Source organism: Hypanus sabinus, unplaced genomic scaffold, assembly GCF_030144855.1.
Source record: "Hypanus sabinus isolate sHypSab1 unplaced genomic scaffold, sHypSab1.hap1 scaffold_1062, whole genome shotgun sequence".
Classification (NCBI taxonomy): Eukaryota; Metazoa; Chordata; class Chondrichthyes; order Myliobatiformes; family Dasyatidae; genus Hypanus; species Hypanus sabinus.
The window spans coordinates 26,391-98,075 of NW_026779117.1; the positions used below are offsets into that span (position 1 = coordinate 26,391).

The 71,685-nt window shown below is 47.9% G+C and overlaps 2 protein-coding genes and 1 long non-coding RNA gene across 3 annotated transcripts; 2 read left to right on the forward strand and 1 right to left on the reverse strand.

Annotated features, from left to right (window-relative positions):
- Positions 1–10,098: 10,098 nt before the first annotated feature.
- LOC132386211 (carcinoembryonic antigen-related cell adhesion molecule 5-like) lies at positions 10,099–32,343 on the reverse strand. Its single transcript, XM_059958490.1, has 6 exons — positions 32,273–32,343; positions 31,754–32,071; positions 15,036–15,311; positions 13,452–13,712; positions 12,133–12,408; positions 10,099–10,403 (listed from the first exon to the last, which is right to left on the reverse strand). The coding sequence occupies exons 1-6, from the start codon at positions 32,322–32,324 to the stop codon at positions 10,099–10,101; spliced, it is 1,488 nt and encodes a 495-aa protein (XP_059814473.1). The 5' UTR covers positions 32,325–32,343.
- Positions 32,344–65,533: 33,190 nt separating this feature from the next.
- Positions 65,534–67,874, forward strand: LOC132386213 (stefin-3-like). The gene is made up of 3 exons (XM_059958491.1): positions 65,534–65,664; positions 66,549–66,650; positions 67,423–67,874. Exons 1-3 carry the CDS (start codon positions 65,611–65,613, stop codon positions 67,555–67,557), a joined length of 291 nt encoding a protein of 96 aa, XP_059814474.1. The 5' UTR covers positions 65,534–65,610; the 3' UTR covers positions 67,558–67,874.
- Positions 67,875–69,825: 1,951 nt separating this feature from the next.
- LOC132386210 (uncharacterized) lies at positions 69,826–71,225 on the forward strand. Its single transcript, XR_009509430.1, has 2 exons — positions 69,826–69,881; positions 70,650–71,225. It is a non-coding gene; the product is annotated as an uncharacterized LOC132386210 (long non-coding RNA).
- The last annotated feature ends 460 nt before the right edge of the window (positions 71,226–71,685 follow it).

Genomic DNA, 71,685 nt, shown 5'->3' on the forward strand with positions numbered 1-71,685 from the left:
AGCAAGACCGGAGCCTTGCTCTGTCTAGATAAGGAACTGTCTATCATTGTTTTCAACTGTCTCTGTGTCCAGGTCTTCGCTAGGTGGGTCCGGCCGTTGCCGCTGCCTTGTGTTGGGAACCGTCTCTATGTCCAATCCTTCGCTAGATCCAGTGCCTAGACGCTACCTCGTGTCGGGAACAGTCATTCTATGTTCTGTCTACGATTCCCGGCCTTAAGTCCGGCTCCCATGGAGGGCTCCTGACTGTGTGTAGAGCCCAGGCCTCTAGTCCTGTTCCTAAGGAGGGGTCCCGGCTCTGTGTTCCTGTTCTCTCTGGACCAAGGCTCTCGTTCCCTGTTCTCTCTAGATTAAGGCTCTGTGTTCCTGCTCTCTCAAGACCCAGGCTCTGTGTTCCTGCTCTCTCAAGACCCAGGCTGTGTGTTCAGGTGTCCCAAGATCGACTCAAGGCTTCATGTTCTTGCTCTGTCCGTGTGCATCGTCCTGTGCAGGAGTTCTATGTCTGCTTCTGCAGCCAAGACTCGAAGAACGGAAGCCTCGCCTAGTCCTGCAGCCAAGCCTCAAAGGACCCAAGCCACTTCCAGTCCTGTAGCCATGTCATTTCCTCCCCTAATTCCGGGGTCCGAACCCGAGTCAAGACCCAGGTTCTAGGTCCTTGTCCGGTCTCTGGCACAGAGTCCAAGCCCAGGCTCCTAGTTCCCAGTTCCTTGTCCTGGTCCCGCATTCCTGTCCAAAGTCCTAGCCCAAGTCTGTATTCCTGTCCCAGCTCCTAGTCTGTGTCCTTTCCCGTCGCTAACCTTAGTCCAGTCCAGTTCCGAGTACTTGAATTTGGATCCGCTCCCAGCGCCTACCTTATGACAGAACAGTCCAGCAAAGCACAGCCCCAGCGACAGAGACACTGTCGTGTTACTCTCACCACCCTGGGTTCTCGCCTGTTGAATGTCCCCCCACTTGTCCGTGTCGTCAAAAGTTTGGGGAAGATTTTTAGGTCGACAGGTGGCTCCCATGGGGGCTGGGAGGTGAGGGGTGAGGTAATGTCATGGTCTGGTCCGTGAAGTCCGCATTCCGTTTCGCAGTCCGGCCCATCGTTCCTTCTTCCAGGTTTTATTTGTTCTGTTTGGCGCTCTAATTGAGGCAGCTGGTTCTCATTTTGGGCGGGATCCATAAACAGCTCCTGGATTCAGCTCCATTTGCTGGACTGTTCTCTTCCCTTCACCATCCTACTGAAGCCTCGCCTGCGTACTCGTTTGTATCGCTGTCAAGTTCTATCGCCGGAGCAAGAACGGAGCCTTGCGGTGTTTAGATAAGGAACTGTCTCTGTGTCCATGTCTTCGCCAGGTAGGTCCTGCCATTTGCAGGTACCGCGTGTTGGGAACAGTCTGTTTTCACGCCCTAGTTGTTGCTCCCTGGGAGGGTCCTGACTTTGTGTAGAGCCCGGCCCCAAGTCGTGTTCCTAAGGTGGGGTCCCGGCTTTGTGTTCCATGTCCCTGTGTTCCATTCTCTATCAAGACCTAGGCTCTGTGTTCCTGGTCTCTCTAGACCAAGGCCCAGTGGTCCTGGTCTTCTAGACCAAGGTTCCGTCTTCCTTGTCTCTCTAGATCAGGGCTCAGTGTTCCTTGTCTCTCCAGACCAAGGCTCAGTGGTCCTGGTAACACTAGACCAAGGCACCGTGTTCCTGGTCTCTGTAGACCAAGGCACAGTGGTCCTGGTCTCTCTAGACCAAGAGTCTGTGTTCCTTGTCTTTCTAGACCAGGGCTCAGTTGTCCTGCTTTCTCGGGACCAAGTCTCCGTGGTCGGGTATCCCGAGGCTTTGGGTTCTTGCCCTGTTCATGTGCATCGCCATGTGCAGGAGTTCCATGTCTAGTCCTGCAGCCAAGCCTCACCTAGTCCTATAGCCAAACCTCGAAGAACCCACGCCATATTCAGTCCTCTAGCCACGTCATGTCCTCGCCTAGTTCCGGGGTCCGGGTTCGAGTCAGGACCAAGGTTCTGGCTCCTTGTCCAGTCTCTGTCTCGGAGTCCAAATCAAGGCTTCTAGTTCCCAGTTCCTTGTCTTCGTCCCACTTCCCTATCCAAATTCTGTGTTCCTTTCTCAATTCCTAGTCTGTGTCCTGTCCCGTCCCTAACTCTATTCCAGTTCAGTTCCTAGTACTTCAGTGTCTGTGTCTTGCATTTGGGTCCGCTCCCAGCGCCCACCTTATGACATGAATTGAAACGAACATAGAAACAATCGGAGCAAGGGTGATTTTATCAAAGCCCACTGTACACGTTGATGCACCAGTCGCTTAGAAATATCTGAATAACTGAATTGAAGGTGAGCCTGCTCCACAGTCAGAGAATTCGTCTTCTGCAATCTCAGGAGACATCCCCGTGTTTTCTTTGTCAATCACTTATCGATTCTGACATTTTGCAAATATTTCAGACGCCTGAAGCACGTCATCGGGATATAAATGTTCTACTCACGTGAATGGTCTAAGCCAGGATTTGATAATTCTTTGTGTATTGTTTACAACAATGCTTATTTTTCTCTACAATACTCATTGATTGAAAATGAAGAACAAATAAACAAGGTTGATTTGCTATTTATTTACCAAACGCTGACGCCAAATATGTATTTCGATACTGCGGGAAAAGCACTTCTCCCGCCCGTGCTCGTTTCGCCACCATCCAGCCCGAATGAGCTTCTACCTTCGTGACACTCACTGAACGAGGGACAGGAATACGAGGAAAGTCGAGCAGTATTCAGTCAGCGAAACTGTCATGGCCCCATCTGGCAATTTCCCACCTCAGCAATTGGGCCTCAATCGCCTTGTCTGATTCCCAATCATTCCCAGTTCCACTAATGGCACACGCCCGCACCCGTCAGTAAATGCAGGATTAAAACCCTGCAATCACAGCAAGGAGCTGCCCGTCTCCGACGCCACGCCTGTGTCCGGCACCGGCGGTCGTCCGCAGCCACGCCGCTGCAACAGAAACCTACTCTTTGCTCATGGGAAGCTCCTGGAAACACACGTCGATGATGTTGTTTGAGAGTTTATAGAGATTACGTCGCACCACAATGTTGGGAGGGCAGATGCTTGTGGCAGAGTGACGATGCCAAGTAAGGGATGTAGAAGTCCGGATTGAGGTGAGAGAACTAGGATACAAATGAGTCAAAATATTCAGGGATGTCTCCGTCGTCAAGCTGTGACGCGCAGAGGCATGGATAAGAATGGCAAAGAAATAGTCAGAGATGCTTTCCGTGAACATCCTCGACGGTTGTCTTTCTGATGTGTCCGTCCACGTTCCGACCATCACCAGTGACGTCACCTGGGGAGACAGTACACAGTCCATGTTGACTACGCAGGCAACCCAAGGGAGCTACTGTTGTGGAGGAGAAATACGAGTGGTGTTTTCTCAGTCCGTCTCAATCATCGTGACAAAGCAACTTTTCATACGATTTACATGCTTCATATCATCCCCCCGCCGCACGAAAACTTTTCTTTTGGTCATGAATATCTCGCTTCCCATCGCCGCCTGACTCTCGCCCAGCACTGTTACGTCATCAAAATGCGACGTGTACGCGGGAACAATCAGGACCCTCCACGACTCATAGTCTTGAACGTAATGGATATGTTGCATTTGCAGGGAACAGTTTGCGTCGACAGCCCAATATTTTGTTCACCTACCTCTTCCGATCACTGTAAGCAGATCGATCGCCCAGATTAATTGTCTGTAAACGTGAGGAAATCATCGTGATTAGCAAAAGAATATATTGTCAAAATCTGGACGTGGTAGAAGGGATCGGGAAGAATATTGGAAAGGACCTGCCCGTATTTAACAAACTGGCCCTGAATTAAACCGCGGAACAGCCGGGCCATGATGGAAAGAGGATTTACTGAGACACACGGTTATTAGATATTGCAGGAGGAACCAGACGTGCATAAGAGTCAGGAGAAGATTTAGGCAATCCCGACATGGAGCCCGCTCCGCCATTCCATCATACCTGATTTACTTTCAGCCTCATCCCCATTCACCCGCCTTCACTGTAGAACATTCGGCGCTTCATAACTCAGGACTTTGGCCTCCACAATAAATAGCACAGATAGGCCACGCTCTGACTAATGATATGCCTCCTTATCTCTCCGTTCCAAAGGGAGTTCACTCTCCTCTCAAGCTGTGCTCTTTGGTCTGAGCCACTCCTAAGATGAGAGATATTTTCTCCACGCCACTCTGTACAGGGATGTGTCAAGGAAGGCTCTCTCCCAAACGACAGCGGGTAGAGGACAGAGTCATTAAACGCTCTTCATCCCTTTACGCTCTCACTCCTGAGACCCATCTCGTTTATTTCCTCTCGACCGTCTCCAAGACATCCCGTCCTTTCTTAGATGAGGGCTTCAAAACTTCTTAAAATTCTCGGAATGGGTTCTGTCAAGAACCATAGAACACGGAAAACAGGTCATTCGGCCCTTCCAGTCTGTGCCGAAACTTTATTCCGCTAGTCCCAGTGACCTGCACCCAGTCCTTAAACCTTCAGATCTCTCCAATCCATGTACCTGTCCGTTTATTCTTAAAACTTGAGTGAGCCCGCATTTACCACGTCCGATGGCAGCTCGTTCCACACACCCACCACTCTCTGGGTGAAGATGTTCCCCCTAATGTTCCCCTAAAAGCCTTTCCCCTTCCATCCTGAAGCCATGTCCTTTCGTATTTATCTGCCCTAATCTAAGGGGAAAGAGCTTATTCAGATTTACTCTGCCTATACCCCTCATAATTTTGTAAACTATCAAATCTCCCCTCATTCTTCTATGCTCCAAGGAATGAAGTCCTAACCGGTTCAATCTTTCCCTGTAACTCATCTCCTGAAGACCCAGCAACATCTTGGTAAATCTCTGCACTCTTTGAATCTTACTGATATCCTTCCTGTAGTTGTGTGACCAGAACTCCGCACAATATTCCAAATTTGACTTCACCAATGTCTTATCCAACCTCCGTATAGCATTCCAACTCCTATACTCAATACTTTGATTTATGAATGCCAGGATGCCAAAAGCCTTCTTTACAACCCTGTCCACCTGTGACGCCACTTTCATTGAATTATTCCCAGATCCCTTTGTTCCTCCGCTCTCTTCAGCGCCCTACCGTTTACTGTGTAACTACCTTGATTTTTCCTTCCAAAATGCAACTCCTCACACATGTCTACATTAAATTCCATCTGCCATTTTCTGGCCCATTTTTCCAGTTGGTGCAGATCCCTCTGCAAGCTTTGAAAGCCTTCCTCGCTGTTCCCAACCCCTCCAGTCTTAGTGTCACCAGCAAACTTGCTGATCCATTTTATCACACTATCATCTAGATAATTGATATAAACAACAAACAACAATGGTCCCAGCACAAATCCCTGAGACACACCACTAGTCACAGGCCTCCAGTCTGAGAAGCAATCATCCACTACCACTCTCTGTCTTCTCACACACAGCCAATTTCAAATCCAGTTTACAACCGCTCCATGGATGCCTAGTATCTGAACCTTCTGAACTAACCTCCCATGGGGAACTTTGTCAAATGCCTTACTAGAGTCCATGTAGACGACATCCACAGGTTTTTCGTCATCTACTTTCTTGGTAACCTCCTCTAAAAACTCTACGGGATTCGTTAAACTCGATCTACAACGCGCAAAGCCATGCTGACTATCCTTAATCAGCCCTTGGCAGTCCAAATCCTTGTATATCCGATATCTCAGAACACCTTCCAATAATTTACCTGCTACTGATGTCAGGTTCACCAGCCTGCAATTACCTGGTTTACTTTTGGAGCCTTTTTTGTACAAGGGAACAACATGAGCTACCCTCCACTCCTGCGATACGCGACCGAGGCTAAGGATATTTTAAATAATTCTGCCAGGGCCCCTGTAATTTCTACACTAGTCTCCCTCAAGTAACACGTCAGGCCTGGAGGATTTATCCTTCTTTATTCGCTGTAAGGAAGCAAGCAATTCTTCCTCTTTAATCTCTATGTTTCCCCTCTTTCCATGTACGCTATGCCAGTTATGCATTTAAAATGACTTTAAAATCCTGCGAATCCCATCGTTTCATTTTTGTGCTCCGTACCTGTCAAAATCAATCATAACATTGCAATTTCCTTCCTTCCTTCCCACTAATTCAACATAAAAGATAGACATTCAGGGATCCTGCACTACAACACCAAAGTCGATTTACACGTCCGATTTATAAATTCGATCTCTTTTGTAAAATAGGCTGCCGCTTCACACTTCCTGTCAAAGTGCACGAACAAATTCCTCCATATACTAGATTTTATTTGTCTTTGTTTGTCTGTCGCCCTCATTGTTCCTCGATGCTTCCTGAGTCCTGAACACTGCCGACAACTACCTTTGTATCGTCCCCAGTCCTGGCCACTTCGTTGTCAAGATTATTGGCTGCAAACGTGGAAAGCGGCGGCCGAGCGCCGACTCCCACAGAACAGCACTGGTCAACGGCAGCCCATTGGAAACATCTCCCATTCAGTCCGCCTCTTTCCTTCCTCCCACTCGGCGAAACCTCTGTTTTCCGCCATGTAACACCACGCGCTCTGACATTCAGTGGCCCGATGTGCGGTAACTTGTGAAAGGCCTTCTAGAAGTCCAGGCGCACAGCACCCTCGGACTCTTTGTTGTCGCTTGCGCATGTTATTTCCTCCAAGAATTCCAACAGCATTGCCAGGCAAGATTTTCCCAGGGGCAAACATGGCTGCCTGCGACCTGCTTTGTCTCCTGCCTCCCAGTGTCCGGAAACCTCTTCGTTCATCGTGTAATCTGAAGCCACCCTGTCATTTGAGCCCCTTTCTTCATGAAGAGCAGACTGATATTTGCAACTTCCCAGTCCCCAAGATCAGTTCAACGACAACGTGAAACTTTGAATATCAGTGCTACATCTACTACATCTTCAGCGGCCCATTTCGGAATCCTGAGGTGTAGATCATCTCGTCCATTTAGTCCCGGTGACTGATCTACCTTTTTCCCTTTCAGCTTCCCATCAATCTTCCCCTTATTATAGTGACTGCCATCACTTCCGGGTCCTGACACTGACATATTACTGCTGTGCTCAACAGTGCAGACTATCGGATGTCTCATTTCAGGGTCTGTTTCTTACTCAATGAAGTGGAAACAGTTACTTCAAAAAAGAGATTGACGCAAATATTCCTCTTACCATATAAGTGTGGAATTCACCCTGTACATTGTTATTTGCGCTCTGCGAAGAGAAAAAGGCGATTTTTTTATCGTGCCTTTAAACAAGTGAACAATAATTGTTTTCTGACTCTGCACATATATGCCCCGAGGGTATCAATGTACACATTCGTTGCTGCTTGTATCTGATTGGCATCGTTACCCGTTCGATGCACCGCGTGTTTCTGAGTCAGTGTGAGTGCAAAGCATATAATGTCTCTGACATCAGGAATGCTTCCGAATGTCACTCAATCATTCGTCAATATTCAGTCACACAGGAGCATGATGAATTTTACTTGAGGAGGAATTCGCCTTCAGAACCATTCCTGCTGAGAGATTTCCCTGGATCAGAACGTTCACCAGGCGAATTCAGATCCATTCACCTTGAGAGATAAATCTGAATGAGAACGTGTACGTGGCCGATTGGGGATGTGGACCCGTGGCCTCAGGCTGTTTACCGAAAGCTGCTGTTTCTGTTAAACGCTCACAGAGATCACTGTTGATCACAGACAGAAATGTACAAACCTGACGCTGGCTTCACTCTGTGTGTGATTGTGGAGTCTCCGCCGTTACTCACATTGATCTGACATGATAAACGACTCTTTCGTGAAAGAGTAGGTATGATTTAGCATTGTACAGGAAATACGTATTGTGTGGAAAATTCCGCAGGTGCTGGAAGCCCAGAGTAACACGCACAAAATGCCGGAGGAATTCAGTGAGTCAGGCTGTATTAATAGAATTTACAGATCCGTTTACATTTTGTCCGAACCCTTCTACTGGGCTGGGAAGGGGGCAGGAAGACGCCTGAACAAAATGGTGGGGAGGTGGAGGAGGACAGGCTGGGAGCTGATAGGTGAGGCCTGATGAGTCGGAATGCGAAAGGCTGAAGAAAAAGTAATCAGATTGCAGAGGCGAGTGTGCCACAGGAGAATGGGAAGGAGGGGCACCAGCGGGAGTTGATGGGCAGATGAGGAGAACAGATAAGAGGCCAGAGTGGACAACAGAAGAAGAGGGAACTGAACAAAAGTACCTGTGGGATAAGCTCATCAGATCTGTGTCTACTTTGCGGAATATGATGTGCTGTTGATCAATTAACTGAACATGAGATCTGGGATCGATCATCCAGGACCTTATTAAATGCCCAATGAGAGCAGAATGGCCCAATGGGCTCTACCGGTCACATTACTTATGTTCTCACCTTCCCTTTGCAAACCAATGGCTGAATTCATGACCATCCTTACCTGTTCATTCCTCGGGAAATTCACATAGCTTGGGGATGCGTTCACGGCGTTTGTATCCAAGGTGCCTGTGGGGGATAAACAGATATGTCACAGCGGCGAAGAGCATCAGGAGCCGTTGTTGAACACAGCCGACGTCAATCCGACCAGAAACAAAGCTCCATTAACAGCATGAGCTTCCATACCACCAATCGCTAGAACCAGGAAGTCAGGGCCGATATTCATCAATATGAAGAGAAATTAAGTTGTATTCCATTCCTCCGCTGATAATGTAATCTTGAGCAGAAAATATCACCTTATTTAAATGGAAAATTCAGCGGCAAAGGTCGCATAATTCGTGGCCATTCGCGAGGTTAAAAACTTCCAGCTTTTGTGCACCATGAACTCACATATTTCAATCAAATGATTATATTTCCAAGGGCTCAGTAATAGAACCGTTGAAACGGAGTTCACTCACTATTTCTTCCGAAATTGCTGCTCGTCTCATATTGGGGTGGCGGTGAATTCTTGACCCTGAACAAACGGAAACAAAGGTCGAGACATGAATTCGTCAGGAGGTTACTTTCCTGCACTGACAATTCCATTTGTTATTGCTTGATACTGTTCCGGATATCGGATGCCCTATTCCAGTCCTTCTCGATCCCAACGACAGTGACCATAATGGGTTAAGTGGAGGTAAATTGCCTTGTCTTTTTTGACATCTGATGATGTTCACACAAATATTGATGAAGGCGAACCAATTCAGACAAACAACTTCGCCGTGAAGGCGGAATGCCGATTCCGTCCACAGATGGCCCCTGATCCCAGCTAAAGTCGATCTTTCCGAAATTCTCTAACAATAGTTAAAGGTAGAAAAGACATTCCAAGAAAAATGTGTTTACCTGCCAGTTTTCCTCGCGATCAACCATCCGCTGACTCCGCCGATCAGGCCCATGCCAAGTAAACCAAGTGCAATGCCCACGATCGCGCCAGTGGTGAGGGTAATTTTGTCATCTGCTTTTGTTGCTAACACAGGAAGCAAACAGAAATTTTACATTGCAGGAACATATCTCTTTTTTTTTTTAGAAACGATTGTTGATCCAAGCTCCGCAAAGTTGTGGTCCCTGGCCTCGACTTTGCATCAATTAATATCAATTATTACTTTATTCTGGTAGGCTATTTAGAAGGAGGAATGAAGGTAAGGCGTGAGGAGAGCGTGAGAGGGAAATGGTTTGGATCTTTGATCATCGGATTTACACGGACGAATGAGAGACTCATTCACTCACCTTGTGTGGTGACATGGACAGTGAGATAACTGTTCCTGTTGGTTACGCCGTTACTAACCCGACATGTATAACTCCCAGCGTTAACCGAGCTTACTGACACAAGGGTGAGTTCCTGCCCTGTCTGCAGGAGATTGTTCCCGTTGTACCATGCATATTCACCCCAGGGGACTGACAGAGCAAAGCAAGTTAATGTCAGGTTTGACACAATATTGGACACAACTGGACGCTCCGGTACAATTCTGACCTGCTCTGGTCCATCTGTAAAATATAAAAAAATAAATAACCAAATAAATAAATAAATATTGATTAGAGTATTATCCTGGTGAATCTGATGTTCTGACCTTCTCTGTTCATCTATACAATGAAAATATATGTTAATAAATGGCACATCCGATACAAGTTAACGCGGTTGACTGACTGTGTACTTACAGTAAACTTGCACGTAGATCTCTCCAGCGCCATCGCTGAAAGAGTTGCTGGCGATGCACTTGTACGTCCCGACGTCGTTTCTGTTCACAGTGATTACAGTCAGTTTCGCCTTGTCGGGAGATGTAAATATTCTGCCGTTTTCCTTGATGGGTTGGTTGTCCTTGAACCATGTCCGTGTCTGAACAGTGCCCGACGCGTCACAACTCAGTGCGACGGTATCGAGGTTTTCCAGGGGAGTGGAAGCATTGGCCACCACAGCAACTCCAGCCACTGTCCCTGTAAATACAATTAAAATGCCCTTGCTTTCATCTACAAAGTGTACATAATATTTGGATGCCGCCAACTTAATGTCGTCGTAAGTCCTCGCTGTTATCCCTGTGTGTTTCGATATCAATTCAGATTCCAGTTTACTGCCGTTACCCAAGGGGTCTGTGAGAAATATATTCCCCATCCAGAGGTTACCCAATGTTAATTTTTCCTGCATCAAGAATGTACATTACACATCGAAGCTGAATAAAACGGAATTGCACTTGGCTACAGTTTAATTGTCCCGTCGAGCTGGTGAAAATAAGCTATTCGAGCCATGTGCTGTTGAGGTCAGAGCCAGCATGATTTCGTACTTAATACGTGGTTAAGGAGTTAGCGTAAGATGGAGGACATGCCAATTATGATCACTGGTCTCTCCTCCAGGGAAGTTGCGAGCGGGACCGGAGGGACGGTTTGCTCCTGAACTGCAGAGGCATCAATGTCCTTGCGGGAAGGTTTATTGTTGCTGATCGGTAGAGTCTAAACTGGAGATACGGGGGTGTGGGGTTGATGAGAATCAGACTGTTGAAGGGTCCGTGGAGATGCTGTGGAGACAGATATCGGTAAGACGTCGGCTGCTCTGGATTAGGGGGTAGGACATATAGGACAGAGTTAAGGAAAAACCTCTTCTCCCAGAGAGTTGAGGGGGACTGGAATGCACTGCCTCGGAAGGCAGGGGACGACAATTCTCTGGATGCTTTCAGCAGGATCGAGATAGGTATCTTATGGAGAGGGGAATCAAGGGATATGGGGACAAGGCAGGAACCGGGTACTGATAGTAGATAATCAGCCATGATCTCAGAATGGCGGTGCAGGATCGAAGGGCCGAAAGGTCTACTTCTGCACCTATTGTCTGTTGTCTATAAAGGAGAATAGGTGCACATAAGCAATGTGTCCCCTCCTCTTCGTAGCTGTGGGCATTTGTCAGAGGGTTAGCGGGACTGCGGCGGTTTCAGCTTAGAGCCGTCCCTCGCTTCCAGGGAACGGAATTATTTTCAAAGTTTCTAAACGGACTTAGACAGTGCTGGAATTTCAATGGTCCATTTCCAAGCATTTGTCCGAAAAAAAAAAACACTCATTTGCACTCACTGTTCCAAATACAGGTCAAATTCCATTGCGTTGACGTAGAATCAAAGCAAGATTATAAATCTGAAGAGATAAATTAGTTTTGAATGGATAGAGTTGAAGTGATAGTCAGAACTCCGTGGAGTCCAAAGGGCAGACGCGATATCAATGCACCCCGGCCAGTCTAGTCGAATGATATTGCAAGTCCTGCTTTGTGCTTACGAGTTGTCCACCCACCCAAATCTCAGGTACATCACGATTGCCTTTGAACTGTGGTGACTGGAAAAGCTCAAAACGCATTGCTCTGTGTGAAGAGACATGCAGGACAGACCAGTTTGTCCGGCACAATTCTTACACCTGAAGTCCAGAAGTGAACCGACTCTGTGGGAACGACATCGTCGCCGGAATTCGACTCCGATTTGAGGTTGGAAGTTCAAAATTGCAATTTGAATTCACCAGCGCCCGAGAGAGGCCTGCATCCGTCTCCCGATCAACTGCTCAGTTAATTCGGTACTCGCCTATAGTGGTTTATTTCTAGGGCACCGTTCACTAATATAATCCCACTCACTCGGAACCCCGTATTCAGCAGGACTTGTAATATCGTGTGTAACTACCGGAGACACTGGACACTTACTGTAGACATCGAGATACAACGGGTCGCTTGTGATTTCATTAATCAGGTTGCTTGCTCTACAGGTGAAATTTCCGTCTGACCGGAGCACTCCAGAAACAGTGAGTGTGCTGTTATCGGCACTCAGCTCAAACCTGCCACCGGGAGTTATCACGCTGTTATCCTCAAGCCACAGGTAAGAGACATCCGTGCCTCTTGCAGAGCAGGTTAGTCTGACGGTGTCGCTGTACTCAATCAGCATGGTGGCGTTAGATGTTACAGTGACATTGGAAACAGGTTCTGTTAAAACAGAGGGGATCGGTTAGTGCACAGCTCAGGAATATAATCCGGAAGTTTATGGATTCCGTTCCGTATCTGAAAATGAGATCAAACATTTATTATTCCATAATAAGGAAACATTTAACAATAATTCCACTTGTTGGACATAAGGTTTGAGATGAAGACAATGGACCTGAGACACGTCATTTCGTCCTTCATTCTCCGCCCAGTCAGAGACGGTAATTTGGAATTCTAACCCTTCAGGCCTATCCATGACGTCACAGACTGCGAGAAGGGTCCGTGGAGATGCTGTGCAGACAGATATCGGTAAGACGTCGGCTGCTCTGGATTGGGTACTGTGCAATGAGTCGGAATTGAATTAAAAGGACAAAGAACGTCGGGCTGAGTGATCTCATGAAATGATTGAATTCATCCTGAAAGTTGAGAAGGAGAAGCTGAAGTCGGATGCACCAGTGTTTCACTGGGTGAAAGGGTATTAGAAAAGCACCAGAGAGGGGTTGGGCAGGTTTAATTGAATGGGAACACTGCCAGGGACACTGAATAGAGTGGTATCCTTTCAGAAGGGAGGCGAAATGAATTTATATCGATAGAACGTGGCGAATCTGGCAATTATGTTCCAGAGGCAGCTGTAGAGGGAGTATCTTTATGTAAGTTTAACGCCGAAGATGATAGATTCTCGATTGGTCAGGGCATGAGGAATATGTGGAAACGGCTGTGATCGGGACTGCGAGGAATATTGGATCAGCCATGATGAAATGGCGGAGCGGACTCCATTGGCCAAATGGTCTAAATCTCCTTCCTGAGCCTTACAGTCTTGTGCTCTCAACTGCAGCAAGTGAACATTTGTAATTTAATCCGCAAGTGAAAACAATTCCGCTTTCCATTTTCATCAATACTCTTATTCATCAACATGCAACGTTGTGGATTGATATCGTTAGTCAGTATTCTAATCGGGTTCAGGCATTTAGTTGAATTACACGGTCCTGTCTCCACCAACACCATTGATTATAGGACCTCAACAAAGGGAGGTACGGACTACCTACCGAACACATTGATTTCCGTGGTTGAGGCATTGATCCTTTTTGTGACCCTGTTATAGGCCTCACACGTATACTCTCCAGTGTGGCCCACAGAGATGCTGTCGAGGACGACCTCCTGCCCACTTTGCAGATGGGCACCGTTCAGTTGCCAATTCAATTCAGCGTTTGGACGGGACTCTGTGAAACATGTTAATCGTACGGTGCTTCCGGCAACGTGAAAAGGGGAGTCCGGCTGAGTGATGATGTGTGGAAGGTCCGGTCCGTCTAAAACAAACGCACAAAACGGTTTGCAACAAATCACACAGGAAGCGCAGAGAGGAGGAGCAGCCCATCACCAGTGGAAGTGTCCTACACACCGGCGAGTGCATTCGTCTGGAAGCCTCCCGCGGTAAATAGCGCAGGAGAGCGCATCGTTTAGTTACTTCTCCAGGGGTGTGGTTTGTGGGAAAGAATTAAGGAAACCTTTCCTGAACAATATACCCAGCGTCTCTCCGCGGCAAGGCAGCTTGGAGTGTGGATGCAATAACTAATGTGATCAGGGCTCGGGCAGAATGTCACGTGGGGCTTACACCATACTGTGACGTCACTGACCTTGTGTGGAAACAAAGGAACTCACCAATGACAGCTTTTATGTTCGGGCCCATTTTCAGATTCAATATTCTCTGTTCAGTCTCTATCTGTGAAGACAGTCGCCGGAACACCACTGCACAATGTGATGTTTATCCCGACCTAAAAGCTATAACCTCCCACATCAACAGGTGCACAGAAGCAATGTGCCCCCGCCTACTCGTAGCTGTGGGCATTTGTCAGAGGGTTAGCGGGGCCGTAAAGGACTGCGGGCGGTTTCAGCTCTGAACCTCACTTCGCTTCCAGGGAATGGAATTTGTTATCAAAGTTTCTCAACGGCCTTAGACAGCGCTGGAATTTCAATGGTCCATTTCAAACCATTTGTCTGAAAAACACCAATTTGCACCCATTGTTCCAAATACGGGTCAGATTCAATTGCATTGACCCAGAATCAAAGCAAGATTAGAATTCTGAAGAGACAAATTTGTTTTGAATGGATAGAGTTGAAGTGATAGTCAGAACTCCGTGAAGACCAAAAGGCAGACGCGATATCAATGCACCCCGGCCAGTCTATTCGAATGATATTGCAAGTCCTGCTTTGTGCTTACGAGTTGTCCACCCACCCAAATCTCAGGTACATCACGATTGCCTTTGAACTGTGGTGACTGGAAAAGCTCAAAACGCATTGCTCTGTGTGAAGAGACATGCAGGACAGACCAGTTTGTCCGGCACAATTCTTACACCTGAAGTCCGGAAGTGAACCGAATCTGTGGGAACGACGTCGTCGCCGGAATTCGACTCGGATTTCAGGGTGGAAGTTCCAAATTTCAATTTGAATTCACCAGCGCCCGAGAGAGGCGCGGATTCGTCTCCCAATCTACTGCTCAGTTACTTCGGTGCTCGGCTATAGTGGTTTATTTCTAGGGTACCGTTCACTGAAATAATCCCACTCACTCGGAACCCTGTATTCAGCAGGACTTGTAATATCGTGTGTAACTACAGGAGACTCGGGGCACTTACAGTAGACATCGAGACACAACGGGTCGCTTGTGATTTCGTTAATCAAGTTGCTTGCTCTACAGGTGAAATTTCCGTCTGTCCGTCGCACTCCAGAAACAGTGAGTGTGCTGTGATTGGCACTCAGCTCAAACCTGCCACCGGGAATGATCACGCTGTTCTCCTCAAGCCACAGGTAAGAGACATCCGTGCCTGTTGCGGAGCAGGTTAGTCTGACGGTGTCGCTGTACTCAATCAGCATGGTGGCGTTAGATGTTACAGTGACATTGGAAACAGGTTCTGTTAAAACAGAGGGGATAGGTTAGTGCACAGCTCAGGAATTTAATCTGGAATTTTATGGATTCCGTTCCGTATCTGAAACTGAGATCAAACATTTATTATTCCATAATAAATAAACATTAAACAATAATTCCACTTGATGGACATAAGTTTGAGATGAAAACACTGGACCTGAGACATATCATTTCATCCTTCATTCTCCGCCCACTCAGAGACGGTAATTTGGAATTGTCCCCATTCAGGCCTATCCATATCGTCATCGATCATATCAGAGGCCCTTCGGCCGATTTCCTTCATGCTGACAAAGATCTCTCCCTGAACTATTTTCATTTGCCTAAGACTGGACCATGTACAAACTGTTATCTTCTTCTACTGTCTAAATGATTTCTAAAACATCACATTTATACGCACCACCTGCACTCCCTGTGGCAGTTCCTGACCATAAAACCACAGAATCATAGAACACCACTGCACAGTATAGGCCGTTCAGCCCTCCATGTTGTGCTGACCCATATAATCCATAAAATATTACTAAACCCACACTACCCCATAACCCTCTATTTTTTCTTTCATCCATGTGCCTGTCCAACAGGGTCTTAAATACCCCTAATATTGTAGCCTCCACCGGCATCCCTGGCAAGTTATTACAGGCACTCACAACCTTCTGTGTAAAAAACTTACCCCTGATGTGGGGATTTATCCACTTAGTTGAACTTCGGGAGAGTCAATACTACCAGCTTCATTTTGAGTTCTCTGGCAGTTTATTTTTTAAGCTATTAAATAATCAAGAATCATAATTTACTTCAGCCTCCTGATCCTTACATTTTATCTCCTGGGTAAAATCATTGCCATCTGATAACTTAAAGAGGTCTGATAGTCAGGCGCTTGTCCGTCCTTCTACTGGAACAAGCGTACTGTCTATTGTGGACTGTGAAGCTGGTGATTCAGGCCTTCCACATGGAGCTGTGGGTTCCCTAAAGTCAGCTGTTTCCAATAACTCTCCCCGGTTCCCGTCTAATGGAGTCGTAATTTACACTGATCAAATTTAATTTTCCCCGCAATGTCGGCAGCGAAACTCATTCATTGCTATCTTAAAAATGAAAGAATTGTGATCATTGTGAGATCTTGAAGCAGATGTACGTTACGGGGAAATGTTCCAAAGGTTGGACATTGGGTAATTGTGTTCCATTTATCACAACGAGGGGTAAGTACAAGCTGTGAACCCCAGGCCGGAGAGCGTGCTTTCAGTTACAGGAACAGTATTTTGGGATTCCTAAGACCATAAGACTGAGGAGAAGCAGTCGGCCATTCGGCCCATCGGGTGTGCTCTGCCATTTCATGAACTGATCCAATCTCCCATTTAGTCCCATTCCCCCGCCTTCCCACCAAACCCTTTGATGCCCGAGCTACTCAGAGAGATTCACCACCCTCTGGCTAAAAAAAAAATCGCATCTCTGTTCTGAATGGGCCTCCTGCAGGAGACGAGGTCTGCCAACATTCTGATAATCTAGGCTTGATCGCGAATGGTCAGTGTGGTAATCTGCGCGTCTGAAAAAACATTTGGATTTGCTGGGGGTCGGTTTAGCTGGAACAATGGATTTTGCCTACATGATCTTCAGTAAGGCCTTTAAAAAGGTTCCACATGACAAGTTCACCTGAGTTAGCGGACAACGATACACGATAAGAGGGGGAGATTTAAAAGGGGTCAAAAGGCGCGAATCACAGAAGGTAATAAGTACCTGGAACGAGCGGCCTGAGGAAGTGTCGAGGTGGACACAATTGCTACATTTAAGGCGAACATGGATAAACATTTGGAACGGAATGGTTTGGAGTGTTATTGACAGAACGGAGCAACTGCGAATATCAAGCAGATGCACGGGTCGGCATGGACATGATGGGCCGAAGGGAATATTTCCTCGCTGTTTCAGCCTGTGACTCCATGGTGTTTCGAAATGTCACATTTCAAAAACAGACCCCAGAGAAATATCAAATAAATGGATCTGGCGAAGGCAGAAGAAGGAAATAATTCACTTCAGGCAAGGGTCACTTGGCAATGAGAAAGGTGACGCATAATCACTGGTAGGCACAGAGGAGAATTGCTGACAACAGTTTGTAATATCACCCAGATAAGCTATCGTTACTGAAATGATGCAAAGTTCAGTTTCAGTGTCCATGTTATGGAGCCAATGGAAATTGCTATCTCACATAACCGAACAAATATAAAGTGGGGTTCATCTTAAAAGCATGTATTGCAAACCCAAAACTGCAGTAACGCGGATCAGAATACCTCAGTCAGCAGCGGACTTCACCTCACCAGATGCTGATAATTCAAATAAAAACGAAGTCTCTGTTTTAGACACACAACTCCGACACTTTCCGACCAACTCTCGGGATAATACATACTGTACCGAAGAAGAAATAGTTCCGTGTAGTTGAGCTGGATCGTATGATTACTTTGTTAAACGCCTCACGAGGATCAATGCCGCTGTCACTCAGCGATAAGTCAACAGGTATGAGGCGTTGTCCAAATTATTAATTGATGAACCAGTAAAATACCAGAGGGGTCAGAAACAGCCAAACAGGGAAAAATTGTGTTTGACCCCGTCCCGTACGCAGCATATTCTGATTTGATGGATATAGTTGTTTCCTCGCTGCGTCTCACGCAAATGCAAAGACTGCTTGCAGAACAGGGGTGAGAATAGAAACAGTAGCTGCAATTTCCTCATATCATAAAATTCCGGAGTAACTCAGCGGGCCAGGTAGAATCTACGGAAAATTGTACTGTCTAACAAATATTTTACTGTCCATCTTTAACATTGCCCAGATCTCCACCAAACTTCCTGTCAACCATAATCTTCCTAACCCACCCGCATCCCCTCTTCATCGAAATCTTATACATAACATAATACCGCAGGCCGGTATGTCAGAAGAGAGTGCACGGGAGAGCACTGTGAACAGACTTCCAGAAAGCACCCGCTCCACCTGCAACTCACCTCTGACCCCTGTGCACAAGCCCAGTCCAGAGGTCAAGGTTCAAAGTACATTTCATATGAATGCGCGACCGGACTGCCCCTCGGAAACTCCATTTCGCTGGAAGTGCCAGAACACCGTAAAAATACCGGGTCGCACAGGCGGTTCAAAAGGGAAATTGCAGGGTGATGTCTGCAATGATCGTGCTCCAGAGTGAGGGTCTTTAAAAGCGTAGTTAGTTTATTTTGTTTTTGGCCGCCATCAGCAAGCTGCCTCGCTACAGCGGCACCATCTATAAACGCGGTCAAGTCGCCAAGTTTTCATGTTTTCCTCTTCCGGAGAGGAGGAGAGCTGTCGTCATTGGAGACTCTAAAGTCAGGGGGGCAGACAGGAGATTTTGTGGACGTGAGAAGGAAACCCGCATGGCTTGTTGCCTCCCGGGTGCCAGTGTCCCGGATGTGTCTGACCGGGTACATGACATCCTGGTACGAGAGGGAAAGCAACCAGAAGTCGTGATACATGTTGGGACCAACGACATAGGCAGGAAGAGGGAAGAGGTCCTGAAGGGTGAGTTTCGGGAACAAGGCAAAAGGCTAAAGAACAGGACCTCAAGGTTGGCGTTCTCAGGATTGCTGTCAGTGCTACGTGATGGTGATGGTAAGAATTGGAGGAGATGGCAGTTGAATGCGTGGCTGAGGAGTTGGTGCAGGGTGCAGGATTTTAGATTTTTGGACAATTCCGGGTCTCTTCTGGGGAAGTTGGGACCTGCAGAGATTGGAAGGGTTGCCCCTGAACTCAAGGGCGAGCACTATCCTTGCGGGTAGGTTTGCTAGCATGGTTCGGGATTTAAACTAATTTGCAAAGGGAATGGGACCCGGAGCGATAGAGCAGTGAAAGAAGTGCATGGAGTAAAGACAGATCTAACATGTATAGAGGTTTTGAGGAAAGAGCAGCAGAATAAAGGGTATAAAGGTGGTAAGGTAGAAGGGCTAAAGAGTGCGTACTTTAATGCAAGAAGCATCAGGAACGAAGGTGATAAACTGAGAGTTTGGATACATACATGAAAGTATGATGTAGCAGCCATCAGGGAGATTTGGCTAGGTGCAGGGAAGGAATGGATTCTCGATATTCCTGGATTTCAGTGCTTTAAAAGGATAGAGAGGGGGGAAAGGGGAGGAGGGGTGGGATTACTGGTCAGGGATACTATTACAGCTGCAGAAAGCGTGGGCAATGTAGCAGGATCCTCTTTTGAGTCAGTATGCGTGGAAGGCAGGAACAGGAAGGGAGCAGTTACTCTACTGTGGCTATTTTATAGCCCCCGCCCCCACCCCACGGTAGCAACAGGGATACCGAGGAGCAGATTGAGAGGCAGATTTTGGAAAGGGCCAAAAAATAACAGTGTTGTTATCATGGGCGTCTTTAACTTCCCTAATATTGATTGACACTTGATTAGTTCCAAGGGTTTAGATCGGGCAGAGTTTGTTAAGTGTGTCCAGGATGGATTCCTGTCACAATATGTTGAAAGACCTACTAGGGGGAATGCCATACTAGATCTAATATTAGGTAACGAACCGGGTCAGGTCACAGATCTGTCAGTGGGTGAGCATCTGGGGGACAGTGATCACCGCTCCCTGATCTTTAGCATTATGATGGAAATGGATCGAATCAGTGAGGATAGGAAAATTTTTAATTGGGGAAGGGCAAAAGGCTAGAAATTGCGTGTGTGAATTGGGATGATGTTTTTGCAGGGAAATGTACTATGGACATGTGGTCGATGTTTAAGGATCTCTTGCAGGAAGTCACGGATAAATTTGTCCCAGTGAGGAAGATAAAGAAGGGTAGGGTGAAGAAACCATGGGTTACAAGTGAAGTGGAAAATCTAGTCAGGTGGAAGAAGGCAGCGTACACGCGGTTTAGGAAGCAAGGATCAGATGGGTCTATTGAGGAATATAGGGTAGCAAGAAAGGAGCTTAAGAAGGGGCTGCGAAGAGCAAGAAGGGGGCATGAGAAGGCCTTGGCGAGTAGGGTAAAGGAAAACCCCAAGGCATTCTTCAATTATGTGAAGAACAAAAGGATGACAGGTGTGAAGGTAGGACCAATTAGAGTTAAAAGTAGGAAGATGTGCCTGGAGGCTGTGGAAGTGAGCGAGGTTCTCAATGAATACTTCTGTTCGGTATTCAGCAATGAGAGGGAACTTGGTGACGGTGAGGACAATATGAGTGAGGTTGATGTTCTGCAGCCAATTGATATTAAGGGAGAGGTGGTGTTGGAGTTGTTAAAATACTTTAGGACGGATAAGTCCCTGGGTCCTGACGGTATATTCCCCAGGCTGCTCCACGAGGCAAGGGAAGAGATTGCTGAAACTCTGGCTAGAATCGTTATGTCCTCGTTGTCCACGGGAATCGTACCGGAGGATTGGAGGGAGGCGAATGTTGTCCCCTTGTTCAAAAAAGGTAGTAGGGATAGTCCAGGTAATTATAGACCAGTGAGCCTCACGTCTGTGGTGGGAAAGCTGTTGGAAAAGGTTCTTAGAGATATGATCTATGGTCATCTGGAGAATCATGGTCTGATCAGGGACAGTCAGCATGGTTTTGTGAAGGGCAGGTCGTGCCTAACAAACATTATAGAGTTCTTTGTGGAGGTGACCAGGCATATAGATGAGGGTAGTGCAGTGGATGTGATCTACATGGACTTTAGTAATGCAATTGACAAGGTTCCGCACGGTAGGCTCATTCAGAAAGTCAGAAGGCATGGGATCTAGGGAGGTTTAGCCCGGTGGATTCAGAATTGGCTTGCCTGCAGAAGGCAGAGAGTCATGGTGGAGGGAGTACATTCGGATTGGAGGGTTGTGACTAGTGGTGTCCCACAAGGATCTGTTCTTGGACCTCTACATTTTGTGATTTTTATTAATGACCTGGATGTGGGGTTAGAAGGGTGGACTGGCAAGTTTGCAGACGACAGAAATGTTGGTGATGTTGTAGATAGTGTAGAGGATTGTCAAAGATTGCAGAGAGACATTGATAGGATGCAGAAGTGGGCTGAGAAGTGGCAGATGGAGTTCAACCCGGAGAAGTGTGATGTGGTACACTTTGGAAGGACAAACTCCAAAGCAGAGTAGAAAGTAAATTGCAGTTTACTTGGCAGTGTGGAGGAGCAGAGGGATCTGGGGGTACATGTCCACAGATCCCTGAAAGTTGACTCACAGGTAGATAGGGTATTTAAGATAGCTTATGGGTTGTTTGCTTTCATAAGTCGAGGGATAGATTTTAAGAGACGTGATGTAATGATGCAGCTCTACAAAACTTTAGTTAGGCCACATTTAGAGTACTGAGTCCATTTCTGTTCGCCTCAGTATAGGAAGCATGTGGAAGCATTTGAAAGGGAACAGAGGAGATTTACCAGGACGCTGCCTAGTTTAGAGAGTATGGATTATGATCAGAGATTAAGGGAGCTCGTGATTTATTGTTTGGAGAGAAGGCGGATGAGAGGAGACATGATAGAGGTGTACAAGATATTAAGAGGAATAGACAGAGTGGACTGCCAACGCCTCTTCTCCAGTCACTACTGCTCAGTAAACGTGAACATGGCTTCAGGTTAAGGAACAGACTGCCACCGTTGATTGACGGACTAGTGGTGTGCCTCAGGAATCTGTATTGGTTCCAATGTTGTTTGTCATATACATTAATGATCTGGATGATGGGGTGGTAAATTGGATTAATAAGTATGCAGATGAAACTAAGATAGGTGGCGTTGTCGATAATGAAGTAGGTTTTCAAAGCTTGCAGAGAGATTTATGCCAGTTAGAAGAGTGGCTGAAAGATGGCAGATGGAGTTTATTGCTGATAAGTGTGAGGTGCTACATTTTGGTAGGAATAATCCAAATAGGACATACATGATAAATGGTATTTTATTGAAGAATGCAGTAGAACAGAGTGATCTCGGTATAATGGTGCACAGTTCCCTGAAGGTGGAATCTCATGTGAATAGGGTGGTGAAGAAAGCTTTTGGTATGCTGGCCTTTATAAGTCAGAGCATTGAGTAAAGGATACAGACTGCTCTGCGAAACATATTCAGAGGAATCGGGCATCAGACCCCTGGAATGTCTGACCTGATGTGGGAGCGTTCATCCACAGGTTAGATGGGCAAAGTTTTTTAATGCGTAAATTATAGCTTGTTTACTGAATAATGCACTGCAAGCTGCAGTAAAAAAAAACAAGTAATTTTACGACCAATGCTGGTGATATTAAAACTGATTTTGATTCTGAAAGTAGAGGGGCAGATTCCGGCCATTTGGTTTATTGCGCCTGCGCCGCCATTTCGTCATGGCTGCTCCGAATCTCGTGCCTTCCCCCCGTATCTCCTGATGCCCTGAGGTGTCCAGAAACTGTTAGCCTCTGTGTTAAATATACATAAAGACGTAGCCTCCACCGCCGCTTGTGGCAAACACTTCCAAGTATTCACCGCCTCTTCTGAAGAAACACCTTTTCAGCTCCGTTCTAAAAGGAAGCCTCTCTAATTTTAGCTATGTCATCTTGTCTTTGACTTTCCCACCACAGCAAACATCCTCTCCACATCCACGCTATCTGTGTCCTCTGGTCCCAGACTCCCCCAGTATAGGAAACATCCTCTCCACATCCACGCTATCTGTGTCCTCTGTTCCTAGACTCCCCCACTACAGGAAACATCCTCTCCACATCCACTCTATCTGTGTCCTCTGGTCCTAGACTCCCCCACTACAGGAAACATCCTCTCCACATCCACTCGATCTGTGTCCTCTGGTCCTAGACTCCCCCACTACAGCAAACATCCTCTCCACATCCACGCTATCTGTGTCCTCAGGTCCTAGACTCCCCCACTACAGGAAACATCCTCTCCACATCCACTCTATCTGTGTCCTCTGGTCCTAGACTCCCCCACTACAGGAAACATCCTCTCCACATCCACTCGATCTGTGTCCTCTGGTCCTAGACTCCCCCACTACAGGAAACATCCTCTCCACATCCACTCCATCTGTGTCCTCCGGTCCTAGACTCCCCCACTACAGCAAACATCCTCTCCACATCCACGCTATCTGTGTCCTCTGGTCCTAGACTCCCCCACTGTAGGAAACATCCTCTCCACATCCACTCTATCTGTGTCCTCTGGTCCTAGACTCCCCCAGTATAGGAAACATCCTCTCCACATCCACTCTATCGGTGTCCTCTGGTCCTATACTCCCCCACTATAGGAAACATACTCTCCACATCCACTCTATCTGTGTCCTCTGGTCCTAGACTCCCCCACTACAGGAAACAACCTCTCCACATCCACCCTTTCTGTGTCCTCTGGTCCTAGACTCCCCCACTGCAGCAAACATCCTCTCCACATCCACGCTATCTGTGTCCTCTGGTCCTAGACTCCCCCACTACAGGAAACATCCTCTCCACATCCACGCTATCTGTGTCCTCTGGTCCTAGACTCCCCCACTACAGGAAACATCCTCTCCACATCCACTCTATCTGTGTCCTCTGGTCCTAGACTCCCCCAGTATAGGAAACATCCTCTCCACATCCACTCTATCGGTGTCCTCTGGTCCTAGACTCCCCCACTACAGGAAACATCCTCTCCACATCCACCCTATCTGTGTCCTCTGGTCCTAGACTCCCACACTATAGGAAACATCCTCTCCACATCCACGCTATCTGTGTCCTTTGGTCCTAGACCAGAGGGAGAAAACAGAGTACTATCGACCTGTCAGCCTGATATCGGTGGTGGGGAAGATGCTAGAGTCCATTATTAAGGATGAAATGGTGGCATATCTAGATAGCAGTGATAGGATTGGGCCGAGCCAACATGGATTTACCAAGGGTAATTCTTGCTTGACTAATCTGTTGTAGTTTTTCGAGGATGTAACCAGGAAGTTAGACGGGGGATATCCAGTGGATGTAGTGTACCTCGATTTTCAGAAGACATTTGATAAGGTCCCACATAGGATATTGGTGGGTAAAATCAAAGCTCATGGCATTTGGGGGAAGACATTGACATGGATAGAAAACTAGTTTGCAGATATAAAGCAAAGGGTAGCAGTGAATGGGTGTTTCTCGGAGTGGCAGATGGTGACAAGTGGGGTGCCACAGGGCTCGGTATTGGGACCACAATTGTTTCGATTTACGTCAACGATTTAGATGAAGGCAATGAGAATAACATCCGCAAATTTGCTGATGATACTAAGCTGGGTGGCAGCGGGACATGTGATGAGGATGTTAGGAGCATTCAGGGTGACTTGGATAGGCTGGGCGAGTGGGCAGATACTTGGCAGATGACGTTTAATGTGAATAAGTGTGAGGTTATCCACTTTGGGAGTAAGAACAGGAAGGCAGATTATTATCTGAACGGTGTAAAGTTGGGTAAGGGAGAAATACAAAGAGATCTCGGAGTCCTTGTTCATCCGTCACTGAAGGTGAATGAGCAAGTGCAGCAGACAGTGAAGAAGGCTAATATAATGTTGGTCTTTATTACAAAGGGAATTGAGTACAATAGCAAGGAAATCCTCTTGCATTTGTACAGGGCCTTGGTGAGACCACACCTGGAGTATTGTGTGCAGTTTTGGTCTCTTGGCTTAAGGAAGGATATCCTGGCTGCAGAGGAAGTGCAGCGTAGATGCACAAGGTTAATTCCTGGGATGTCAGGACTGTCTTACGCAGAGAGACTGGGCTTGTACACGCTGGAATTAAGGAGATTGAGAGGGCATCTGATTGCAACATATACGATTATTAAGGGATTGGACAAGATAGAGGCAGGAAATATGTTCCAGATGCTGGGAGAGTCCAGTACCAGAGGGCATGGTTCAGGAATTAGGGGTAGGCCAATTAGGACAGATTTAAGGAAAAACAACTTCTCCCAGAGAGTTGTGGGGGTCTGGAATGCACTGCCTCGGAAGGCAGTGGTGTCCAATTCTCTGGATGCTTTCAAGAAGGAGCTAGATAAGTATTTTATGGAGAGGGGAATCAAGGGATATGGGGACCAGGCAGGAACCGGGTGTTAATAGTCGATGTGGGAGCGTTCATCCACAGGTTAGATGGGCAAAGTTTTTTAATGCGTAAATTATAGTTTGTTTACTGAATAATGCACTGCAAGCTGCAGTAAAAAAAAAAACAAGTAATTTTACGACCAATGCTGGTGATATTAAAACTGATTTTGATTCTGAAAGGAGAGGGGCAGATTCCGGCCATTTGGTTTATTGCGCCTGCGCCGCCATTTCGTCATGGCTGCTCCGAATCTCGTGCCTTCCCCCCGTATCTCCTGATGCCCTGAGGTGTCCAGAAACTGTTAACCTCTGTGTTAAATATACATAAAGACGTAGCCTCCACCGCCGCTTGTGGCAAACACTTCCAAGTATTCACCGCCTCTTCTGAAGAAACACCTTTTCAGCTCCGTTCTAAAAGGAAGCCTCTCTATTTTTAGCTATGTCATCTTGTCTTTGACTTTCCCACCGCAGCAAACATCCTCTCCACATCCACGCTATCTGTGTCCTCTGGTCCTAGACTCCCCACTATAGGAAACATCCTCTCCACATCCACTCTATCTGTGTCCTCTGGTCCTAGACTCTCCCACTACAGGAAACATCCTCTCCACATCCACTCTATCTGTGTCCTCTGGTCCTAGACTCCCCCACTATAGGAAACATCCTCACCACATCCACTCTATCTGAGTCCTCTGGTCCTAGACACCCCCACCACAGGAAACATCCTCTCCACATCCACTCTATCTGTGTCCTCTGGTCCTAGACTCTCCCACTATAGGAAACATCCTCTCTACATCCACTCTATCTGTGTCCTCTGGTCCTAGACTCCCCCACCACAGGAAACATCCTCTCCACATCCACTCTATCTGTGTCCTCTGGTCCTAGACTCCCCCACTATCGGAAACATCCTCTCCACATCCACTCGATCTGTGTCCTCTGGTCCTAGACTCCCCCACTATAGTAAACATCCTCTGCACATCCACTCTATCTGTGTCCTCAGCTCCTGGACTCCCCCACTATAGGAAACATCCTCTCCACATCCACTCTTCTGTGTCCTCTGGTCCTAGACTCCCCCACTACAGGAAACATCCTCTCCACATCCACGCTATCTGTGTCCTCTGGTCCTAGACTCCCCCACTATAGGAAACATCCTCTCCACATCCACTCGATCTGTGTCCTCTGGTCCTAGTCTCCCCCACTATAGTAAACATCCTCTCCACTTCCACTCTGTCTGTGTCCTCTGGTCCTAGACTCCCCCACCACAGGAAACATCCTCTCCACATCCACTCTATCTGTGTCCCCTGGTCCTAGACTCCCCCACCACAGGAAACATCCTCTCCACATCCACTCTATCTGTGTCCTCTGGTCCTAGACTCCCCCACTATAGGAAACATCCTCTCCACATCCACTCTTTCTGTGTCCTCTGGTCCTAGACTCCCCCACTATAGGAAACATCCTCTCCACATCCACTCTATCTGTGTCCCCTGGTCCTGGACTCCCCCACTACAGGGAATATCCTCTCCACATCCACTCTATCGGTGTCCTCTGGTCCTAGACTCCCCCACTACAGGAAATATCCTCTCCACATCCACGCTATCTGTGTCCTCTGGTCCTAGACTCTCCCACTACAGGAAACATCCTCTCCACATCCACTCTATCTGAGTCCTCTGGTCCTAGACTCCCCCACTATAGTAAACATCCTCTCCACATCCACTCTATCTGTGTCCTCAGGTCCTGGACTCCCCCACTATAGGAAACATCCTCTCCACATCCACTCTTCTGTGTCCTCTGGTCCTAGACTCCCCCACTACAGGAAACATCCTCTCCACATCCACGCTATCTGTGTCCTCTGGTCCTAGACTCCCCCACTATAGGAAACATCCTCTCCACATCCACTGTATCTGTGTCCTCTGGTCCTAGACTCCCCCACTGTAGGAAACATCCTCTCCACATCCACTCTATCTGTGTCCTCTGGTCCTGGACTCCCCCACTACAGGAATTATCCTCTACACATCCACTCTGTCTGTGTCCTCTGGTCCTAGACCAGAGGGAGAAAGCAGAGTACTATCGACCTGTCAGCCTGATATCGGTGGTGGGGAAGATGCTAGAGTCCATTATTAAGGATGAAATAGTGGCATATCTAGATAGCAGTGATAGGATTGGGCCGAGGCAACATGGATTTACCAAGGGTAGTTCATGCTTGACTAATCTGTTGTAGTTTTTCGAGGATGTAACCAGGAAGTTAGACGGGGGAGATCCAGTGGATGTAGTGTACCTCGATTTTCAGAAGGCATTTGATAAGGTCCCACATAGGATATTGGTGGGTAAAATCAAAGCTCATGGCATTTGGGGGAAGACATTGACATGGGTAGAAAACTAGTTTGCAGATAGAAAGCAAAGGGTAGCAGTGAATGGGTGTTTCTCGGAGTGGCAGATGGTGACAAGTCGGGTGCCACAGGGCTCGGTATTGGGACCACAATTGTTTCCGATTTACGTCAACGATTTAGATGAAGGCAATGAGAATAACATCAGCAAGTTTGCTGATGATACTAAGCTGGGTGGCGGTGTGACATGTGATGAGGATGTTAGGAGCATTCAGGGTGACTTGGATAGGCTGGGTGAGTGGGCAGATACTTGGCAGATGACGTTTAATGTGAATAAGTGTGAGGTTATCCACTTTGGGGGTAAGAACAGGAAGGCAGATTATCATCTGAACGGTGTAAAGTTGGGTAAGGGAGAAATACAAAGAGATCTCGGAGTCCTTGTTCATCCGTCACTGAAGGTGAATGAGCAAGTGCAGCAGACAGTGAAGAAGGCTAATATAATGTTGGTCTTTATTACAAAGGGAATTGAGTACAATAGCAAGGAAATCCTCTTGCATTTGTACAGGGCCTTGGAGAGACCACACCTGGAGTATTGTGTGCAGTTTTGGTCTCTTGGCTTAAGGAAGGATATCCTGGCTGCAGAGGAAGTGCAGCGTAGATGCACAAGGTTAATTCCTGGGATGTCAGGACTGTCTTACGCAGAGAGACTGGGCTTGTACACGCTGGAATTAAGGAGATTGAGAGGGCATCTGATTGCAACATATACGATTATTAAGGGATTGGACAAGATAGAGGCAGGAAATATGTTCCAGATGCTGGGAGAGTCCAGTACCAGAGGGCATGGTTCAGGAATTAGGGGTAGGCCATTTAGGACAGATTTAAGGAAAAACAACTTCTCCCAGAGAGTTGTGGGGGTCTGGAATGCACTGCCTCGGAAGGCAGTGGTGTCCAATTCTCTGGATGCTTTCAAGAAGGAGCTAGATAAGTATTTTATGGAGAGGGGAATCAAGGGATATGGGGACCAGGCAGGAACCGGGTGTTAATAGTCGATGATGAGCCACAGTCTCAAAATGGCGGTGCAGGCTGGAAGGGCCGAATGGACTACTTCTACACCTATTATCTATTGTGTATTGTTTATTGTCTATAGACTCCCCCACTACAGGAAACATCCTCTCCACATCCACGCTATCTGTGTTCTCTGGCCCTAGACTCCCCCACGATAGGAAACATCCTCTCCACATCCACTCTATCTGTGTCCTCTGGTCCCAGACACCCCCACTATAGGAAACATCCTCTCCACTCCACACTATCTGTGTCCTCTGGTCGTAGACTCCCTCACTACAGGAAACATCCAGTCCACATCCACTCTATCTCTGTCCTCTAGTCCTACTCTCCCCTACTATAGGAAACATCTTCTCCACATCCACTCTATCTGCGTCCTCTGGTCTTTGATTCTCCCATCAAAGGAAAGCTCTTCTGCACATCCACTATATTAAAGCCTTTCAGCATTCGACAGGTTTCAATGACGTCACCCTTTACTCTTCTGGATTCCAGTGAATACAGGCCCAGAGACATCAGAGGCACATCCTATGACAAGTCGTTCAATCCCGGAATCATTTCCGTGAACCCTCTTTGAACCCTCTCCAAAACAGCTCACAATACTACAGTGAGGATTCACCAGTTCTTCATAAATTTTCAATATTATATGCTTACTTTCATATTCTTGTCCTCTTGAAATGAACGCTAACCTCGCATTTACCTTCCTCACAACAGACTCAACCTCTAAATTAACCTTCAGACAATCCTGCACAAAGGACTGCCAAGTCCCTTTGCACATCATTCCTTTTTGTTGTTTTTTCCCCATTTAAAATATAATCAGTGTTTGAAACATGGGCTAATACAGTGATACTGGCGGTAAACTTTCAGACGATGTGCTGCTCACGGTCATCCTAACGTTATTACTAACTGTTTTGCTTTTCATTAACAGCGAATAATAAGCATGTTCCCCTCTTGCCGTGCACTCCAATCTAACTGTGTCATTGTGTTCTACCGAGTCAGTGTCATACGATGTGGTGTTGGGCCTGGATACGGCTTCTGTAAAAATACCACAGATCATGAATCACGTGAAACGTACTGTGCTGAAATGATGCCTCCAAGGAGATATATTCTGTTTAAAACTAAATACTACAGACGCACAGATCAGAGATAAGACTACAGAATGTTGTCAATATTCTGGTCGACTCACTACAGGAAGGATGTGGAAGCCATAGAAAGGGTGCAGGGGGGATTTAGAGGTTGGATTGGGGAGCATACCTTATGAAAACATGGTTGAGCGAACTCGACCGTTTCTTCTTGGAGCGACGAAGTATGAGAGGTGATCTGGTAGGGGTGGACAAGATGATGAGAGGCATTGATCGTGTGGATAGTCAGAGGCTTTTTCCCAGGGCTGACATGGTTGCCACAAGAGGACACAGGTTTAAAGTGCTGGGCAGTAGGTTCAGAGGAGATGTCAGGGATAAGTGCTTTACTCAGAGAGTGGTGAGTGCGTGGAACGGGCTGCCGGCAACGGTGGTGGAGTCGGATACGATAGGGTCTTTTAAGAGACTTTTTGATAGGTACATGGAGCTAAGAAAAATAGAGGGCTATGGGTAAGGCTAGGTAGTCCTAAGGTCAGGACATGTTGGGCACAACTTTGTGGGCCGTAGAGACTGTATTGTGCTGTAGGTTTTCTATTTTCAATGTCTCCTCTCTTGAGGATTTGATTTCAAATTTTGACCAACAATATCACGCCCCCCTCCTTGCCTACCTGCCTGTCCTTTCGAAACAATGTGTATCCATGGACATTAAGCTCCCACCTATAGTCTTCTTTCGGCCATGATTGAGCGATGCCAACAACATCATACCTGCCAATCTGTAACTGTGCTGCAAGCTCATCTTCCTTAGTACGTGTACTGCACGCACTCAAATATCACACCTCCAGTCCTGTATTTGCCCTTTTCGATTTTTCCCACCCTTCAGATTGTAACTCATCCTGTTGGCTGCAATTTTGCCCTGTCAGCAGGTTCCCCTCACAACACACTGCCTCTGTTTGCAAACCAGCTACCTCATCTTCATCGCCATTGTCCGCCTTTCCTTCGATACTTCTTGCATTGAAATACAGTCAGCTCAGGAGCAATCCGGTTCCCATTCGTGACGCAGAATTTAAAAGGATAGCAAGTACAGAACTCAAATCGTTATATCTCAATGTACAGAGTATTAAAAAAATAAGGAGCGCACACCCCTCAGCATCAGCGGCTCCACAGTGGTTAGAGTGGAAAACATCCAATTTCTTGGGGTGCAGATCTCGGACAATCTCACCCAGTCCAGGAACACCACTGGGATTGTGAAAGGAGCCCAGCAGAGATTGAACTTTCTGAGGAAGCTTAAATAAGCACCACTCCCCACTAACATCTTAACTACATTCTACAGAGGCGTGGTTGAGAGTGTGCTGACCTTTTGCATCACAGCCTGGGACTCCAGCTGCAGTGCTGCCGACAAAAAAGCCTTGCAGAGGGTGGTTAGGGGAGCAGAGAAGGTTATTGGGGTCTCCCTACTTTCTTCCAAGACCTCTTTCAACGTCGATGCCTCCAGAAGACACGTTACATCATTAAAAACCCCTCACACCCTCTCCATGAGCTGTTTGTTCTTCTGCCATCAGGTACACGTTACAGGAGCATCAAACCGAAAACCACAAGGCGACTAAACAGCTTCCTCCCACAGGCAGTCAGACTGCTAAATAGCTGCTCTACCTGACTCTGCTTTTGCACACTTTTAATTTGCACTGGACACTAATAACTTGATTTTAACCGGCATGTGGCTGTTGTGTTTTACTATTTATTGTTGCGTTTGTTATGTTTAGCACAACTTTATGGGCCGAAGGGGTAAATAGAGTAAAATACAGCACGGACAAGTGCGAGCAGCCTGCAAGCAGAAATGGCGATACACAGCCACGCACAACAGTGAGAACTGAACAGTACGAGAGCAGGTCTGGCAGAGTTCACTGGAGTCCAGGTTCTGCGACCACCGTAAAGGTTGTATTGTATTCTTTCACCACAGGAATAAAATGAAAGTTATGGTCCGAGATCGCATGAGTCTGTCTCACTTACCAGTGACACGCAGAGTGACGGTCGCTGATGTCATGGAGCCGCTGTTCGGAACCATATTCACACGGTATTCCCCGCTGTCAGCGCTGTTCACCGACTTCAGCAGAAGCGACCGGTTGGAGGTGAATAACTCTGCCCGCGATGTGTACTCAGGATCTAGAATCTCGGTCTGACCGATCCACTGGGCGATTATTATCCCATTTAAAGTCCAGCTTCCACTGCTGTCGTTGCCCGACGGCCGGACTGAAAGAAGCGCCTCACCCCCAGCGGTGACATTTATCTGGATGTGCTTAACGATAATAGTAAACTGCTGGGACTCACCTGAGAAAGAGAAAATCATATGAGGGAAAAGCGACAGACGCGGAAAGACTTGGGAACTGCACTTAACTTAATCTGTACAGATTCCAGGGATCTGTTCTTAGCTCAGTAAGGTCGATCATTAAAATCTCATCTTCATTCAACTAACTACGCGTCGTTCTGTTGATTATATCAGCACCATTGGTTGGAGAGTGTGACGCTCACCCGCCGTTATGTGGAGACAAAGAACGAGAGCTGCGAAGGGCAGTCCCGACATCCCGGGAGAGCAGCGCCGATCTCTGTTACACTCGGAGACTGAGCCGCACTTCCTGGTTTGCGGGTCAGATATCTGGATTCTGACGTCACAAGCGGCAGCGCTGATTGGATCAGAGAGTCTGTACTTGGCTCAAATCGACATCAAATCCTGTGTGCTGTTCTACAACTATCTGCTGCTGTGTGGAATCCGATAATGGTCTCAAAGAGAGTTTCTCTCACCCACCGACATGAAGAGAAAGGGAGAGAGTAAAGTGAACGTCATCCACGCGATCCCGAGAGAGCGGCGCCGGTCTCTGTTACATTCGGAGAGTGAGCCTCATTTCCTGGTCTCCATGAGAGATCCCGAGAGCCCGTTATCTGAAAAGCCGGAGCTGACTGGAGCGCAGAGCGAGAAGGCGGAGAATGAACGAACCTAAAACGCTGGAGAAGCAGAAGGCCATTCGGTCCTCGATACTCTTGTGTTGTCCTCCACCAGATCACGTGGCATTTTCCTCAAAACTACTTCCCTCCCGGATAGGTAGACTGTGTGAGTACTGTTGCCACAATAATCTTGCAGACGGAGACAGCAAGACCAAGGATGTGACTGTGAACGCCGCGAAGGAGAAGTCGGGAGATCACTCACCAGTCCTCATTGAAGGGTCGGCGGTGGTGAAGGTGAGCAGGTTTAAGCTCCTTCTGAGAGAATCTCTGCTTGGCCTCACACAGTTATACATTCACAAAGAAAGGCACGTCAGCGGCTGTATTCCATCAGGTGATAGAAACATAGAAACAGAGAAAGCCCACAGCACAATAAAGACCCTTCGGCCCACAAAGCTTGAAGAGATCTGGTATGGGTATGTCCCCAAAATCTGGGAAATGTTCGCACATGCAAGGCGGAGAGTATTCTGACTGTTTCCATCACCGTCTGGTGTGCAGGCTGCAATGCACAGGATCGACACAGATTGCAGAGGCTTGTGTACAACAATCACATTCATCACAGTGCAAGTCTCTTCATAATCGAGAAAATCTTCAAAAGGTGGTTCCTCAGGAATACCAGGTCCACAATTAAGGGCGATCACCGTCAGGTATATGCTCTTGTCTCATTACTAACATTCGGGATATACACCCTTCCTGTTAGTACAATCCGGAATATGCTCCGGTCCAATTACTACCATCCGGGATATTTGTGTCCATACCACAATCCGGAAGGAGGTACATAACCTGGAAGACCCACGCTCAGAGATTTTCTAAATCTTCTGCAATCAGATGTGTGAGATTTGTGTGAGATTTAGAGAAACTGAGTAACCACCTGTATCCCGCATAAATACATTTGCACAATGTGCATCGGGTGCAGCTCCTGAGGAAGCATGTTAAGGAACGGGAGCTGCTGTTCCATGAGCTTCGATACACAGGGGCCAATGAGGAAGTGATAGGTAGAAGCTACAGGGAGGCGGGTATCTGGCCAGTGTGAAGCTACGGGAACACGACCACTGTTCCATCGCGTCTTCCTGGCCAATGTACATTCATTAGAGAGCAGAGCGCAGGGCCTAGGGGCAAGATTGACGAGGGCAGTATCACGGGTGACCGTCAGGAGAAGCAAAGGAGATTGACAGCCCGAGCTTTGTCCCCTTGTGGCCGTACCCCTCAATAACATGTGTACCGCTTCAGGTGCATTTGGTGTGTTGCCGAGCGTGGACATTACCCGCAGGAAGTACATGATGAAGGTACTGAGATAAGGGAATCAAGGGATATGGGGACAAGGCAGGGACTGGGTATTGATAGTGAATGATCAGCCATGATCTCAGAATGGCGGTGCAGACTCGAGGGGCCGAATGCTCTACTTCTGCACCTATTGTCTATTGTCTGAGAAGGGCTCTGTGGCCCAGAGGGGATGGTGAAAGGGGAGGGCAATAGCGATTGGGGATCGTCAATTAGAGGATCGGAACGCAGATTCAGTGGACATGGAAGAGACACCCAGTTGCGCTGCGAATCCATGGTTTATCATGAAGGAGTCGCCGCTGCTCTGTTCTTATCTGATGCAGCCTATCGGTCTGCCTGGTGGACTGAGAACCCTTTGGACTGGAGAGCGACATTCAGAGTGTGGCAGTGAGCCGTTTTCGTGAAAGAGGACTCAGAAATCATTTGTTTCCCTTCGAAACAACAATCTTGCCCCTAGGCCCTGCGCTCTGCTCTCTAATGAATGTACATTGGCCAGGAAGACGCGATGGAACAGTGGTCGTGTTCCCGTAGCTTCACACTGGCCAGATACCCGCCGCACCCCGTCCTCCCCTGGTCGACCTCGTTTCTCTGGCAGAATTCCGCTCACTTTCTGGTGCAGTACTTGCATTGCTGGGAGTCATCTTTGACGAGGCGTTACTGTTTATGTGGAGTTCGCATGATCGCTGGTGCCTGTACAGAATTCATGTGTTTTTTTTTGTGCTTCAATGACAGAAGACTGCGGGATAACAGCTCAGAAAATATACATCTTGTAGATTTGTGCCTGCCGGAAATTGTCTCTGTATATCGCCAGTGGCATTTGAATTATTATAATTGCTCTTTGCAATGTTTTCAAATCCAACTGGGCGAGGGTAACGAGACAGAAAAGATCCTGGAGACAGAAGGAGACGAGGTGCGAGATCAGACTGCTAGTTTTGAGCGGCTCAGGGACCGTGTGACCATTGTTCCCATTCTGAGCTCGTCTCCGCATTCCGACACTGCCCCCTTGTGCTGACACTGTGCCACCTGCTTTCTGTGCTGTTTCTCTTTCAACTTTGCCAATGGAAGTACAACCGTCACTGTATTGCCACCGGCATCAGTTATCACAGTGTGCAGTTGTGCCTCTTCTTTTGTCATACCCAGTCACTGAAATTCCTGCGTGAAGCTGCCTTATACAGAAATACCTTTCTCATACGTCGGGAATAATATTTGGGGGATGAATGAGAGACACCTCTGCATTATCGCGTCTTTAAATTGATTCCCCTTGTTCAAAAAAGGTAATGGGGATAGTCCAGGTAATTATATACCAGTGAGCCTTACGTCTGTGGTGGGAAAGCTATTGGAAAAGATTCTTAGAGATAGGATCTATGGGCATTTAGAGAATCATAGTCTGATCAGGGACAGTCAGCATGGCGTTCAGAATGTCAGACCGTGCCTAACAAGCCTGATAGAGATCGTTGAGGAGGTGACCATGCATATAGCTGAGGGTAGTGCAGTGGATGTGATCTACATGGATTTTAGTAAAGCATTTGACAAGGTGCCACATGGTAGGCTTATTCAGAAAGTCAAAAGGGATGGGATCCAGGGAAGTTTGGCCAGGTGGATTCAGAATTGGCTTACCTGCAGAAGGAAGAGGGTCGTGGTGGAGGGAGTACAATCGGATTGGAGGGTTGTGACTAGTGGTGTCCCACAAGGAACTGTTCTGGTACCTCTATTTTTTGTGATTTTTATTAACGACCTGGATGTGGGGGTAGAAGGGTGGGTTGGAATGTTTGCAGATGACACAAAGGTTGGTGGTGTTGTAGATAGTGTAGAGGATTGTCGAAGATTGCAGAGAGACATTGATAGGATGCAGAAGTGGGTTGGGAAGTGGCAGATTGAGTTCAACCCGGAGAAGCGTGAGGTGGTACACTTTGGAAGGACAAACTCCAAAGCAGAGTACAAAGTAAATGGCAGGATACTTGGTAGTGTGGAGGATCAGAGGGATCTGGGGGTACATGTCCACAGATCCCTGAAAGTTGCCTCCCAGGTAGATAGGGTAGTTCAGAAAGCTTATGGGGTGATAGCTTTCATAAGTCGAGGGATAGAGTTTAAGAGTCGCGATGTAATGATTCAGCTCTATAAAACTCCAGTTAGGCCACACTTGGAGTACTGTGTCCAGTTCTGGTCGCCTCACTATAGGAAGGATGTGGAAGCATTGGAAAGGGTACAGAGGAGATTTACCAGGATGCTTCCTGGTTCAGAGAGTATGGATTATGATCAGAGATTAAGGGAGCAAGGGCTTTACTCTTTGGAGAGAAGGAGGATGAAAGTAGACATGATAGAGATGTGCACGGTATTAAGAGGAATAGACAAAGTGGACATCCATCGCCTCTTCCCCACGGCACCACTGCTCAGAACAAGAGAACATGGATTTAAGGTAAGAGGAGGGAAGTTCAAAGAGGATATTAGAAGAAGATGTTTCACTCAGAGAGTGGTTGGTGCGTGGAATGCACAGCCTGGGTCAGTGGTGGAGGCAGATACACTGGTGAAGTTTAAGAGACCACTGGGCAAGTATATGGAGGAATATTAGTTAGGGGGTTATATGGGGGGCAGGGTCTAAGGGTCGGCACAACATTCTGGGCCGGAGGGCCTGTAATCTGCTGCATTGTCCTATGTTCCATGTTCTATGTCTGATAGATCTCCACCCCGCTGTTTATCAAGCATCTTCAATATAATCAAAAAAATCTTTACTTCCACCGGCCACCGAGATGGGATCCAAACAATTACAATCTACCCGAACAGAATAAAAGAAACAGATATATATCGATGTATTCACCTGAAGTGACGTATTTTAAAAATGGTGTAGGATAGTGCTGTACAGCCCTCGCATGAAACGTGTATTGCTGATTCTGGAACAGTTCTTAATCTTAATATAAGGTGTGGAAAAATCCCAGCATGTAAACACAACCTCAGGGATACAAACACCAGCATGGCGAGAAGAAGTTTATCACTGAGCTAATGAATTCTTGATCACTGATACAACCCGCAGGCTATAGTCTGGTTGAAAATGAAAAGCCGGAAAAAATATTAACAATGTTCTATTTCCTTGTGGGCATATTTCCAAGTAATGGCCTTCGCCCTTCATTTCAAACAACGAGCAGAGGAATATTTGGCTGGTTTCGGAGTTGTGGGTTAGGGATAAGGTTAATTCCTGATGAAAGGACTCGGCTCGAAATGTCGACTGTTTACTGTTTTGTGCTGTTCTGTGCTTCTTCTGTGTTTTGTGTGTGTTGCTCTGGGTTTCAGAATCAGAAGATCTTCCTAAGTGCAGGACGTCGCCGGTTGCGTTTCTGTGAAACTCAGAGCTCCTTGTCTCTGTGCAAGCGGCGGCCCTATATGTGGCCAGGTTCCCCCACGTACGCATTTCTCAGAACAGGTTGCGGCCTTTCTGCTGAAATCAGGTTCAACCGGTTGGGCAGTCGCCGCCCACCTGCAGATGTGAGCAAAGATGTTATGTTTAACCATCTCTGTTTTCAGCAGACTCCATGACACAATAGAATATAAAATTTGATGCAAGGCAATTCTTACAGTTGCTTCCCAACTTTCTGCGAGTCTTACGCCATTTTTTCAAATAAATCAGTCGGAGACATTCTCCTTTCTAAACACCATGGTCATTCAGTGTCCGTTCCTCTTATAGAGAGAGTGATAGCGAACGGTGACGTGTCCCTGCCCCTGGCAATTTGAGAGCTGTGCAGACAAGATGGTTTGCATGAACTGGAAGGGGTCTAATACACTAGTGGGAAAGTTTGCTTGTGGCGTACGGGATGGGTTGGGGGTTTAAACCGGAGTGGAAGGGGTTGATATTCGGAGAGCCAGAACTGATACTGGAGAGTTTTCGGAGCTGGATGTTGTTTAGATCTTTGGCAAATGGTTGAGCACAGTTCGACTAATGTTCGACTGGGCTGCGGATAGTTCGATGCTAGAAGCATAGTAGAAAAGTTTAGGAGGCACAGGAGGGGGTTTGAACTTGACTTACAGGGGGAGGGGAACAAGAGTGTCAGAGCAGATAGTGAGGTGGAGGAGGATTGTCATGCGAGTACTGCAAGTATAGTGCACGGAGTAAAGTCAGATCTAACATATAGAGAGGCATTCAGCAAAGAGAAGCAAAATAAAGGGTATAAAGTTAGTAATGTAGAAGGGCTAAAGTGTGTGTACTTCAATGCAAGAAGCATCAGCAACAAAGGTGATGAACCGAGAGCTTGGATACGTGCATGGAATTATGATGTAGTGGCCATTACGGAGACTTGGCTGGTACCAGGGCAGGAATGGATTCTCAATATTCCTGGATTTCAGTGCTTTCAAAGGGATAGAGAGGGGGGGGGGAAGGGGGAGTACGGGTGTCATTACTGATCAGGGATACTATAACAGCTACAGAAAGGGTGGGCAATGTAGCAGCTTCCTCTTTTGAGTCAGTATGTGTGGAAATCAGGAACAGGACGGGAGCAGTTACAGGACCGGGGTTATTCTACAGGCCCCCTGGAGCGGCAGAGATACCGAGGAGCAGATTTTGGAAAGGTGCAAAAATAAGAGGGTGGTTATCATGGGTGACTTTAACTTACTTAATATTGATTGGCATCTGATTAGTTCCAATGATTTAGACGGAGCAGAGTTTGTTAAGTGTGTCCAGGGTGGATTGCTGTCACAGTATGTTGACAGGGCGACCTAGGGTAAAGCCATACCAGATCTAGTATTATGTAACGAACCGGGTCAGGTCACAGATCTGTCAGTGGGTGAGGATCTGGGGGACAGTGATCACCGTTCCCTGGCCTTTAGAATTATAATGGAAAAAGGATAGAATCAAACAGGACAGGAACATTTTTAGTTGGGGAAGGGCAAATTATGAGGCTATGTCTAGTGCTTGCGGCTGTGAATTGGGATGATTTTTATTTGCAGGGAAATATACAATGGACATGTGGTCGATGTTTAGAGATCTCTTGCAGGATGTTAAGGATAAACCTGTCCCAGTGAGGAAGATAAAGAATGGTAGGGTGAAGGAACCACAGGTGCAATTGAGGTGGAGAATCTACTCAGATGGAAGAAAGCAGCATACGTCAGGTTTAGGAAGCAAGGATCAGATGACTCTATTGAGGAATATAGGGTAGCTGGAAAGGAGATTAAGAAGGAGCTGAGGAGAGGAACAAGGGGCATGAGAAGGCCTTGGCGAGTAGGGTAAAGAAAAACACCAAGGGATTCATCAATTATGTGAAGAACCAAAGGTTGACAGGTGTGAAGATAGGACCGATTAGAGATAAAGGTGGGAAGATGTGCTTGGAGGCTGTGGAAGTGAGCGAGGCCCTCAATGAATACTTATTTAACCAGATATCCATATAACAATCACAGCACGGAAACAGGACATCTCGGACCTTCCAGTTCGTGCCGAAAGCTTACTCTCACCTACTCCCACCGACCTGCATTCAGCCAATAACCTTCCATTCCTTTCCTGTCCATATACCTATCCAATTTTACTTCAAGTGACAAAATAGAACCTGGCCTCTAACTCTTCTACTGGAAGCACGTTACACACAGTTACCACTCTTTGAGTAAAGAAGGTGCCGCTCGTGTTACCCCTAAACTTTTGTCCCTTATTTCTCAACTGATGTCGTCTTCTTTGAATCTCCCCGATTCTTAGTGGAAAAAGCCTATCCACGTCAACTCTATCTATACCCCCATAATTTTAAATACCTTTATCAATAGCCCCCTCAACCTTCTACACTCCAAATAATAAAGACCTAACTTTCTCCAAATTCGGCCTCACCAATTCCTTGTACAATTTTATCATTATATCCCAAATCCTATACTCAATGCAGGAATTTATAAGGCCAGCATACCAAAAGTTTACTCAACAGCCTATCCACATGAGATTCCACCTTCATGGAACACTGCCCCATTATACCTAGATCACTCTGTTCTACTGCATTCTTCAATGTCCTACCATTTACCAAGCACATCCTATTTGGATTTTCGACTAATGTTCGACTGGGTTGCGGATAGATCGATGCTAGAAGCATAGTAGAAAAGTTTAGGAGGCACAGATGTGGGTTTGAACTAGATTTGCGGGGGGAGGAGAACCAGAGTGTCAGAGCAGATAGTGAGGTGGAGGAGGATAAAGTTCATGCGAGTACTGCAAGTATAGTGCACGGAGTAAAGTCAGATCTAACATATAGAGAGGCTTTGAGCAAAGAGAAACAGAATAAAGGGTACAAAGGTAGTAACGTAGAAGGGCTACAGTGTGTGTACTTCAATGCAAGAAGCATCAGGAACAAAGGTGATGAACTGAGAGCTTGGATACGTACATGGAATTATGATGTAGTGGCCATTACAGAGACTTGTCTGGAACCAGGGCAGGAATGGAATCTCAATATTTCTGGATTTCAGTGCTTTAAAAGTGATAGGGGGGGGGAAGGGGGGGGAGTGGTGGCATTACTGGTCAGGGATACTATTACAGATACAGAAAGGGTGGATAATGTAGCAGGATCCTCTTTTGAGTCAGAATGTGTGGAAATCAGGAACAGGACGGGAGCAGTTACACGACTGGGGGTATTCTACAGGCACCCTGGTAGCGGCAGAGATACCGAGGAGCAGATTGGGAGGCAGATTTTGGCAAGGTGCAAAAATAACAAGGTGGTTATCATGGGTGACTTTAACTTACTAAATATTGCTTCGCATCTGGTTAGTTCCAATGCTTTAGACGGATCAGAGTTTGTTAAGTGTGTATAGGATGGATTCCTGTCACAGTATTTTGACAGGTCGACCTGGGGTAATGCCACACTAGATCTTGTATTAGGTAACGAACCGGGTCAGGTCACAGATCTGTCAGTGGGTGAACATCTGGGGGACAGTGATCTCCGTTCCCTGGCCATTACCATTATAATGGAAAAGGATAGAATCAAACAGGACAGGAAAATTTTTAGTTGGGGAAGGGCAAATTATGAGGCTATAAGACTAGAAATTACGGGTGTGAATTGGGATGATTTCTTTGCAGGGAAATGTACTATGGACATGTGATCGATGTTTAGAGATCTCTTGCAGGATGTTAAGGATAAACTTGTCCCAGTGAGGAAGATATAGAATAATAGGGTGAAGGAACCACAGGTGCAATTGAGGTGGAGAATCTACTCAGATGGAAGAAGGCAGCATACGTGAGGTTTAGGAAGCAAGGGTCAGATGACTCTATTGAGGAATATAGGGTAGCTGGAAGGGAGCTTAAGAAGGAGCTGCGGAGAGGAATAAGGGGCATGAGAAGGCCTTGGGGAGTAGGGTAAAGATAAACCCCAAGGCATTCTTCAATTATGTGAAGAACCAAAGGTTGACAGGAGTGGAGATAGGACCGATTAGAGATAAAGGTGGGAAGATGTGCTTGGAGGCTGTGGAAGTGAGCGAGGCCCTCAATGAATACTTATTTAACCATATATCCAGATAACAATCACATCACGGAAACAGGCCATCTCGGACCTTCCAGTCCGTGCCGAAAGATTACTCTCACCTACTCCCACCGACCTGCATTCAGCCAGTAACCTTCCATTCCTTTCCTGCCCACATACCAATCCAATTTTACTTCAAGTGATAATATAGAACCTGCCACTAACTCTTCTACTGGAAGCTCGTTACACACAGTTACCACTCTTTGAGTAAAGAATTTGCCCCTAGTGTTACCCCTAAACTTTTGTCCCTTAATTCTCAACTGATGTCGTCTTCTTTGAATCTCCGATTCTCAGTGGAAAAAGGCCTATCCACGTCAACTCTATCTATACCCCCCATAATTTTAAATACCTTTATCAATACCCCCCTCAACCTTCTACACTCCAAAGAATAAAGAGCTAACTTACTCCAAATTCCAACTTACACCAATGCCTTGTACAATTGTAACATTACATCCCAATTCCTATACTCAATGCTGCGCTTTATAAGGCCAGCATACCAAAAGCTTTCGTCACCACCCTATCCACATCAGATTCTACCTTCAGGGAACTATGCCCCATTATTCCTAGATCACTCTGTTCTAAAGTATTCCGCGATACCCTACCATTTACCATATATGTCCCATTTGGATTATTCCTACCAAAATGTAGCACCTCACACTTATCAGCATTAAACTCCATCTGCCATCTTTCAGCCAACTCGTCTAACTGGCCTAAATCTCCCTGCAAGCTTTGAAAACCTACATCATTATCCACAACGCCAACTATCCTAGTACCAGTACTTACTAATCCTAATTTACTGACGGGATGCGAGCAGTAGGGAGGAGTTTGTGCGTCAAATAAAATGTTGAATCAGCCATGATGAACTAGAGGAGCAGACTCAATGGACCAAACAGCCTCATTCTGCTACTCTGTCGTTCGGTCTTATAACTCTCTTCCCCGGTGTTTATCAAGAATCCAGACCTTCAATATAATCAAAAAAACATTACCTGCACCGGCCACCGAGATGGGATCCAAACAATTACAATCTACCCGAGCAGAATAAATTCGCATTGAATTACACACACTTTACACCTTCTACCTTACTACCTTTATACCATTTATTCGATATATTCACCTGAAGTAACGTATTTTGAAAATCGTGCAGGGAAGGGCTGTACAGCCCCCGCATGAAACGTTTATTTCTGATTCTAGAACAGTTCCTAATCTTGATATAATGTGCGGAAAAATCCCAGCATGTGAACGCAACCTCAGGGATACAAAGACCAGCTTGGCGAGAAGACGTTTATCACTGAGCTAATGAATTCTTGATCACTGATACAACCCGCAGGCTGTAGTCTGGTTGGAAATGAAAAGCCGGAAAAATATTAACAATGTTCGATTTCCCTGTGGGTATATTTCCAAGTAATGACCTTCGCCCTTCATTTCAAATAATGAGCCGAGGAATATTTGGCTGTTTTAGGAGTTGTGGGTTAGGGATAAGGTTAATTCCTGATGAAAAGTCTCGGCCCAAAATGTCGACTGTTTACTGTTTTGTGCTGTTCTGTGCTTCTTCAGAGTATTGTGTGTGTTGCTCGGGGTTTCCGAATTAGAAGATCTTCCTAAGTGCAGGACGTCGCCGGTTGCGTTTCTGTGAAACTCAGAGCTCCTTGTCTCTGTGCAAGCGGCAGCCCTGTATGTTGGCCAGGTTCCTCCACGTACGCATTTCTCAGAACAGGGAGCGGCCTTTCTGCTGAAATCAGGTTCAACCGGTTGGACAGTCGCCGCCCACCTGCAGATGTGAGCAAAGATAGCATGATGTTATGTTTAACTATTTCTGTTTTCAGAAGACTCCATGACACAATGGAATATAAAATAAGATGCAAGGCAATTCTTACAGTTGCTTCCCAACTTTCTGTGAGTCTTACACCATTTCTTCAAATAAATCAGTCGGAGACATTCTCCTTTCTAAACACCATGGTCATTCAGTGTCTTTTCTTGGTCATTCCTTTCTTCTTATAGAGAGAGTGATAGCGAACGGTGACGGGACCCTGCCCCTGGCAATTTGAGAGCTGAGTAGACAAGATGGTTTCCGATGAACTGGAAGGGGTCTAATACCCTTGTGGGAAAGTTTGCTTGTGGTGTACGGGATGGGGTTTGGGGTTTAAACCGGAGTGGAAGGGGGTTGATATTCGGAGAGCCAGAACTGATACTGGAGAGCTGTCGCAGCTAGATGTTGTTTAGACCTTTGTCAAATGGTTGAGCACAGTTCGACTAATGTTCGACTGGGCTGCGGATAGTTCGATGCTAGAAGCATAGTGGAAAGGTTTAGGAGGCACAGGAGCGGGCTTGAACTAGATTTGCAGGGGGAGGAGAACCAGAGTGTCAGAGCAGATAGTGGGGTGGAGGAGGATAAAGGTCATGCGAGTACTGCAAGTATAGTGCACGGAGTAAAGTCAGATCTAACATATAGAGAGCCTTTGAGCAAAGAGAAGCAGAATAAAGGGTATAAAGGAAGAAATGTAAAAGTGTAAAGTGTGTGTGATTCAATGCAAGAAGCATCAGGAACAAAGGTGATGAGCTGGGATCTTGGATACATACATGCTGGAGAGTAGGTACAGCGGAGATGTCAGGGGTAAGTTTTTTACTCAGAGATTGGGGAGTGCGTGAAATGGGCTGCAGGTGGCGGTGGTGGAGGATGATCCGACAGTGTCTTTTCAGAGACTTTTGGGTCTGTAAATGGAGCTTAGAAAAAATAGAGGGCTACGGGTAAGACCGGCTGAAGGTTATAAGACTATTGTTTCATTCGGATGTATTGGGGTGTTACATCTCTGCTTCAGGGTCTCATCACTCCCGGCACTCAGCTTTTACCCGCGGCTCTAAGCTGTCTGCAGCTGACATTGGCCAGAACGCGGTGCACCGCTTCCACTGCCCAGCGAGACCACGTGAGAGCAGTCACATGCCCGGTGATGTAGGGACGTGGCTGTCCTGACTTGCGAACTCAGCTTCGGCGGATGGGATCTGCAGGGAGAACTAACGGCCAGGAAGGCGGTGAGGCAATTCCGTGGAGTGTTCAGGACGTGACAAGGCACAGAATACGCCCTGGTCATCCAGTGCGACGAAAGGGAAACGGAACTTGTGGCAGTTGTTCGTACCACGGAACCGGGGTCAACACACAGCGTTTTACTAGGATGATTCGAAAACTCCTCATTAACCACTTGCACAGCAACGGAAAGACTGAATGCAAAGTAAAAATATCCCCCTAATACCCCCTTCTCTCTCTCTCTCTCTCTCTCTCTCTCTCTCTCTCTCTCTCTCTCTCTCTCTCTCTCTCTCTCTCTCTCTCTCTCTCTCTCTCTCTCTCTCTCTCTCTCTCTCTCTCTCTCTCTCTCTCTCTCTCCCTCTCCCCCTGTATACATACTTTGGAACTCAGTGCCGCTCTCTCTCCCCACAGCCCCGAGTCAGGCCCCACTCCTCCGCTCTCACTCCCAGGAGCGGTAAATCCTCACGGAAACGCCACTGCGCACGGTTCCATCCCCTCAGACCTGTGACGGCCCCGAAACAAATGCCACAATGCGCTCACTCCCACATCTCTGTGTCAGGCCTCACGCTAAACGCACGGCGCCTCGTCACTCACTAAAAATAGTCCCTATGTCCACTTTTTCCTCACAGTCCCGAGTCAGCAACCACCCTAAATCTCCCAGCCGTCCATCAGTCGCCAAACAAATCCCACTGTACCGCACTGTGGCCACAGGCGTGTGACAGTTATACCCCTGTCCTTCTCCCTTCCCGCAGCAGCGAGACCGTCTGCAAACTAATCACACTGTCCCACTACCTCCTTTTATCCCGTGTCAGTCTCCGAAATCATCACAGTCCAACACTCTCCTCACGGCCCGTGTCAGTCCCCGAACTAATCACACTGTCCATCACTCTCCCCAGAGACCCTGTCCGTCCCCGAACTAATCACACTGTCCCACTCTCATCACGGCCCGTCTCAGTCCCTGAACTAATCACATTGCCCAACTCTCTCCTCACGGCCCGTGTCAGTCCCCGAACTAATCACACTGTCCAACTCTCTCCTCACGGCCCGTGTCAGTCCCCGAACTAATCACACTGTCCAACTCTCTCCTCACGGCCCGTGTCAGTCCCCGAACTAATCACACTGTCCAACTCTCTCCTCACGGCCCGTGTCAGTCCCCGAACTAATCACACTGTCCAACTCTCTCCCCAGAGACCCTGTCAGTCCCCGAACTAATCACATTTTCCCACTCTCATCACGGCCCGTCTCAGTCCCTGAACTAATCACATTGTCCCACTCTCTCCCCACGGCCCGTGTCAGTCCCTGAACTAATCACACTGTCCCACTCTCTCCCCACGGCCCGTGTCAGTCCCCGAACTAATCACACTGTCCAACTCTCTCCTCACGGCCCGTGTCAGTCACCGAACTATTCACACTGTCCCACTCTCTCCCCACGGCCCGTGTCAGTCCCTGAACTAATCTCATTGTCCCACTCTCTCCTTACGGCCCGTGTCAGTCCCTGAACTAATCACACTGTCCCACTCTCTCCTCACGGCCCGTCTCAGTCCCCGAACTAATCACACTGTCCAACTCTCTCCTCACGGCCCGTGTCAGTCCCCGAACTAATCACACTGTCTAACTCTCTCCTCACGGCCCGTGTCAGTCCCCGAACTAATCACACTGTCCCACTCTCTCCACACAGATCCTGTCAGTCCCCGAACTAATCACACTGTCCAACTCTCTCCTCACGGCCCGTGTCAGTCCCCGAACTAATCACACTGTCTAACTCTCTCCTCACGGCCCGTGTCAGTCCCCGAACTAATCACACTGTCCCACTCTCTCCACACAGATCCTGTCAGTCCCCGAACTAATCACACTGCCCAACTCTCTCCTCACGGCCCGTGTCAGTCCCCGAACTAATCACACTGTCCCACTCTCTCCTCACGGCCCGTGTCAGTCACCGAACTAATCACACTGTCCCACTCTCTCCACACAGATCCAGTCAGTCCCCGAACTAATCACACTGCCCAACTCTTTCCCCAAGGCCCGTTCCCAGTTCTCCCGTCTGTCCCTCTTCGTCCCTCTCTCTCTCCTGTCCTTCACACTCTCTTACCACCTCCCTTTCGCCCCCACTTCCTTTCCACCCGCCGACGCACCCCTCGCACCACCTGGACCACTCTCTCCCAGCACCGGGGGGGGGGGTGGATGTGGTGATGAACGGGACAAAATAACTCAACCAGGCAACCAATCAGATCGATGCAGTTTTATTGATCGAAGCTCGTGCACTCGAGTGGCGGAAGCTTGGCAATGGCCTCAGCGAGCTGTAGCGGGGTTGGGGCGGGAAGGGGTGACGTTCATACCCAGGGGCCCCGCAAACCGTCGGTGAGTGGACAGGTTGGGGTGGGGTGCGTGGGGTGTGGACAGAGAGGCTGGGATCTGTGCTCCATAGTAACCACTAACTAGTTGTCACCGACTGCTCTCAGGGTTTGGGTGGTTTAGGGAGGGGCGGAAACAGGGCGGATCGGTGAATTCCCTCAGACCAGGGGTACCATCGTATCACTAGCGTTGTGGTTTTCCTCGACCGCCAACAGTTTGCACGGGGAGTACGAATGGTCACCGGCCACGAACACTTCCAGGTGGAGGAAGTTGGCGGGGATTCCGATGTCCACCTGTGAGTAGATTCAGTCGTTGAGACAGGGGTACAGACCACCTCGCTCTTTCTCCAACCTCCGTGAACTAGTGTCTCCCAGACGCCCCAATTTTTTCCCCAATGTCTCCGCCTCTCTGTCAACCACTGTTTGCCCCACAACCTTCCGCATCTCCGTCACCCTCTCCCACCCTTGCATCCCTCACCATATCCGTCACTCCTCCCTTCCCTACACGCCGGCGGTCTCCGCTCCTTACCCCTACATGCCTTGATCACCTCATCCCTCCCGGGCTCAGCCCTCCCACACCTACGTCACGTTCCCGTCACCCACTCTCGCCCCTCCACCCCTCCTGTTCTCCCTCCCCTACCTCCATCCCCTTCCCATCACTCCTGTCCTACTCGCACCTCTCCGCGTCTTTGTGACCCCCTCCTGTGTGGGGACATTACCTTGATCAGAAACATCTTCCCCGTCATGATAGCTTGTTCTTGCTTCCGGTAGAGGATCGCAGTATATTTTATCATTGGAACCTGGATCCTCTTCTGCACAACGTCCTTCACCTGGACAAGCACAGGACAGAGACATTTGAACCTCCCTGAAGGGCAGCATCGGGTGGTGAGGGGGACGAGGGGATTCAGCAAGGGAGCAGCGGCGCCTTTCCTTTCTCTCCACTTTCTGCACCTCCTGAGTTCTTCCTCCTCCTCTCTCTCATCTTTCTCTCTCTCTTCGCTCCCTCTACCTCCAGTGCCCTTCCTCGACCCATCAACAATCTCCGAGCATTTCTCCTGTCCTTGCTTCCCGTCTCTCTCCCTTTCCCCTCTCACTGATTCCCCCGGTTTCTCCCTTGCCCGCATGTTTCCCATCCTTCCACTTACCCTCAGCGCAATTCTCCCGGATGCCCCCCGCTCCCATTTCCCCCTCCCTTTTTCCACAAACCCCGTCTCCCCACTCCCCTCTTTCCGTTCTCCGTTCTCCCCCTCTCCCCAATCCTTCCTCCCCTCTCCCGTACACTCCTCTCTCCATCGCCCTCTCCGCTCTCAACTCTCAACTCCTGAACTCTAACTCCCACAGCTCCTACTCCCCCTTCACCTCTCCTTCTCCCCGCTTCGTCCCTCTCCCTTCCCTTCACCCCAATCCTGCCCTCCCCCCTCCGCACAATGCATCTTCCTCAAAATCGGGTATTCCAAGCCTGTGGTCCACGGATCACTCAGTTAATGGCAAGGCTCCGTGGTAGAAATAAAAGTTGGGACGCCCTGACCTAAATCGAGTTCCTCTCCTTCCCCTACCGTCTCTCCCCACATTTTCTCTCCACCCTGCCAGCCCTCCCCATTCCACCGTTCCGGCTCTCCGTCCTCCCTCGAGGAAGGTAGGTTTAGTGGAGGCGCGGTAGGGAGGGCGCTGGTTCAGTAAGTTGGGCTCCTCACCTCATTGGCATACTCTTGGACCGCCGGGTCGGCTGTCTGGGGACCTGTCCAAGCTGGCATTTTCGCTGTTCCTGTCTCTCTGTAGACTCGCTCCTTCACTGACTTTCTATTCCTCTCTCTCTCTCTCTCTCTCTCTCTCTCTCTCTCTCTCTCTCTCTCTCTCTCTGTCTCTCTCTCTCTCTCTCTCTCTCTCTCTCTCTCTCTCTCTCTCTCTCTCTCTCTCTCGCTCTCTCTCTCTCTCTCTCTCTCTCTCTCTCTCTCTCTCTCTCTCTCTCTCTCTCTCTCTCTCTCTCGCTCTCGCTCTGTCTTCCTTCACTCGGCAAGCCCTGCTTTTAAGGAACTTGCTCCTCCCTCCACGCTGCACCTTCTCTCACCCTTTCCCCTCCATCCCCCTCCCTCCCCTCAGCCTCTCCCCTCCATGCCCCTCCCCCGCTCAGTACCTGTGTAGATTGGATGGGTTGCACCTGAACTCGAGGGGGAGCAATATCCTTGCTGGTAGATTTGTTAGCATGGCTCGGGAGGGTTTAAACTAATTTGCATGGGGAATGGGACCCGGAGCGAGAGAGCAGTGAAAGAAGTGAATGGAGTAAAGCCAAAACCAATCTCTAGAGAGGCTTTCAGGAAAGAGAAGCAGAATAAAGTGTGTAAAGGTAGCAAGGTAGAAGTGAAAAAGTGTGTGTACTTCAATGCAAGGAGAATCAGGAACAAAGGTGATGAATGAGAGCTTGGATACGTACATGGAATTATGATGTAGTGGCCATTACGGAGACTTGTCTGGCACCAGGGCAGGAATGGGTTCTCAATAATCCTTGATTTCAGTGTTTTCAAAGGGATGGGGGGGGGGGGATGGGGAGGAGGGGTGGCATTACTGGTCAGGGATACTATTACAGCTACAGAAAGGGTGGGTAATGTAGCAGGATCCTCTTTTGAGTCAGTATGTGTGGAAATCAGTAACAGGACGGGAGCAGTTACACGACTGGGGGTTTTCTACAGGCCCCCTGGTAGCGGCAGAGATACCAAGGAGCAGATTGGGAGGCAGATTTTGGGAAGGTGCAAAAATAAGAGGGTGGTTTTCATGGGTGACTTTAACTTACTAAATATTGATTGGCATCTGATTAGTTCCAATGATTTAGACGGAGCAGAGTTTGTATGTGTGTCCAGGATGGATTCCTGTCACAGTATGTTGACAGGGAGACCTCGGGTGATGCCATACTAGATCTAGTATTAGTTAACGAACCGCGTCAGGTCACAGAACTGTAGGTGGGTGAGCATCTGTGGGACAGTGATCTCCGTTCCCTGGCCTTTAGCATGATAATGGAAAAGGATAGAATCAAACAGGACAGGAACATTTTTAGTTGGAGAAGGGCAAATTATGAAGCTATAAGTCTAGAACTTGCGGCTGTGAATTGGGATGATTTTATTTTGCAGGGAAATGTACCATGGACATGTGGACGATGTTTAGAGATCTCCTGCAGGATGTTAAGAAAAAACTTGTCCCAGTGATGAAGCTAAAGAATGGAAGGGTGAAGGAACCACAGGTGACAATTGAGGTGGAGAATCTACTCAGATGGAAGAAGGCAGCATACGTGAGGTTTAGGAAGCAACGATCAGATGACTCTATTGAGGAATATATCAGCCAAGATGAACTGGCGGAGTAGACTAAATGGACCAAACAGCCTCATTCTGCGACTACATCTTTGGGTTTTATAGCTTTCCATCTGGTGTTTATCAAGCATCCAGACCTTCAATATAATCAGAAAAATCTTGACTTCCACCGGCCACCGAGATGGGATCCAAACAATTACAAACTACCCGAACAGAATAAAAGAAACAGATATATATCGATGTATTCACCTGAGGAAACGTAGTTTGAAAATCGTGCAGAATAGGGCTGTACAGCCCCCGCATGAAACGTTATTTGCTGTTCGGTAACAGTTCTTAATCTTGATATAAGGTGTGGAAAAATCCCAACATGTAAACACAACCACAGTGATTCAAACACCAGCATGGCGAGAAGAACTTTATATTGAGCTACTGATTTCTTAATCACTGATACAAACCGCAGACCATAGTCTGGTGGGAAATGAAAAGCCAGAAAATTATGTTAACAATATTCTATTTCCTTGTGGGTATATTTCCAAGTAATGGCCTTCGCCCTTCATTTCAAACAATGAGCTGAGCAATATTTGGCTGGTTTAGGAGTTGTGGGTGAGGAATAAGGTTAATTCCTGACGAAAGGTCTCGGCCCAAAAATGTCGACTGTTTTGTGCTGTTCTGTGTTTCTTCAGAGTTTTGTGTGTGTTGCTCGGGGTTTCCGAATCAGAAGAGCTTCCTAAGTGCAGGACGTCGCCGGTTGCGTTTCTGTGAAACTCAGAGCTCCTTGTCTCTGTGCAAGCTGCGGCCCTGAATGTTGGCCAAGTTCCCCCACGTACGCATTTCTCAGAACAGGGTGCGGCCTTTCTGCTGAAATCAGTTCAACCGGTTGGACAGTCGCCGCCCACATGCAGATGTGAGCAAAGATAGCATGATATTATGATTAACTATTTCTGTTTTCAGCAGACTCCAAGACACAATGGAATATAAAATATGATGCAAGGCATTTCTTACAGTTGCTTCCCAAATTTCTGCGAGTCTTACGCCATTTCTTCAAATAAATCGGTCGGAGACATTCTCCCTTCTAAACACCATGGTCATTCGGAGTCCTTTCTTCTTATAGAGAGGGTGAGAGCGACCGGTGAGGGGACCCTGCCCCTGGCAATTTGAGACCTGTGCAGACAAGATGGTTTGCGATGAACTGGAAGGCGTCTAATACTCTAGTGGGAAAGTTTGCTTGTGGCGTACGGGATGGTGCTGGGGGTTTAAACCGGAGTGGAAGGGGGTTGATATTCGGAGAGCCAGAACTGATACTGGAGAGTTGTCGCAGATAGATGTTGTTTAGATCTTTGGCAAATGGTTGAGCACAGTTCGACTAATGTTCGACTGGGTTGCGGATTGTTCGATGCTAGAAGCATAGTGGAACAGTTTAGGAGGCACAGGAGGGGGTTTAAACTGGATTTGCAGGGGGAGGGGAACAAGAGCGTTATAGCAGATAGTGAGGTGGAGGTGGATTAAGTTCATGCGAGAACTGCAAGTATAGTGCATGGAGTAATGTCAGATCTAACATAGAGAGGCATTGAGCAAAGAGAAGCAGAATAAACGGTGTAAAGGTAGTAATGTAGAAGGGCTAAAGTGTGTGTACTTCAATGCAGGAAGCTTCAGGAACAAAGGTGATGAACTGTGAGCTTGGATACGTACATGGAATTATGATGTAGTGGCCATTACAGAGATTTGTCTGGCACCAGGGTAGGAATGGATTCTCAATATTCCTGGATTTCAGAGCTTTCAAAGGAATAGAGAGGGGGGGAAAGGAGAGAACGGGTGGCATTACTGGTCAGGGATACTATTACAGCTACAGAAAGGGTGGGTAATGTAGCAGGATCCCCTTTTGAGTTAGTATGTGTGCAAATCAGGAACAGGACGAGAGCAGTTACACGACTGGGAGTATTCTACAGGCGCCTTGGTAGCGGCAGAGATACCGAAGAGCCGATTGGGAGGAAGATTTTGGAAAGGTGCAAAAATAAATGCGTGGTTATCATGGGTGACTTTAACTTACTTAATATTGATTGGCATCTGATTATTTCCAATGATTTAGCCGGAGCAGAGTTTGTTATGTGTGTCCAGGTTGGATTCCTGTCACAGTATGTTGACAGGGAGACGAAGGGTAATGCCATACCAGATCTAGTGTTACGTAACGAATCGGGTCAGGTCACAGATCTGTAGGTGGGTGAGCATCTGGGGGACAGTGATCACCGTTCCCTGGCCTTTACCATTATAATGGAAAAGGATAGAATCAAACAGGACAGGAACATTTTTAGTTGGGGAAGGGCAAATTATGAAGCTATAAGTCTAGAATTTGCGGCTGTGAATTGGGTTGATTTTATTTTGCAGGGAAATGTACCATGGACATGTGGTCGATGTTTAGAGATCTCTTGCAGGATGTTAAGGATAAACTTGTCCCAGTGAGGAAGCTAAAAAACGGTAGGGTGAGGGAAACACAGGTTCAATTGAGGTGGAGAATCTACACAGATGGAAGAAGGCAGCATACGTGAGGTTCAGGAAGGAAGGATCAGATGACTCTATTGAGGAATATAGGGTAGCTGGAAAGGGGGTTAAGAAGGAGCTGAGGAGATGAACAAGGGGCATGAGAAGGCCTTGGGGATTAGGGTAAAGAAAAACAACAAGGCATTCTTCAATTATGTGAAAAACCAAAGGTTGACAGGTGTGGAGTAAGGACCGATTAGAGATAAAGGTGGGAAGATGTGCTTGGAGGCTGTGGAAGTGAGCGAGGTCCTCAATGAATACTTATATAACCATATATCCATATAGCAATTACAGCACGGAAGCAGGACATCTCGGACCTTCCAGTCCGTGCCGAAAGCTTACTCTCACCTACTCCCACCGACCTGCATTCAGCCAATAACCTTCCATTCCTTTCCTGTCCATATACCTACCCAACTTTACATCAAGTGACAATATAGAACCTGCCTCTAACTCTTCTACTGGAAGCTCGTTACACACAGTTACCACTCAATGAGTAAAGAATTTGCCTCTCGAGTTACTCCTAAACTTTTGTTCCTTAATTCTCAACTGATGTCGTCTTCTTTGAATCTCCCCGATTCTCAGTGGAAAAAAGCCTATCCACGTCAACTCTATCCATACCCCCATAATTTTAAATACCTTTATCAATACCCCATCAACCTTCTACACGCCAAAGAATAAAGACCTAACTTACTCCAAATTCCAACTTACACCAATGCCTTGTACAATTTTAACATTACATCCCAATTCCTATACTCAGTGCTGTGATTTATATGGCCAGCATACCAAAAGCTTTCGTCACCACCCTATCCACATGAGTTTCTACCTTCAGGGAACTGTGCCCTATTATTCCTAGATCACTCTGTTCTACATTATTCCTCAATGCCCTACCATTTATCACATATGTCCTATTTGGATAATACATACCAAAATGCAGCATCTCACCCTATCAGCATTAAACTCCATCTGCCTTCTTTTAGCCCACTCGTCTAACTGGCCTAAATCTCTCTGTATGCTTTGAAAACCTACTTCATTATCCACAACGCCACCTATCTGAGTACCAGTACTTAGTAATCCTAATTTACTGACGGGATGAGAGCAGTAGGGAGGAGTTTGGGCCAGAGATAAAACGTTGAATCAGCCATGATGAACTGGCGGAGCAGACTCAATGGACCAAACAGCCTCATTCTGCGACTACATCTTTGGGTTTTATAGCTTTCCACCCCGGTGTATATCAAGCACCCAGACCTTCAGTATAATCAAAAAATTCTTTACTTCCACCGGCCGCCGAGATGGGACACAAACAATTACAAACTACCCGAACAGAATAAATGATACAGATATATATCGAAGTATTCAACTGAAGAAAGGTATTTTGAAAATCGTGCAGAATATGGCTGTACAGCGCCCGCATGAAACGTTATTTGCTGTTCGGGAACAGTTCTTAATCTTGATATAAGGTGTGGAAAAATCCCAACATGTAAACACAACCTCAGTGATTCAAACACCAGCATGGCGAGAAGAACTTTATAACTGAGCTACTGATTTCTTGATCACTGATACAAACCGCAGACAACAGTCAGGTTGGAAATGAAAAGCCAGAAAATTCTGTTAACAATATTCTATTTCTTTGTGGGAATATTTCCAAGAAATGGCCTTCGCCCTTCATTTCAAACAATGAGCTGAGCAATATTTGGCTGTTTTAGCAGTTGTGGGTTAGGTATGAGGTTAATTACTGATGAAAGGTCTCGGCCCAAAATTTCGACTGTTTACTGTTTTGTGCTGTTCTGTGCTTCTTCAGAGTTTTGTGAGTGCTGCTCTAGGTTTCCGAATCAGAAGATCTTCCTGAGTGCCGGACATCGCCGGTTGCGTTTCTGTGAAACTGAGAGCTCCTTGTCTCTGTGCAAGCTGCGGCCCTGAATTTTGGCCAAGTTCCCCCACGTACGCATTTCTCAGAACAGGGAGCGGCCTTTCTGCTGAAATCAGGTTCAACCGGTTGGAGAGTCGCCGCCCACCTGCAGATGTGAGCAAAGATAGCATGACGTTATGTTTAACCATTTCTGTTTTCAGCAGACTCAATGACACAATGGAATATAGGATATGATGCAAGGCAATTCTTACAGTTGCTTCCCAACTTTCTGCGAGTCTTACGCAATTTCTTCAAATAAATCAGTAGGAGACATTCTCCTTTCTAAACACCATGATCATTCAGTGTCCGTTCCTCTTATAGAGAGAGTGAGAGCGACCGGTGACGGGACACTGCCCCTGGCAATTTGAGACCTGTGCAGACAAGATGGTTTGCGATGAACTGGAAGGGGTCTAATACCCTAATGGGTACGTTTGCTTGTGGTGTACGGGATGGGGTTGGGGTTTTAAACAGGAGCTGAAGGCGGGTGATATTCGGAGAGCCGGAACTGATACTGGAGAGTTGTCGCAGCTAGATGTTGTTTAGACCTTTGGCAAATGGTTGAGCACAGTTCGACTAATGTTCGACTGGGCTGCGGATAGTTCAATGCTAGAAGCATAGTGGAAAAGTTTAGGAGGCACAGGAGCGGGTTTGAACTAGATTTGCAGGGAGAGGAGAACCAGAGTGTCAGAGCAGATAGTGATGTGGAGGAGGATAAAGGTCATGCGAGTACTGCAAGTATAGTGCACGGAGTAAAGTCAGATCTAACAAATAGAGAGGCTTTGAGCAAAGAGAAGCAGAATAAACAGTATAAAGGTAGTAATGCAGAAGGGCTAAAGTGTGTGTACTTCAATGCAGGAAGCTTCAGGAACAAAGGTGATGAACTGAGAGCTTGGATACGTACATGGATATAGTGGCCATTACAGAGACTTGTCTCGCACCAGAGCAGGAATGGATTCTCAATATTCCTGGATTTTAGTGCTTTCAAAGGGATAAAGAGCGGGGAAAAGGGGAGGACGGGTGGCATTACTGGTCAGGGATACTATTACAGCTAGGGTGGGTAATGTCGCAGGATCCTCTTTTGAGTCAGTATGGGTGAAATCAGGAACAGAACAGGAGCTGTTACTCGACTGGAGCTATTCTACAGGCCCGCTGTTAGCGGCAGAGATACCGAGGAGCAGATTGGGAGGCAGATTTTGGAAATGTGTAAAAATAACAGGGTGCTTATCATGGGTGACTTTAACTTACTTAATATTGATTGGCATCTGATTAGTTCCAATGCTTTAGACGGAGCAGAGTTTGCTAAGTGTGTACAGGATGGATTCCTGTCACAGTATATTGACAGGTCGACCTGGGGTAATGCCATACTTGATCTAGTATTAGGAAAAAGATAGAATCAGACAGGGCAGGAAAATTTTTAGTTGGGAAGGGCAAATTATGAGGCTATAAGAAAAGAACTTGCGGGTGCGAATGGGGATGATTTTTTTGCATGGAAATGCACAATGGACATGTGGTCGATGTGTAGAAATATCTTGCAAGATGTTCAGGATAAACTTGTCCCAGTGAAGAAGATAAAGATTGGTAGGGTGAAGGAACTACAGGTGACAATTGAGGTGGAAAATCTACCCAGATTCAAGACGGCAGGATACGTGAGGTTTCGTAAGCACGAATCTTATGTTTATTGAGGAATATAGGGTAGCTGGAAAGGAGCTTAAGAAGGAGCTGAGGAGAGGAACAAGGGGCATGAGAAGGCCTTGGCGAGTAGGGTAAATATAAACCCCAAGGCATTCTTCAATTATGTGAAGAACCAAAGGTTGACAGGAGTGAAGATAGGACCCATTAGAGATAAAGGTGGGAAGATGTGCTTGGAGGGTGTGGAAGTGAGCGAGACCCTCAATGAATACTTATTTAGCCATATATCCATATAACAATGACAGCACGGAAACAGGCCATCTCGGACCTTAAAGTCCGTGCCGAAATCTTACTCTCACCTACTCCCACCGACCAGCATTCAGCCAATAACCATCCATTCCTTTCCTGTCCATATAACTATCCAATTTTACTTCAAGTGACAATATAGAACCTGCCTCTAACTCTTCTACTGGAAGCTCGTTACACACAGTTACCACTCTCTGAGTAAAGAAGTTGCCCCTCGTGTTACATCTAAACTTTTGTTCCTTAATTCTCAACTGATGTCCTCTTCTTTGAATCTCCTCGCTCCTCCGTGGAAAAAAGCCTATCCACGTCAACTCTATCTGTACCCCCCATAATTTTAAATACCTCTATCAATACCCCCTCAACCTTCAACACTCCAAAGAATAAAGACATAACTTACACCAATGCCTTGTAGAATTGTAACATTACATCCCAATTCCTATACTCAATGCTTCGATTTATAAGGCCAGCATACCAAAAGCTTTCGTCACCACCCTATCCACATGAGATTCTACCTTCAGGGATAAACTATGCCCCATTATTCCTAGATCACTCTGTTCTACAGTATTCCGCAATGCCCTACCATTTACCATATATGTCCTATTTAGATTATTCTCACCAAAATGTTGCAACTCACACTTATCAGCATTAAACTCCATCTGCCATCTTTCAGCCCATTGGCCTAAATCTCTCTGCAAGCTTTGAAAACCTACTTCATTATCCACAACGTCACCTACCTGAGTACCAGTACTTAGTAATCCTAATTTACCGACGGGATGCGAGCAGTAGGGAGGAGTTTGGGCCTCAAATAAGATGTTGAATCAGCCATGATGAACTGCCGGAGCAGACTTAATGGATCAAACAGCCTCTTTCTGCTACTCTGTCGTTGGGTCTTATAGCTTTCCACCCCGGTGTTTATCAATCATCCAGATCTTCATTATAATCAAAAAAATCTTTACTTCCACCGGCCACCGAGATGGGACTCAAACAATTACAATCTACCCGAACAGAATAAAAGAAACAAATATATATCGATGTATTCACCTGAAATAACGTATTTTGAAAATCGTGCAGGATCGGGCTGTACAGCCGTCGCATGAAACGTTTATTGCTGATTCTGGAACAGTTCTTAAACTTGATATAAGGTGTGGAAAAATCCCAGCATGTGAACACAACCTCAGGGATACAAACACCAGCATGGCGAGAAGAAGTTTATCACTGAGCTAACGAATTCTTGATCACTGATACAACCCGCAGGCTGTAGTCTGGTTGGAAATGAAAAACTGAAAAAAAATATTAACAATGTTCGATTTCCTTGTGGGAATATTTCCAAGTAATGGCCTTCGCCCTTCATTTCAAACAATGAGCAGAGGAATATTTGGCTGGTTTAGGAGTTGTGGGTTAGCGATAAGGTTAATTCCTGATGAAAGCTCTCGGCCCGAAATGTCGACTCTTTGCTGTTTTGTGTTTCTTCAGAGTTTTGTGTGTGTTGCTCTGGGTTTCCGAATCAGAAGATCTTCCTAAGTGCAGGACGTTGCCGGTTGCGTTTCTGTGAAACTCAGAGCTCCATGTCTCTGTGCAAGCTGCGGCCCTGTATGTTGGCCAAGTTCCCCCACGTACGCATTTCTCAGAACAGGGTGCGGCCTTTTTGCTGAAATCAGTTCAACCGGTTGGACAGTCGCCGCCCACATGCAGATGTGAGCCAAGATAGCATGATGTTATGTTTAACCATTTCTGTTTTCAGCAGACTCCATGACACAATGGAATATAAAATATGATGCAAGGCAATTCTTACAGTTGCTTCCCAAATTTCTGCGAGTCTTACGACATTTCTTCAAATAAATCAGTCGGAGACATTCTCCTTTCTAAACACCATGATCATTCGGTGTCCTTTCCTCTTATAGAGAGAGTGAGAGCGACCGGTGACGGGACCCTGCCCCTGGCAATTTGAGACCTGTGCAGACATGCTGGTTTGCGATGAACTGCAAGGTGTCTAATACCATAGTGGGAACGTTTGCTTATGGTGTACGTGATGTGGTTGGGGGTTTAAACCGGAGTGGAAGAGGGCTGATATTCGTAGAGCCGGGGCTGATACTGGAGAGTTGTCGCAGCTCGATATTTAGACCTTTGGCAAATGTTTGAGCACAGTTCGACTAATGTTCGACTGGGCTGCGGACAGTTGGATGATAGAATCATAGTAGAAAAGTTTAGGAGGCACAGGAGGGGACTTCAACTAGATTTAAAGGCGGAGGGGTACCAGAGTATTAGAGCAGATAGTGAGGTGGAGGAGGATGAAGGTCATGCGAGTACTGCAAGTATAGTGCATGGAGTAAAGTCAGATCCAACATATAGAGAGGCTTTGAGCAAAGAGAAGCAGAATAAATGGTATAAAGTTAGTAACGTAGCAGGGCTAAACTGTTTGTTCTTCAATGCAAGAAGCTTCAGGAACAAAGGTGATGAACTGAGAGCTTGGATACGTACATGGAATTCGGGTGTAATGGCCATTACAGAGACTTGTCTGGCACTAGGGCAGGAATGGATTCTCAATTTTCCTGGATTTCAGTGCTTTCAAAGGGATAGAGAGGGAGGGGGAAGGGGAGTGCGGGTGTCATTACTGGTCAGGGATACTATTACAGCTACTGAAAGGGTGGCTAATGTAGCAGCTTCCTCTTTTGAGTCAGTATGTGTAGAAATCAGGAACAGGACGGGAGCAGTTACACGACTGGGGGTATTCTACAGGCCCCCTGGAGCGGCAGAGATACCAAGGAGCAGATTTGGAGGCAGACTTTGGAAATGAGCACAAATAAGAGGGTTGTTATCATGGGTGACTTTAACTTACTTAATATTGATTGGCATCTGATTAGTTCCAATGATTTAGACGGAGCAGAGTTTGTTAAGTGTGTCCAGGATGTTGACAGGGCGACCTAGGGTAATGCCATACTAGATCTAGTGTTAGGTAACGAACCGGGTCAGGTCACAGATCTGTAGTTGGGTGAGCATCTGGGGGACGGTGATCACCTTTCCCTGGCCTTTAGCATTATCATGGAAAAGGATAGAATCAAACAAGACAGGAACATTTTTAGTTGGGGAAGAGCAAATTATGAGGCTATAAGTCTAGAACTTGCGGCTGTGAATTGGGATGATTGTTTTTACAGGGAAATATACTATGGACATGTGGTCAATGTTTAGAGATCTCTTGCAGGATGTTAAGGGTAAATTTGTCCCAGTGAGGAAGATAAAGAATGGTAGGGTGAAGGAACCACAGGTGCAATTGAGGAGGAAAATCTACTCAGATGGAAGAAGGCAGCATACGTGAGGATTCGGAAGCAAGGATCAGATGACTCTATTGAGGAATATAGCGTAGCTGGAAAGAAGATTAAGAAGGAGCTGAGGAGAGGAATAAGGGGCATGAGACGGTCTTGGGGAGTAGGGTAAAGATAAACCCCAAGGCATTCTTCAATAATGTGAAGAACCAAAGGTTGACAGGAGTGAAGAAAGGACCGATTAGAGATAAAGGTGGGAAGATGTGCTTGGAGGGTGTGGAAGTGAGCGAGGCCCTCAATGAATACTTACTTAACCATATATCCATATAACAATAACAGCACGGAAACAGGCCATCTCGGACCTTCTAGTCCCTGCCGAAAGCTTACTCGCACCTAATCCCACCGACCAGCATTCAGCCAATAACCATCCATTCCTTTCCTGTCCATATACCTATCCAATTTTACTTCAGGTAACAATATAGAACCTGCCTCTAACTCTTCTACTGGAAGCTCGTTACACACAGTTACCACTCTCTGAGTTAAGAAGTTGCCCCTCGAGTTACTCCTAAACTTTTGCCCCTTAATTCTCAACTGATGTCGTCTTCTTTGAATCTCCTCGGTTCTCAGTGGAAAAAAGCCGATCCACGTCAACTCTATCTATACCCCCCATAATTTTAAATGCCTTCATCAATACCCCCTCAACCTTCTACACTCCAAAGAATAAAGACCTAACTTACTCCAAATTCCAACTTACATCATTATCCTCAACGCCACCTATCTTAGTACCAGTAGATACTAATCCTAATTTACTGACGTGATACGAGCAGTAGTGAGGAGTTTGGGCCACAGATAAAAATTTGAATCAGTCATGATGATCTGGCGGAGCAGTCTCAATGGACCAAACAGCCCCATTCTACGACTACATCTTTCGGTTTTATAGCTTTCCAACCCGGTGTTTATCAAGCACCCAGACCTTCAATATAATCAAAAAAAATCTTAACTCCACCGGCCACCGAGAAGGGATCCAAACAATTACAATCTACCCGAACAGAATAAAAGAAACAGATATATATCGAAGTATTCACCTGAAGAAATGTAGTTTGAAAATCGTGCAGAATAGGGCTGTACAGCCCCCGCATGAATCGTTATTTGCTGATCGGGGACAGTTCTTAATCTTGATATAAGGTGTTGAAAAATCCCAACATGTAAACACAACCTCAGTGAGTCAAACACCAGCATGGCGAGAAGAAGTTTTTAACTGAGCTACTGATTTCTTGATCACTGATACAAACCGCAGACCATAGTCTGGTTGGAAATGAAAAGCCAGAAAAATATGGTATCAATATTCTATTTCCTTGTGGGTATATTTCCAAGTAATGGCCTTCGCCCTTCATTTCAAACAATGAGCTGAGCAATATTTGGCTGGTTCAGAAGCTGTGGGTTAGGGATAAGGTTAGTTCCTGATGAAAGGTCTCGACCCAAAATGTCGACTGTTTACTGTTTTGTGCTGTTCTGAGTTTCTTCAGAGTTTTGTGAGTGTTGCTCTGGGTTTCCGAATCAGAAGATCTACCTAAGTGCAGGACGTCGCCGGTTGCGTTTCTGTGAAACTCAGAGCTCCTTGTCTCTGTGCAAGCTGCGGCCCTGTATGTTGGCCAGGTTCCCCCACGTACGCATTTCTCAGAACAGAGTGCGGCCTTTCTGCTGAAAACAAGTTCAACCGGTTGGACAGTCGTCGCCCACCTGCAGCTGTGAGCAAAGATAGCATGAACATATGTTTAACCCTTTCTGTTTTCAGCAGACTCCATGACACAATGGAATATAATGTATGATGTAAGGCAATTCTTGCAGTTGCTTTCTGCGAGTCTTACACCATTTCTTCAAATAAATCAGTCGGAGACAGTCTCCCTTCTAAACGCCATGTTCATGCAGTGTCCTTCCACATCCACTCTATATGTGTCCTCCGGCCCTAGACTCCCCCACTATAGGAAACATCCTCTCCACGTCCACTCTATCTGTGGCCTCTGGCCCTAGACTCCCCCACTATAGGAAACACCCTCTCCACGTCCACTCTATCTGTGGTCTCTGGCCCTAGACTCCCCCACTATAGGAAACATCCTCTCCTCATCCACTCTATCTGTGTCCTCTGGTCCTAGACTCCCCCACTACAGGAAACATCCTCTCCACATCTATTCTATCTGTGATCTCTGTTCCTAGATTCTCCCACTATAGGAAACATCCTCCCCACATCCAATCTATCTGTGTCCTCTGGTCCTAGACTTCCCTACTTCAGGAAACATCCTCTCCACATCCACTCTATCTGTCTCCTCTGGTCCTAGGCTCCCCCACTATAGGAGACATCCTCTCCACATCTATTCTATCTGTGATCTCTGTTCCTAGATTCTCCCACTATAGGAAACATCCACTCCACATCCACTCTATCTGCGTCCACTGGTCCTTGGCCCCTCAGACGGCGTTGGCACGTTTCTGCCAAAGGAACATAAGAACATAAGCAATATGAACAGGAGTTCGCCATCAGACCCGTAGTGCCTGCCCAGGGCCGCTTCTGGCTCTCAAAATTCCATTTTGGGGCGACTTCGTATTCAGAATTCGCGACCGTGAGATGATTGAATTCTTTCACAGCAGTTACACTCGAACCCACACCCCGCACCTCCGCTGGCAGACACGCTTCAACACTATCTGAGTGAAGAGGCTCCGCACAGCGTGTTATCCTCTGCCTCTCCATTGCCCACCCTTGTCATTTTCTCGAAGAACTCTCGCAGATTTCCGTATTCAGAAACCATGCTGACTTTGACATCATTGATCTATGGTCTTCTGGAATCCCGAAACATCGTCCTCAATAATGCACTCCAACACGTTCCCAGCGACTGAGGTTCAGCTGGTCCATGTGACGTACACGCCGGAAGACCTTTCGTTTCTCTCACAGGTTTTCCTTCGTAATAGCAATGGCACTTCCTCCTCTGTCCCCTGATCCTCACCGACCACCGCCAGCTAGTGGCCTCCCCAGTGAAGAATGACACAGTGCCCATTAAGTTAGAACATGGAACATAGAACAGTACAACACAGTACAGGTTTGTACCGACCCTTAAACCCTGCCTGCAACGTAACCCCCCACCTTCAATTCCTCCATATATCTGCCCAGTAGTCTCTTAAAGTTCACTGGTGTATCTGTCTCCATCACTGACTCAGGCAGTGCATTCCACGCACCAACCACTCTCTGAGTAATCCCATCCCTTAACTTAAAGCCATGTCCTCTTGTACTGAGCAGTGGTGCCCTGCGGAAGAGGCGCTGGCTGTCCACTCTGTCTATTCCTCTTAATATCTTGTATACCTCTATCAGGGGAGAAAAATACCAGAGGTCGTGGGTTAAGGGTGAAGGGAGAAAAGTTTAAAGGGAACATGGTCGGGAGGGCTTCTTCACACAGAGAGTAGTGGGAGTGTGGAATGAGCTGCCAGATGAAGTGGTGAATGCGGGCTCACTTGTGACATTTAAGAAGAACTTGGACAGGTATATGGATGAGAGGGGTTTGGAGGGATATGGCCCAGGTGCAGGTCAGTGGAACTAGGCGGAAAAATGGTTCGGCACAGCCAAGAAGGGCCAAAAGGCCTGTTTCTGTGCTGTAATGTTCTACGGTTCTATGGTTCTATGTCTCCTCTCATCATCCTTCTCTGCAATGTGTAAAACACTACCTCCATTAATCTCTTGATCATAATCCCATACTCTCTAAACCAGGCATCATCCTGGTAAATCTCCTCTGTAGCCTTTCCAATGCTTCCACATCCTACCTATAGTGAGGCGACCAGAGCTGGATACAGTACTCCAAGTGTGGCCTAACCAGAGATTTATAGAGCTGCATCATTCCCTCGTGACTCTTAAACGCTATCCATTGACTTAAAAAATCTCCTCCGCACTACCAAGTGTACTGCCCATTTAGTTGTAATCTGCCTTGGAGTTTGTCCTTCCAAAGTGTACCAATTCTCCGGGTTGAATTCCATCTGCCACTTCTCAGACCGCTTCGGCATCATATCGATGTCTATTTGCAATCTTCGACAATCCTCTACACTATCTACAACACCACCAACCTTTGCGCCGTCTGCAAACTTGCCAACCCACCCTTCTACCCCCACATCCAGGTCATTAATAAAAAACACAAAAAGTAGAGGTCCCAGAACAGATCCTTGTGGGACACCACTAGTTACAAACCTCTATTCTGAATGTACTCCCTCCACCACGACACTCTGCCCCCTGCAGGCAAGCCAATTCTGAATCCACCTGGCCAAACTTCCCTGGATCTCACGCCTTCTGACTTTCTGAATAAGCCTACCGTGTGGAACCTTGTCAAATGTCTCACTACTATCCATGTAGATCACATCCACTGATCTACCCTCATCTGTATGCCTGGTCACTCCCTGAAAGTACTCCCACAGGCCTGTTAGACACGATCTTCCCTTCACAGAGCCATGCTGACGGTCCCATAGATCCTGTCTCTAAGAGTCTTATCCAACAACTTTCCCACCACAGACGTAAGGCTCACTTGTCTATAATTACCTGAACAATCCATACTACCTTTTTTGAACAAGGGGACAGCATTCGCCTCCCTCCAATCCTCACGTACCATTCCCCTGGACAACGAGAACATAAAGATCCTAGCCAGAGGTTAAGCAATCTCTTCCCTTGCCTCGTGAAGCAGCCTGGGGAATATTCCGCCAGGCCCCGGGGACTTATCCGTCCTAATGTATTTTAACAACTCCAACACCTCCTCTTCCTTAATATCAATTAGCTACAGAACATCAACCTCACTCATATCGCCCTCACCGTCAACAGGTTCCCTCTCAGTGGCGAATACCGGAGAAGCATCCATTGAGGACCTTTGGTAGTAAAAACAGGAAGGCAGATTACTATCTGAATGGTGTGAAGTTCGGACAAGAAGAAGTACATCGAAATCTAGGTATTCTTGTTCATCAGTCACTGAAAGTAAGCTTGCAGGTACAGCAGGCAGTGAAGAAAGCTAATGGCATGCTGGCCTTCATAACAATGGGAGTTGAGTATAGGAGCAAGGAAGACATTCTGCAGCTGTACATGGCCCTGGTGAGACCACACCTGGAGTATTGTGTGCGGTTCTGGTCTCCAAATGTGAGGAAGGACATTCTTGCTATTGAGGGAGTGGAGCGTAGGTTCACGAGGTTAATTCCCGGGATGGCGGGACTGTCATACGTTGAAAGATTGGAGCGACTGGGCTTGTATACACTGGAATTTAGAAGGATGAGAGGGGATCTGATTGAAACAAAGACCATATGTCACCGCTTTCTAATAATTTCATTTCATGTTTTACCGACAGAAGGACGCCGCCCACTCTGCCTTCCCGCCCGTCCTTCCGATGCAATGTGCACCCTTGGACATAAAGCTCCCAGATATAATTTCCTTTCAGCTGTGATTCCGTGATGCCTACGACATCACACCTGCCAAACTGGAACGGCGTGACAAGTCCATCTACCTTATTCCGAAAAGGGCGACATAACCGAGAGGAAAGAGTGGCAGAGAGAGTGAGGCGGAAGTTAGAATTATACCTATGAGACTGGGTTGGTTAGCGCAGGGGGAAAACGGGACAGGAAGGGCGAAGGGGATTGGCTAAGAGGATGGGGAGGGACAGATAGTGCAGAGGCGTGGAGGGAAGGCATGAGGCGTGGGGAGGCAGGAAGGGGAGGGTCTATAAAACCAGAGACGGGAGCATTGGAAGACAGACAGAGAAGGAGAGAGAGAGAGACGCTGACGGAAGGGTTGCAGAAAGACACAGAGCAGCTGAAGATGTCCAGCACAGTGCTGAAGGCTGATGATAAAGTGAAGGATATCCTCACAAAGGTGATTTGTCAGACCTCCTGCACTCGCTGTTATTGAGGAGTGGGGGTGCGCGGAAGAGACGGGGGTGATGGGCAAAGGGTCTGGCGGATGGGGATAGAGGAGGTTGAGAGTGTGGGGAGAGGGTAGGGCCAGAGAGAGTCACGGGAGAGACAAGGGAAAGACTGGTGGGTTAGTCAGGGGCATGGAGAGAGAGAGAGAGAGAGAGAGAGAGAGAGAGAGAGGAATAGAAAGTCAGAGGACGAAGTGAGCGACTACGGCTGGACGGGAGGAGAGAAGAGAGAAAAGTGCGAGAGAAAGAGAATGGAGGTATGGAGACAGTATGGAGGGAAGGAAGGATGGCGGCGAGGGCAATGTGGTGGACAGAGGAGGGGTAGAGAGGGAGTGAGAGCGACGGGAGAGAGTGCGGCGACATGAGATGCAGGGAGAGAGTGAGAGAGTCCGGGGGAGACAGCAGGAGGGAGGGGAGGACTGCGCGACAGAAAGAAGGGAGGAGAATGACGAGAGAAAAGGGGCGAGAAAGATGGTACTGATGAAGGAGAGAGAGAGAGGGAGAGAGAGAGAGAGAGAGAGAGAGGTCATGGTGTGAAGAACAAAATGAGTCTTGAGGTAGAGTTGAAAGAGTGAGGGTAGAGAGGAGAGGCGACAGATGGGGAGAGGAGGGGAGAAAAGGGAGATGGGGAACGAAAGCTCTGGAAAGCGAGGGTGAGAAAGGACAAGAGAGCGCAGGACAGAGGGGGTGGAGTGGAGAGGAGAGATGTATTGGACAAAGTATATTGGAGGAGTTAGGCGGAGACGGTCAGATAGTACGGGGCTTCTGCCTTGTCCCACTCCGGTGGTTTAGCAATCCTTTTCGGAGGCTCTGAGAGATTTTCTGCCCTGCCCAGGTGAGGCCTGCAGTGGAGAAGAAATGCAGTCAGAAAGCGACTAGCTTTGAGCCGATAGAGTATCGTGTGTCGGAGGTGATTGGCACCATGTATCTGGTCAAGGTAATGTCTCCGGAGCGGAGCGTCACACTCTTGGGAGAGTGTAGGGGGTGGAGGAACTGACGGAGACGGGGAGTGTTGTAGGGGTAGGACGCGCGCGATGGAGGCGTGGAGATGCGTAGAGGGGGAAAGAGTGACGAAGACAGGGTGGTGAGTAGGGGGAGGAAGAAATCTCGGATTCGAGAAGGGCTATTCGGGGGGGGGGGAATTGAGACCAAGTTGCGATGGGGTGTACGGGAGGGGTGAACGAAGACGGGAAATGGTATCGGGGTGCGGGGTGACGTGGATTTGGAGGGGTGCATGGGAGTGAGTGACGCACACGCCAACGTGTGTAGAGGAGGGAGGGCTTGATGAAAATGTGGAGTGGTACAGGGGAAAGAGGGGCTGACGTAGAGGGAGACGGGTACATGGGAGTGAGTGACGAACGTGTATCGTGTGTAATGAGGGGACGAGTTGACGGAGACCGGGAACCGTATCCCGAACGGAGTGGTTGTCGCAGTGTGAGGGCGTCGGTGAGTTTGGAGCAATGGAGACGGGGATGCGTGTAGGGGAGGGAGGTTGCGACGGACACGCTACGGAGAAATAGGATAGGAGGAGATAACGAAGGTGCCGAAATGTATACGGGAGGGAAGGGTTGACAAAGATGGAGCGAGGTGTCCTGGCGGAATGGGTGACTGTGGGGACGAGGGAGGGTGGAGGACGTGGGGGAGGGTGGTGTGGATGGGCGACAGTAGCTCCGTCTGTCACCGTCTTTCCTCCCCTTTCCCCTGAACAGGTCGATACTGGATTCACCCACAATTATCTCCACGTTGAAATCTACGACTCGCCTTGTGGTGGTCCGTTTCTGGTCGCGCAGGCGGAAAACAACATGAGGAACGATCACCTGGTTCCCCTCGTCTGGAGGGAGTGAGGACACCGCACTCGCACCGACCTCGCTCTGCTTCTAACCGCCACGGATCGCCCACCAGCGGCAACCCCTCCACCACCGCCCCCTTCTCCCACATCCCGGCCACACCGCTCGACCGTGCTGTCGGCCGGTAACACCGGGGAATACCAGGACCCCACTCCCGCCAGGTGGTTCAATATCAGCTCACTTGGATCTTCCTGTGCTCCGGCCGAAAGCCCACTCCCCGACCGACCCCCCATCGGAGGGCTGAGGGGTAGATTACACATCAGTGGCCCCTCCAAGCATCCACTCCCCTCTCCCTGATCAGCCCCACCCAAAGGTCAATGGGGTCCCAGTGGTCGCGATACCTCGCCCCCACCCGCATTCTTTCAGCTCGCCGGAGCCCCGAGCGCGGTGGATGTTCGACTGCAGACATTTCGCATAAATAAAATTGCATTGATTCAATTGACTCTGTGTTTTGCCTCTTTCTGGGGCTGGTGATCATCCCACGGGGAGGGCGGAGTTGCATGTGCGGAGGGGATTCGTGGGATGCCTGGGGAAGTGGGGAAGGGTTTAATGGTGACGGTTTTGGCGGAGGTCTCCACCTGCCGGCCCAAGATCTGATCGGCTGATCATTTCTCTGCTTCGCCTCCTGGTCCGTCCCTTCTGAAGCCCCCTCCCTCCCTTTCTATGTCCCACCCCCCGCTCCCCTTACACAACAACGGAGAGTACAGGAGCAGGGGTCGGCCACCTGGTCAGTCAGGACAATCATATCCTGGCAGATCTGGCCGTGGAGTCAGCCCCAGCTCCCTGTCCTGAGCCTAGAGGGCTCTGTGTAGTGATTTCCCTCTCACCGGTATAGACTGATTGTTGTCGGAACGAGTCCCATTAGTACTGGCGCTCCCCACGTAATCTTGCCAGGTTAACACCGAGAAGAATGAGAGATGACCAGACGCTTAACAAGTCATAATTCGGAAAAAGGATGAAATCGGTTTTAACGGACTTTGACCGTGGGATTAATTTTGCTTCGAAACAAAAGTTAATTCCAGTGGTCGGCAGTTCTGTGGGGACGGGGAGACACCTTTTCAATGGGAGAGGTCCGAGGAGAATGGCCAGACTAGTTCACGCTGAGAGGAAGGTGAGAGTAAACACACATTGCAGGTAAATCCAGGGAGCGGCAGTTCTGTGGGGGGGGGGGGAAACACCTTTTCAATGGGAGAGGTCCGAGGAGAATGGCCAGACTAGTTCAAGCTGAGAGGAAGGTGAGAGTAAACACACATTGCACGTAATTCCAGTGGTCGGCAGTTCTGTGGGGAGGGGGGAAACACCTTTTCAATGGGAGAGGTCCGAGGAGAATGGCCAGACCAGTTCAAGCTGAGAGGAAGGGGAGAGTAAACACACATTGCACGTAAATCCAGGGAGCGGCAGTTCTGTGGGGAGGGGGGAAACACCTTTTCAATGGGAGAGGTCCGAGGGGGGGGGGACGAGAGAGAGAGAGAGAGAGAGAGAGAAAGAGAGAGAGAGAGAGAGGAAGTGGGAGTGAAGGGGGAGAGACACTGGTCTGAGACGGGGCAAGATAAACGGTGGATACGAAGGGTGAAAGAGATTGCCAGAAATAATGGAGTAGAGACAGGACTCGGGGAGAGGGGAGAAGCGGTGAGTGAGGACGAAGTGAGCGACTACGGCTAAGGGAGGAGAGAAGAGAGAAAAGTGCGAGAGAAAAAGAATGGAGGTATGGAGACAGTATGGAGGGAAGGAAGGATGGCGGAGAGGGCGATGTGGTGGAGAGGGTAGAGAGGGAGGGAGAGCGACGGGAGAGAGTGAGTGAGTCCGGGAGAGACAGCAAGAGGGAGGGAAGGACAGCGCGACAGAATGAAGGGCGGAGAATGACGAGAGAAAAGGGGCGAGAAAGATGGTAGAGCTGATGAAGGAGAGAGAGATCATGGTGTGAAGAACAAAATGAGTCTTGTAGAGTTGAAAGAGTGAGGGTAGAGAGGAGAGGCGTCAGATGGGGAGAGGAGGGGAGAAAAGGGAGATGGGGAACAAAAGCTCTGGAAAGCGAGGGTGAGAAAGGACAAGAGAGCGCAGGACAGAGGGGGTGGAGTGGAGAGGAGAGATGTATTGGACAAAGTATATTGGAGGAGTTAGGCGGAGACGGTCAGATAATACGGGGCTTCTGCCTTGTCCCACTCCGGTGGTTTAGCAATCCTTTTCGGAGGCTTTGAGAGATTTTCTGCCCTTCCCAGGTGAGGCCTGCAGTGGAGAAGAATTGCAGTCAGAAAGTGACTAGCTTTCAGCCGATAGAGTATCGTGTGTCGGAGGTGATTGGCACCATGTATCTGGTCAAGGTAATGTCTCCGGAGCGGAGCGTCACACTCTTGGGAGAGTGTAGGGGGAGGAGGAACTGACGGAGACGGGGAGTGTTGTAGTGGTAGGACGCGCGCGATGGAGGCGTGGAGGTGCGTAGAGGGGGAAAGAGTGACGAAGACAGGGTGGTGAGTAGGGGGAGGAAGAAATCTCGGATTCGAGAAGGGCTATGGGGGGGGGGATTGTGACCAAGTTGCGATGGGGTGTACGGGAGGGGTGAACGAAGACGGAAATGGTATCGGGGTGCAGGGTGACGTAGATTTGGAGGGGTGCATGGGAGTGAGTGACGCACACGCCAACGTGTGTAGAGGAGGGAGGGCTTGATGAAAATGTGGAGCGGTACAGGGGAAAGAAGGGCTGACGTAGAGGGAGACGGGTACATGGGAGTGAGTGACGAACGTGTATCGTGTGTAATGAGGGGACGAGTTGACGAAGACCGGGAGCCGTATCCCGAACGAAGTGGTTGTCGCAGTGTGAGGGCGTCGGGGAGTTTGGAGGCAATGGAGACGGGGATGCGTGTAGGGGAGGGAGGTTGCGACGGACAGGCTACGGAGAAATAGGATAGGAGGAGATAACGAAGGTGCCGAAATGTTTACGGGAGGGAAGGGTTGACAAAGATGGAGCGAGGTGTCCTGGCGGAATGGGTGACTGTGGGGACGAGGGAGGGTGGAGGATGTGGGGGAGGGTGGTGTGGATGGGCGACAGTACCTCCGTCTGTCACCGTCTTTCCTCCCCTTTCCCCTGAACAGGTCGATACTGGATTCACCCACAATTATCTCCACGTTGAAATCTACGACTCGCCTTGTGGTGGTCCGTTTCTGGTCGCGCAGGCGGAAAACAACATGAGGAACGATCACCTGGTTCCCCTCGTCTGGAGGGAGTGAGGACACCGCACTCGCACCGACCTCGCTCTGCTTCTAACCGCCACGGATCGCCCACCAGCGGCAACCCCTCCACCACCGCCCCCTTCTCCCACATCCCGGCCACACCGCTCGACCGTGCTGTCGGCCGGTAACACCGGGGAATACCAGGACCCCACTCCCGCCAGGTGGTTCAATATCAGCTCACTTGGATCTTCCTGTGCTCCGGCCGAAAGCCCACTCCCCGACCGACCCCCCATCGGAGGGCTGAGGGGTAGATTACACATCAGTGGCCCCTCCAAGCATCCACTCCCCTCTCCCTGATCACCCCCACCCAAAGGTCAATGGGGTCCCAGTGGTCCCGATACCTCGCCCCCACCCGCATTCTTTCAGCTCGCCGGAGCCCCGAGCGCGGTGGATGTTCGACTGCAGACATTTCGCATAAATAAAATTGCATTGATTCAATTGACTCTGTGTTTTGCCTCTTTCTGGGGCTGGTGATCATCCCACGGGGAGGGCGGAGTTGCATGTGCGGAGGGGATTCGTGGGATGCCTGGGGAAGTGGGGAAGGGTTTAATGGTGACGGGTTTGGCAGAGGTCTCCACCTGCCGGCCCAAGATCTGATCGGCTGATCATTTCTCTGCTTCGCCTCCTGGTCCGTCCCTTCTGAAGCCCCCTCCCTCCCTTTCTATGTCCCAACCCCCGCTCCCCTTACACAACAACGGAGAGTACAGGAGCAGGGGTCGGCCACCTGGACTGTCAGGCCAATCATATCCTGGCAGATCTGGCCGTGGAGTCAGCCCCAGCTCCCTGTCCTGAGCCCTGGAGGGCTCTGTGTCGTGATTTCCCTCTCACCGGTATAGACTGATTGTGGTCGGAACGAGTCCCATTAGTACTGGCGCTCCCCACGTAATCTTGCCAGGTT

Excerpts from the sequence above, each read along its gene's own strand:
- LOC132386213 (XM_059958491.1), top strand. The coding sequence starts at position 65,611 with ATGTCCAGCACAGTGCTGAAGGCTGATGATAAAGTGAAGGATATCCTC. Across the intron at positions 65,665-66,548 it reads TGAAGGATATCCTCACAAAG|GTGAGGCCTGCAGTGGAGAA; the intron begins GTGATTTGTCAG and ends TGCCCTGCCCAG. Across the intron at positions 66,651-67,422 it reads GCACCATGTATCTGGTCAAG|GTCGATACTGGATTCACCCA; the intron begins GTAATGTCTCCG and ends TCCCCTGAACAG.
- LOC132386211 (XM_059958490.1), bottom strand. The coding sequence starts at position 32,324 with ATGTCGGGACTGCCCTTCGCAGCTCTCGTTCTTTGTCTCCACATAACG. Across the intron at positions 13,713-15,035 it reads GTTGTGTCTCGATGTCTACT|ACGGACCGGACCTTCCACAC; the intron begins GTAAGTGCCCCG and ends CGTTTGTTTTAG. Across the intron at positions 12,409-13,451 it reads CACGGAAATCAATGTGTTCG|AACCTGTTTCCAATGTCACT; the intron begins GTAGGTAGTCCG and ends CTGTTTTAACAG.